This window comes from Hordeum vulgare, chromosome 1H, assembly GCF_904849725.1.
Source record: "Hordeum vulgare subsp. vulgare chromosome 1H, MorexV3_pseudomolecules_assembly, whole genome shotgun sequence".
Classification (NCBI taxonomy): Eukaryota; Viridiplantae; Streptophyta; class Magnoliopsida; order Poales; family Poaceae; genus Hordeum; species Hordeum vulgare.
Window position 1 is genome coordinate 187,859,260 of NC_058518.1, and position 72,089 is coordinate 187,931,348.

Genomic DNA, 72,089 nt, shown 5'->3' on the forward strand with positions numbered 1-72,089 from the left:
GCTTCCTTATTCATGCAATTAATTCTTCATGCTAGATTGAGCCCTTTACTAATACTTTGTTCCTCTCTTTTAGGCGCATCACAATAATACAAAGGTGCTAGACTTGTACGACCTTTATGGTATGGCCCATACTGCCTCCTACAAAAAGTCCAACGCATTCTCTGAGTTTGACCTGGATCATCCACAGAAGTTCACCAACATCTCCTCCCACCACAAGCTCGTGAAATACAAGGACGTGGGGAAGGCTAGGAAAGGGGAGGACTTTAACCCGAGCCAGGAAGCTTTGGATCCAGATATTTTGATGATATCTGGTGGCGTGAGGCCCCATGGCTCGATAGCCATTGGATATGGGATAATACATTGTGCACTCACTCTCCCGGAGTCGATCTCGCCATCGAGCTTGCCAGTCGTGAGATAACGCCTCGTCCGCGGCCAGTCGATCTCGCCATCGAGGTTAGTTGTACGGACTTAGAATTCTTTCATCCATTTCATTGTGTGTGTGGCCAACGATCTTTACAGTGGTAACGGGCAATGGTGTTGCACGCTGATCTTCAAAAAGAGAGAGCGACAAACCAGGCTGCTCTTGAGAAAGAGAGAGTGGCAAACCAGACTACTCTTCAGGCTGCTCTTGAGGAGAGGAATCAAACCACGGCTCGGTTGTTGGAGGAGGAGAGGGCCCAAAATGAGGTGGGTCACCTGGCCATGTACGACTTATTATGGTAAGTTCATTTTTCACATTAGCCAAATCATGTGTGTAATGTCTTTTTTTATTACTAACTAATACGACCGACTCTTTAAAACCAAATGTGCAGTGTATGTGCGAGAAGACCGGTCAGCCCCTCCGCTGATGCCTGTCTTTTCTGCGATTGGCACGGTGAGTTTCATTTCAATGGTCATTACAAAATAGTATTAACATTTGAGTGTGATCATGCTAACGAGACATTGCAAAATATCTTTTCTACAAAATAACTCCCGAGCGGTATCGCACGACCCTTCTCTAGGGCAACCATCTCCAAACGCAACCGGCCCGAGCAACCCTGGTGCTTCTCCTAAATGACCACGACAGTAAGTTTTCTGTAGTTCATTTATGATATAATTAGCTATTTTAGCTCCAAAATGACGTAATTAGCTAATTTAGCTCAAAAATGACGTAATTTGCTAATTTCTCCTCTTTGTTCTCCTCTTTCATCTTCTCCTTAGCTTATTTTCCCAACAAAGGCATACTTAGCTAATTATCCTCCAAAATGACATAATTAGCTAATTTAGCTCCAAAATGAGATAATTAGCTACTTTAGCTCCAAAATGACATAATTAGCTTTGTTAGGTAAAAAACATCACAAGAACCTTTGTTAGCTCATAACTTAGCGTATCATCTTTCTAAATGACATATGAAGCTCAAAATAAGAAAAGTATTGTAATCATCCTCTTCCTCTTCCTCTTCTTCTTCTTCTTCTTCTTCCTCTTCTTATTCTTCTCTTCCTCCTTCTTCTCCTCCTTCTTCTTCTTATTCTTCTTCTCCTCCTCCTTCTTCTTCTCCTTCTCATCTTTCTTCTTCTCTTTCTTCTTCTCCTTAGCTTGTTTTCCCAACAAAGACATAAGTAGCTAATTATCCTCCAAAATGATCTAATTAGCTAATTTAGCTCCAAAATGACATAATTAGCTACTTTAGGTCCAAAATGACATAATTAGCTTAGTTAGGTAAAAAAGATCACAAGAACCTTGGTTAGCTCATAATTTAGCGTATCTTCCTCATAAATGACATAATAAGCTCAAAATAAGAAAAGTATTGTAATCATACTCTTCCTATTCTTCTCCTTCTTATTCTTCCTTTTCTCCTCCTCCTTGTTCTCCTTATTCTCCTCCTCCTCCTCCTCCTCCTTCTTCTTCTCCTTCTTCTTCTTCTTCTTCTTCTTCTTCTCCTTCTCCTATTTATTCTCCTCTTTCTTCTTCTCCTTAGCTTATTTTCCCAACAAAGACATACTTAGCTAATTATCCTCCAAAATGACATAATTAGCTAATTTAGCTCCAAAATGACATAATTAGTACTTTAGCTCCAAAATGACATAATTAGCTTAGTTAGGTAAAAACATCACAATTGGTTAGCTCATAACTTAGCGTATCTTCCTCCTAAATGACATAATAAGCTCAAAATAAGAAAAGAATTGCAATCATGCTCTTCCTATTCTTCTTCTTCTTCTTCTTCTTCTTCTTCTTCTTCTTCTCCACCACCTCCTCCTCCTCCTCCTTCTCCTTCTCCTCCTCCTCCTCCTCCTCCTTCTTCTTCTTATTCTCCTTCTCCTTCTCCTCTTTATTCTTCTCCTTAGCTTATTTCCCAACAAAGACATACTTAGCTAATTATCCTCCAAAATGACATAATTAGCTAATTTAGCTCCGAAATGACATAATTAGCTACTTTAGCTCCAAAATGACATAATAATCTCAAAAATGTCATATATTGTTGTTCTTCTTCTAACTTTATTATTCCCATTTTGCAAATTAGATTTACTACATGGAAGCTGGCATTGATGGAGTGCTTTAGTTTTTGTTTGCATTTGAGTTGATGAACAATGTGGAACTATATGTATTTATATATGGATGAACAGTGTAAAACTTTGTATGTTGGTTCTTTCGATGTATGTGTTGTGATTGATGAACAAATGACATTGATGAACTTTATATGTATATCATTTATGTGCTATGAACTATATATATGTGTTGTGAACTATATATAATATATGTGTTGTGAAATATATGTATATCATTAAGTGCTGTGAAATAACATAAAATAACCAAAACAGTGACAATATGGGCTCTTTGCCATGTGGGAGATGATGGCAAAGGCCTTTGCCATCAGCTGGCAGATGACAAAGGGGGCACATGGCAGATAGCTGTGCAAACTGGGCAACACGCGGGTGGCCCATGTGGGTACTTTGCCTTCTGCTGCCCCGCAAAGCAGACGATAAAGGGTTCAACAAAGCACACAACAAAGGTTTTAAAGAGGCACACGATAGATAGTTATGAAAACCGGGCAGCAGGCGGCTGGCCCATAAGGGTACTTTGACGTGTGCTGCCCCGAAAAGCACACGACAAAGGGTTTAGCAAAGCAGACGGAAAAGAGCTTAAAGAAGGCAGATGACAAATGCTCCGTTAGCCACCTAACGGATTAGTTGCGTGTCGGCTGTCATCTAAACACCTTTGTCGTCTGCTTGCACCTCTGACTGACAGCAAACCCCTTTGGTGTCCGCTTTGCCCAGGCAGACGACAAAGAAGTACATTTACCGACAACAGTAGTTGTAGAAGTTTTGCCGACAGGAGGCTAACAGCAAAGGCCTTTGCCGACAGTGGAACACCCCTTTGCCGTCTGCTTTGGCAGACGTCAAAGAAGCTGATTCGTGTAGTGGAAGAACCACCCCATGGGGACAGCTCTCTCACTCCATTAGGGTTTCCCCCTAGCCAAATTTGGAGCCAGCCCCCTAGAAAACCCCACCTAATGGCTCCACCTCCTCTCTTCCCGGAAATCCAATCTGAGAGCCAAATATAGACCATTGGATCCCCATCCAATGACCCCAAATCGCATAAGTCCCCACCTACCGGACATGTCCGCGGTCAAACCGGACACGTCCGGGAGACCACAACCTCCCACATAGCCTCTCCCTCTCGTTCCCCACCTTGTTTTCTCCGCTAGCCAACCATTTCCTCCCACCATAACCTATCTATCCACTTGGGATGCGTTTGGTTAGAGGGACTTGCTAGGGTGGATATGGGCATCCCTATCTAGCTGGATAGGGATATCCATTTTTTTGGGTTGTTTGGATAAGGTTAACCCGTGTTTTGTTTGGTTATAAGGATAAATCATGGTTGGGGATAGCCATTTTTCTCTTTGGTTGATGGGTGATATATGCTTAGTTTTCAATATGAGGCAATCAAATATGATAACCACAACCTTAATTATAAGAACAAATTTACAAACTTAGCATCATGCCCAAACAAACTCATCGGTACTACAAACTAAACTTTAACTTCAATACACATCATAGTTCAGTATTTTCATATATAAAACACAAGTGCATGGAGCTCATTGTTTGACATTACATATAATACTGGATCAATCTACATACAACCAATAGTTCAATGTTTTGGTTGTAGTGAGAAGAAGAAGTCCATACAACCCATAGCTATATTGTTTTGGTTGTCAGCAAAAGAACATGTCAAACACCCGTATAAACTCATCATGCGTCGACTTCAGGAAAGGTATTCTTCACATACCTAGAGACCCAAACCTTTCATTGAACACTCCCAAGACCTTGAATGCCATTGCAACACGAGGATTGTCAACCAAATAGGCATAGTAATGAGCAAGGGAATCCACATCAAAGCCAGAGAGTTGTTTTATCTCGTCCCAAAGACCATCAATGGCGGAGTTGGCATCACTAGCAAGTTTCTCAATGGCACCAACAAGCCTTTCACTTGAAGCCATTATGGTTGCAAGCATCCTATCTTCTGCTGAAGGATTAGTTTTGGCTTTCTTTAACTTGGGAGCAGCTGACTCGTCACAAGTGCGTGATTGGGCAACCTCTTCATTCGGGACACAACTTTGTTTGTCTTATGTTCTTCAAGATCAACTACCTCTATAGCTAGAGGGTCACTTGATCATTTTGCATATTGCCCCGCAGCCATGCCTGCTCCAATGATAATTAGCATCTCCTCATAATGTTTAATAGGCTTGTTCAAGAAGGGTTCATCTTCTTTGTGGTCCTTTGCAAACGAAAGTAACCATTTCAGCAAGGAATGTGTGCATCAATAAATTGCAGCAGGTTATAATGCATGAAAGAATAAAATCAAGCAAACGCTAATGCATACAAGAACTCATTTCAGCAAGTAAATGGAGTATACAAACTTCCAACAAGTGATAGTGCATGAAAGAAATCATTACATCAAGTATATTATGAGATAAATGGAAGCAATTTCAGCAAGTACTAAAGGGAAGTAAAATAGGTACCTTAATGTGGTTTGGGTAATGCTCATGAGCAAGAACAATCATAAAGTTTTCTTCACCCCAAAGTGCACCACTCAACGATTTGAGATGCACTATCTCTTTATACTTCCTCTTCCATGTCCTTGTACGATTTGTGATGTTTCCAATCAAGTCCGTGCGCTGAAAGTGTTCATCATAGCAGTGGCACAACTATTCCAGTGGACATTCTTGAAGAAGGTACCACGTCTATGGTCACCCGTCACCGAACCACATTGGTGGACCAGCATGTACCATGACGTGGTAGGTGTCCATGAAATTTTCTTAGCCATATCCTACAATTCCAGTAAGTACATAGACATTATAAAGAACCAAATTAGCAAGTATGTGAGCATAAAGAACCAAATCATCAAGTATTTTAACATAAATATTTTAATTCCAGCAAGTATTTCAACATAAAGAACAATAGTAGTATATCATTACAACAAATAATTACAATAAAATTCCAGCAAGCACAATACTTCGAAGAAATCATTACAACTACTACATGTTTTGTTGAATATAGTTTTGTCGGTCTTCCCACATTTGATCGGCTAGCCCTTGCCTAAAATTCGCCATATATGCATGTTCTTGTGCTTGGACAGTTGACAATGAAGCATGAGTGATATTTGGCACCCATTCATCCTCGTGTATGATATATTCATCAATCCTATCATTTAAAATCCAATTCTGAATAATGCAACAAGCCACAACAATGTCTACTTGAGTAGGATAAAGATAAAATGGAGTGGCGTCATCAAGGATTTTGAATCTTTTCTTCAATGAACCAAATGCATGTTCTACGGTTGTGCGTGTTGGACATATGCCCTAGAGGAAATAATAAATTGGTTATTATTATATTTTCTTGTTCATAATAATTGTCTATTATTCATGCTATAATTGTATTAACCACAAACCATAATACATGTGTGAATACATAGACCACACCATGTACCTAGTGAGCCTCTAGTTGACTAGCTCCTTGATCAATAGATGGTCATGGTTTCCTGACCATGGACGTTGGATGTCGTTGATAACGGGATCACATCATTAGGAGAATGGTGTGATGGACAAGACCCAATCCTAAGCACAACACAAGATCGTGTAGTTCGTTTGCTAGAGCCTTTCTAATGTCAAGTATCATTTCCTTTGACCATGAGATTGTGCAACTCCCGGATACCGTAGGAATGCTTTGGGTGTATCAAACGTCACAACGTAACTGGGTGACTATAAAGGTGCACTATAGGTATCTCCAAAAGTGTGTGTTGGGTTGGTACAACCGAGACTGGGATTTGACACTCCGTGTGACAGAGAGGTATCTGTGGGCCCACTCGGTAATACATCATCATGATGAGCTCAATGTGACTAAGGAGTTTGTCACGAGATCCTGTGTTAAGGAATGAGTAAAGATACTTGCTGGTAATGAGATTGAACAAGATATAGGGATACCGACGATCGAATCTCGGGCAAGTAACATACCGATGGACAAAGGGAATTGTATATTGGATTAATTGAATCCCCGACATCGTGGTTCATCCGATTAGATCATTGTGGAACATGTGGGAGCCAATATGGGTATCCAGATCCCGCTATTGATTATTGGACGGAGAGGTGTCTCGGCCATGTCTGCATGGTTCCCGAACCCGTAGTGTCGTGGTTTTGTCACGGCATGTCCTCGTGCAAGGACTTAGGTGTGAGGCCATCGCAACCATGTGGCGGCTTGAGAGGGGTTGGTCGGAATCGAGAGACGCGAGTTTACCCAGGTTCGGCCCCTCCGATGGAGGTAAAAGCCTATGTCCTGCTTGTGTTTCATTGATGAAGATGATGATCTCAATTACAAGGGTGCGGAATCGCTACCTCTAATCTCGAAGGTGTATAATATGTCTATCTCTCATGACTTGTCTTGTCTAGACCTAAGTTGTGAATCATCATTTCCCTCTTGGGGCGCCTTTTTCCCTCTTGGGGCGCCTTACCCCTCCTTATATAAGTGGAAGGGGTAAGTTTACATGTAGAGTCCTAATAGGAGTAGGATTAGGACTAGTCTCTCTTGAATCCTAATCCGAGTCTTCTTTCCTTTTTGAGGGAGTCTTTCCTCTTCTTGTGCCTTCTCTTGTGAGCCGGCCCTCCTGGCCTCTCTATGAGCCGCCTTATGGCAGGATGTACGCCGGGCCCTGGGCCTTCGTCATTTTTCTTAGTCGCCCGTGGGGTCAAGTATGAGTCCCCCGCCAGGTCACTGCTGAGTCGCCAAGTCCTTGGCGTGTCATACATCAAGCCGGGTTACACTGCGGGGTATATCCCCGACATTAGCCCCAGGTTAGCTTGAATTTATTCATGGTAAGCTCCTGAAATAAGAATAATAAATATGTTAAGGGACCGGCTTGATTTCCTGAAGGGGCTCCTTGAAAAATCTGGGTTTGTTCTTTGAACTTTCTTCAATCATTTTGCATGTACGTGTCCTCCACAATAAAATACATATGCCATTGAATCGGCCTTCAATGCTTTGGCTTGATGTAAATTTGGAGAATAAGAAATCCACAAAATGTTGAACCGGCTTCTCTTTGCTTCGGTCGGTTATGATTGATAATGGCGGGTATGATTGTTGGTAACGCCCCGTCAAACAACTGAACTCCAATTGACCTGATCATATTATTGGGGATAAATAAATCCATGTAATGTTGAACCAGTCTTTCAATGCTTCAACTAGATAAAAATATGTTGAGCTGGTCTTGCTCATAATTAACATCTTGAAAGTACTCTTCAATCTTTTGATATATCCATATTACCTGTAGCCCCCAAGCTCTAAGTTTAGCACCTCATGATGACTTGGAGATTTGCAATAATATCTTTGACCATGTAGCCCCCAAGTGTCGGGTTGTCTTGCCTGCAGCAGCCTGGGACTTGTAATCATCTTATACTTATAAAGCATCAGCTGGTGTAGCCCCCAAGAGTCGGCTCATTAATGTGTGATGGGCCGGGTCTTCAATTTGGAGGTCATGATCTGTGAAACAACTAAGTGTTGTAGCCCCCTAGTGTCGGGTTGTCTTGCCTGCAGCAACCTGGGAGTTTAGAAATTTTGATCTGAATAGTGTAGCCCCCAAGTGCGGGGTCGATTGCTTGCGGTTACTTGGGACTTCCACGTTTTCTCCTTTTAACATAAAACGTCATATGATGTAGCCCCCAAGGCCCTGGTCATTATGCAATAATGAGCAAGGACTTTGTAAATCTGATGATGTAACCTTGAGCAGCAATGTGTAGCCCCCAAGGGCCGGGTCATTATAAAAATGATGAACCGGTTCTTCCTTGAGTCCATACTTGAATAAAAAGCGACCTGTACCCTCCACGGTCGGCTTATCTCCTTGAGGTAGCCGGGTCTGTTGATGATGTGATGATTTGAAAAGCGGATTGCATTAGCCCCCAAGTGTCATGGTGCATGCTTGCAGCGACATGGGTCTTTCATACTTTGATGTATTCTTGATTTGAATAATATAGCCCCCAAGTGCCGGGTTGTGTGCATGCAACGACTTGGGACCATTCCTTCCCTATCCACTCTCATGATACCTTTGTGATGAAAGAAATCCTTGGTCGTGGTTGCAATGTGACCCGACAAATATATGGTTGAGAAATCCATAAGTGTTGTAGTTTACTACATAGCACAAGTTGAAGAAATCCAAGAGTCGGTCAATTAGATGACCCGACATTATATGTGATAGGGAGGCTCTTCGACAATAGTCAATTCTTCCGACCTGGCTTAAAAACCCGAATTGTTTAACACTATTTATGATAAACCATGATGAAAATCCAGACGTATTGCCTATCAAAGATTTATTTGCTCCTGCAAAAATTTATGCTTTGACCCGGTTTGAAGATCGGCATGATATGTATGTATGATGCATGATGCAATGCAATATGATGCATGTATATGATAGAATAATGCTGGCAACACCATAGTATGGCATCAAGTTATTTTAAATAAGCCGACTCAGTAGTCATGGCAGCCGGCTCACTGAGTCACGTCAGGTAGGACGAGCTCTCAAGGCTCTAGTGGTACCAATAAAGGTTAAGCCGGCTCAGTGAGTCACGACGGCCGGCTCAGTTAGTCACGACAGGTTAGGACAAGCTTGCAAGGCTCTAGTGCTATCCTAAAGAGGCTTTTTGCAACAACCTTAGTTGTTTAGACCGGTTGATCATGCGCGAGTCAAGCTTCAGTGAAGTAGGTTCAGTGTACCCATGGTTTGTCTATTTTCCATATGTCGGCTCCCGCAAGCACCCTTCATGTTTTAACCAAGGCGAGTTCAGGGTCCAAACCGGATTAACTCGCCAAGAGTACATGGGACCATAGGGCGAGTCGCCAAACACACTCTCTAGAACCATTGTAATGCGTTCATTTTTCGCTAGTCAAGAGGGTATTCAGGTTGAACTCAGTGAGTAGAAGCCCCCAAGTGAGCTATGATTAGGTAAAAGTCGGACATAGGATTGCAGAAGCTTATGCTCTTACCGCAAAACGACTTGGAAACTAGTAGCCCCCAAGTAAGCCGACTTAATTCTCAAAATCATATAAGGCGCCCATGTTTGAACCGTGCAACATGGCAACTTTGGTCCTCTTTAGCTTACCAGTATCCAGTTTTGAAATAAGTGCAGCATGGCGACTTATGCTCTATGATACTGATAGCGTCATGCTTGGACGGCTTAGGAAACATTAAAGACTCATGATTTCAAGAAGCTGAAACGGCAGAGACCCCGAATTTCGTGGGCGCCGGCTTTATTGTTGTAACGACCCGGGGTTCTTAAATTATTCATCCCAGTTGAGTCTGCCGAGCCATGTCGATGTAGCCCCCGAGTCTTAAGTCGACTTAAAGAGGCAGCTTGAGAATCTCCATACTTGATTGGGACATAAGCCGACATAGGGTCGATGGTGAATAATGGACTTTTGCCCCGTGCTTAATTCTCAGGTAGTCCGGCTCTCGTGGTTCCTTCAGGGCCACTTTCCTTTCTCTTTTGCTGCTTGCTTTGAATTGTCGGTTCAATAATGGCCGGCTCAAATTGTAGCTTCACGAGGGATGTTTTCGTGTCAAACTCTCTTGTTTCTTTTGATATGCTTTGCTCCAATGTTGTTGGGGGAGATGGGCCGCAAAGGCGGCTTGCATGCATCTGTTGGGCAGCTCGTATAGACGAGCACCGCACCGATATGTTGATGTAGACTAGACTGCAGGGGTGACGGCTTGCGTTCGTTTGTTGGACGGCTCATACAGGCGAGCACTACACCTACGTGTTGAGTTGAACGCGAGAGTTGTGTGGCGATTGGGTACACACTCGAGAATCGGCCGTGGTGTTGTAAGTCGTCTTGGTTGCGCGGGCATGAGAGTTGGCCGCGTCATTTGTGAACCGTCTTGGTCGCGCGGACGTGAGAGTTGGGCGCGTCGTTGTAAGCCGGCGTAGATGGTGAGTCGTCCATGTCGATGATTGACACGAACTTCGTACTCGTAATATGACGCCACTTTGTAATTAATAATTGTCCTACATAAAAAATTACAAGCCAAAGTAATTGTTTACATAGAAATTAATATATGGTAATAAAAATAAATTAGATAGATATCACCTGATATTTTTTCGAATAGTTGGCAGTCTAGCTTTGTAGACTGATTGGGTCATAAAATACGCGGCCCCAATAATGTCGCAACATCATGCAAAAAATTTCCAAAACTCCCAATTGTTGACTTATCTCCAAGATTGCAGTACTCTGGACGTTGCCAAAAGGTTTAATCGATCTACCCTCACGAACACAGGAACAATGTGCGTCACCCCAGCTGGCCATATTTGAATACGTTGTGCATAATTTCGCAGCCATCACCTTGTCTAAGGTTTCGCGTTGATATCCAGGAATATCTGGAAAAATCTAAACAAGTCTCCCGTACCCCCTTGCGTCGCCCTCAGGCGACGCTAGGGGCCCCCGAAGCCCTAGCCGCCAGAGCGGTTCCCTCCTTCCTCGGCCGCCGCTGCCGCCGGCAAGGGCCACGGTGGCGGCGGGCCCTGCGCCTTAGAGCCAGGGCGGGTGGTGCCGCGGAGCCCCAGCGAGGCGGAGGGGCCGTTGCGCGCAGGCAAGACGGGGGCGGCGGTCAGGGCGGCGGACCTGATGTGCGGCGGCGTTCGTGGCCCCATGGCCGGGCGTGGTCAGGTTGGATGGCGGCGGAGGCGCTACATCCGGCGAGGGCAACGGCTGCACGCAAGGGCGGTCATCGAAGGCTGTGGATCTGGCGTTTCCTGCCCAGATCCGTCACGACTTGGACTTCTTCGGCCGGTGGCGCGAGGAGTATCGGTGTGGGGCGGCGAGGCCCCTGCCGGCATGCCGAAGGCGGTCTTCGTCTAATGACGTGCCTCCCTCGGTTCCATCCAGCCACGAGATCGGGGGGTCGCGACTTCCGATGAAAACCGCGCCGACCTCGGTCATGGCGGACGATGGCGGCGTCTAGGACGTCGTTACCAGCCCATGGCATCGTTGTTGCAGGTCGTGGCACCACACTCGTGATTCTCCGAGGGAAACCTTAGATCTGGATCTACCAGTCGGACGATGATGGCATCTTCGATGTCATTTCCCTCCTGAGGGCATCGTTTTGGAGTACGTGCTGGGTGGACGCGACAAGAGGAGGAGCGGTGTTTGGTCTACCGTGAGCCATACGGTGTAGGGCGGCATGGCGCTGCGGTGGTTCGTCGACAGGCACGTGTAGGCGGACACGTGCAGGATGGTGGCGCTGTCTGGCACCGTGGTGGCGTCGACGGCAGACCTCGCAAGGAGGATGCATTTGTTCTATCTCTGGAGAGGGTACGGTGGTAGCTGGTGGAGGCGGCCTCTGCGCCGGACCAGTTTGGGATCCATTCTCAATGGTGGCTGGGCTGGAGCATCAGACTATAGATGTTAGGATTTGGTGCGATATCTGTTTGGTATTTGGCCCGGATATTCAGCACACCTTCATCAAGGAATAGGAGTAGCAAGATGTGTTGTCTAGATGGTGGCTTCAGGCTGACTGATGTATTACTTTATATGGTCTCTGTGAATAATTAATAAAATGGCTGTATGCATCGTCTAGATGCAGAGGCCGGGGTGTATCCTCCTTTTCTAAAAAAATCACCTTGTCTAATTTAGAGACTTCTGTGACCCTCTTTGGATGATGTATAGGAGTGGCAGGCTGTTTCGAACAGTATGCAATAACAGTCCAGCAAATGTTGGATGTTGTTTCCATCTGTTCCTCCGTGTAATAGAAAACATGTGATTGCACTCCGTGGAGAGTAGTATTAGCTCTGTACACTTGGAGTCCACCTTTTTAGGCTAGCTTCTCAGGTGGCTGTCGTCTTGCGTGCAATACTGCTAATGCCAGATCTAACCAAGATCCCTTTGAGCGATGTGATAGCTTCTGTCTTACTTCTCCTGCCATTGTTGTTTGATTTTACTCTGGGCTCATATCATCCGTGTTAGATGTGGTTTGGAGAGAGCAGCTATGCCGCAAACCGGGAGGACGGGGAACCAGCTGCTGAGGACGTTTATGCGACTAACGAATCCCTACCCATGCACCACGAAGCGGAAGCTGCGGATGCGGATGTGGAAGAGCGAGCCAAGGCGAAGCGAGGCGGCTCAGAGACAAGGTCGAGTCTGATACTGGCGACAGCTGGGGGGCATCTCGGGGCGAGGCGAGACAACCCGGCGACGAGGTCGACCCGAGCACGACTCGATCAGGCGCCGGTGGAGGCGGGGTGCAGCCGAGCCACGGCGCGGCGGGTGCAGGCGCAGCGGCGGCTGAAGATGCGGCGAATATGTGTGCCATAAAAGTGGCGCATGCGCGGCAGGGCAAGGCGGCCATGGCGCCGCGGCAGTAGAGGGCCTGATCGAGGCGAGGCGAGGCCGTGGCCAATGACGCCGCGAGAGAGGCAAGGTGACCCTAGCTCGGACGCTTCGATCGCGGAGTGAGTCCGGCTCGGGCGAGGTGAGGTGGCCGAGGCGAGGGCGAGGAGGCTATGGCGCGGCGGCAGGAGAGGCCGAGTCGGCCATGGCGCGACGTTAACGCGCACGTGTAGCTGTAGGTTGGTCCCCTCGGCGACTCCCCTTTTTTTCTTTTCTTCTCCGATGCTGGTCTTCTCGTGGAAATAAAATATACTACTGATCGATGTAGTATTTTGATCTCTTTTTGGACTTCTCGTCTAGTGGTGCAGCAGTAGCTCGGATTCTGTAGAAAGCTTGCATGGTTGTTTGGACGAGGAGATGTGACATCCGCCAGGAGGCGCGTATGCTGTTACGTGAAGTGCTGTAGTAGTAGCGGAAATCCATCTCCGTTGGAATCAACTGATCGCCCACGTGCATGCGGCGACGCACAATAACCCTAATTCCCTTAACTCAATCTCGGTTACGGCGGCTCACGCGATGGAAATCCTGTAATGACTTGCATCGACGCACACCAGGGAACCCTAATTTCATCTTAATCACAAAACTTGTACACACCGTCTTGATTGCTTTTTGATGATGTAATCTTCTGCGTCGGCTATCACGGATACGTAGAGTCGTAAGCTTTTTCGATCCTAGGAGAGATCCCTTCAAAAACACAAATCTACCATGCGCTGGTCTCACGGTGGACGCCAAATGTTATGATTTTGTCACGGTATATGTCCTCGTGCAAGGACTTAGGTGTGAGGCCATCGCAACCATGTGGAACCATGTGGCGGCTTGAGAGGGGTTGGTCGGAATCGAGAGACGCGAGTTTTCCCAAGTTTGGCCCCTCCGATGGAGGTAAAAGCCTACGTCCTGCTTGTGTTTCATTGATGACGATGATGATCTCAGTTACAAGGATACGGAATCGCTACCTCAAATATTGAGGGTGTCTAATGTGTCTATCTCTCATGACTTGTCTTGTCTAGACCTAAGTTGTGAATCTGTCTAACTTGTCCCTCTTGGGGCACCTTACCCCTCCTTATATAAGTGGAAGGGGTAAGTTTACTTGTAGAGTCTTACTAGGAGTAGTATTAGGACTAGTCTCTTTTGAATCCTAATCCGGGTCTTCTTTCCTTTGTGAGGGAGTCTTTCCTCTTCTTGGGCCTTCTCTTATGAGTCGGCCCTCCTGGCCTCTCTATGAGCCGCCTTATGGCAAGGTGTACGCCGGGCCCTGGGCCTTCGTCATTTGTCTGAGTCTCCTATCAGGTCAAGTATGAGTCGCCCGCCAGGTCATTGCCGAGTCACCGGTGAGTCGCCAAGTCCTTGGCGTGTCATACATCAAGGCGGGCTACGCTGCGGGGTATATCCCCGACACGTAGGGTCTACACACTTAAGGTTCGGTGACGCTAGAGTTGTAATGAGAATTGTATGTTGTTACCGAAAGTTGTTCGGAGTCCCGGATGAGATTCCGGACGTCATGAGGAGTTCCAGAATGGTCTGGAGGTAAATATTTATATATAAGAAGTTCTATTTTGGCCACCGAAAAATGTTTGGGGTATTGTACCGGGAAGGTTCTAGAAGGTCCCGAATTGGGGCCCACCTGCATGGGGGGACCCACATGAACGTGGGTAGTGGGGGCAAGGCCCCACACCCCTGGTCAAGGCCCACCAAGATCCCCCTTGGAAGGAATAAGATCATATCCCGAAGGGATAAGATCAAGATCCCTAAAAAGGGGGATAACAATCGGTGGGGAAGGGAAAGGATGGGCTTTCTTTCCTCCCAACTTTGCCGATGCCCCAATGGACTTGGAGGGCAAGAAACCAGCCCCCTCCACCCCTGTATATAGTGGGGAGGTGCATGGGAACGTGAACCCGAGCCCGTGGCGCAGCCCTCCCCCTCCTATACCTCCTCCTCCGTTGTGCTTAGCAAAGCTCTGCCGAAGAACCACGAGCTCCACCGCCACCACGCCGTCGTGCTGCCGGAGTTCTCCCTCAACTTCTCCTCTCCCCTTCCTGGATCAAGAAGGAGGAGACGTCCCCGGGCTATACCGTGTTGAACGCGGAGGCACCGTCCGTTCGGCGCTTGGATCGGATCTTTCGTGATTTGAATTTCCGCGAGTACGACTCCATCAACCGCGTTCTTTGCATCGCTTCCGCTTAGCGATCTTCAAGGGTATGAAGATGCATTCCCTCTCTCTCGTTGCTAGCATCTCCTAGATTGATCTTGGTGACACGTAGGAAATTTTTGAATTATTACTACGTTCCCTATAGTGTTATCATGAGCTAGGTCTATACGTAGATTCTATGCACGAGTAGAACACAAGTAGTTGTGGGCGATGATTTGGTCAGTTTTCTTGCTATTACTAGTCCTATCTTGATTCGGCGGCATTATGGGATGAAGCGGCCCGGACCGACTTTACACGTACGCTTACATGAGACTGGTTCCACCGCCTGACATGCACTTGTTGCATAAGGTGGTTAGCGGGTGTCCGTCTCTCCCACTTTAGTCGGATCGGATTCAATGAAGAGGGTCCTTATGAAGGGTAAATAGCAATTGGCATATCATCGCTGTGGCTTTTACGTACGTAAGAAACGTTCTTGCAAGAAAACCCATAGCAGTCACGTAAATCATGCAACAACAATTAGATGACGTCGAACTTGTTTTTGCAGGGTATGCTATGTGATGTGATATGGCCATAAGGATTTGATGAAATATATGTGATGTATGAAATTGATAATGTTCTTGTAATAGGAATCACGACTTGCATGTCGATGAGTATGACAACCGGCAGGAGCCATAGGAGTTGTCTTACTTTATTACTAACCATTATCCATAGTAGTAGAAGTAATAGTAGGCGAGACAACTTCATGAAGACACGATGATGGATATCATGATGATGGAGATCATGGTGTTGTGCCGGTGCCGATAGTGATCGTGCTACGCCCCGAAGATGGAGATTAAAGGCGCAAGATGATACTGACCATATCATGTCACTTTATGATTTGCATGTGATGTTTATCATGTTGTTACATCTTATTTGCTTAGAACAACGGTAGTAAATAAGATGATCCCTCACTAAAATTTCAAGAAACGTGTTCCCCCTAAGTGTGAAATGTTGCGAAGGATCGTTGTTTCGAAGCACCACGTGATGATCGGGTGTGATAGATTCTAACATTCACATACAACGGGTGTAAGCCAGATTTACACACGCGAAACACTTAGGTTGACTTGACGAGCCTAGCATGTACATACATGGCCTCAGAACACAAGAGACCGCAAGGTCGAGCAGGAATCATATAGTTCATATGATCAACATGGAGATGTTGACCATTGAAGCTAAACGCAACTCACGTGATGATCGAACTTGAGTTAGTGGATTTGGATCATGCGACACTCGAATGACTAGAGGGATATCAATTTGAGTGGGAGTTCTTAAGTAATATGATTAATTGAACTCATTATCATGAACATAGTCAAAAGGTCTTTGCAAATTATGTTGTAGCTTACGTTGTAGCTCTACCATCTTTAATATGTTCCTAGAGAAAATTTAGTTGAAAGATAATAGTAGCAATTATGCGGACTAGGTCCGTAAACTGAGGATTGTCCTCATTGCTTCACAGAAGGCTTATGTCCCTAATGCACCACTCGGTGTGCTAAACCCCGAGCGTCATCTGTAGATGTTGCGAACATCTGACATACATGTTTTTGATGACTACATGATAGTTCAGTGCATAATGCTTAAACGGCTTAGAATTGAGGCGCTAAAGAAGTTTCGAACATCGCAGGACATACGAGATTTTCCAAGGGATGAAATTGGGATTTCATGCTCGTGCCCTTGTTGACAGGTATAAGACCTCCGACAAGATTATTTGCCTACAAAGTAAGGGAGAAAATCTCAATTGTTAAGCATGTGCTCAAATTGTCTCAGTCCTACAATCGCTTGAATCGAATGGGAGTTGATCTTCCAGATAAGACAGTGATGGTTCTGCAAAGTCACTGCCACCAAGCTATTAGAGCTTCATGATGAACTATAACATATCAGGGATGGATATGATGATCCTTGAGCTATTCGCGAAGTTTGACACCACGAAAGTAGAAATAAAAAAGGAGCATCAATTGTGGATGGTTAGTATAACCACTAGTTTCAAGAAAGGCAAGGGCAAGAAGGGATACTTCATGAAATAACAAAAGAGTTGCTGCTCTAGCAAAGAGACCCAAGGTTGAACCCAAACCCAATACTAAGTGCTCCTGTAATGAGGGGAATAATCACTGAAGAGGAACTACCCTAGATACTTAGTAGATGAGAAGGCTGGCAAAGTCGACAAAAGTATATTGGATATACATGATATTGATGTGTACTTTATTAGTACTCCTAGTAGCACGAGGGTATTAGATACCGGTTTGGTTGCTAAGTGTTAGTAACTCGAAACAAAAGCTACGGAATAATCGGAGGCTAGCTAAAGGCGAGGTGACAATATGTGTTGGAAGTGTTTCCAAGGTTGATGTGATCAAACATCGCACGCTCCCTCTACCATCAGGATTAGTGTTAAACCTATATAATTGTTATTTGGTGTTTGCGTTGAGCATAGGCATGGTTAAATTGTGTTTATCACAATACGGTTGTTCATTTAAAGAGAATAATGGTTACTCTGTTTATTTGAATAATACCTTCAATGGTCTTGCACCTAAAATGAATGGTTTATTGAATCTCGATCGTAGTGATACACATGTTCATAATTTTTGTGCCAAAAGATATAAAGTAGTAATGATAGTACCACTTACTTGTGGCACTGCCACTTGAGTCATATTGGTATAAAACGCATGAAGAAGCTCCATGCTGATGGATCTTTGGACTCGCTCGTTTTTGAAAAGTTTGAGACATGCGAACCATGTCTATTGGTATAAACGCATGAAGAAACTCCATGCAGATGGATCGTTTGGACTCACTTGATTTTGAATCACTTGATACATGCAAATCATACCACATGGGCAAGATGACTGAAGGCCTCGTTTTCCAGTGAGATGGAACAAGAAAATAACTTGTTGGAAGTAATACATTTTGATGTGTGCAGTCCAATGAGTGTTGAGGCACACAATGGATACCGTTAAGTTTTTTACTTCACATATGATTTGACTAGATACTAGTATATTTACTTGATGAAACACAAGTCTGAATTATTGAAAGGTTCAAGTAATTTCAGAGTGAAGTTGAAGATCATCGTGACAAGAGGATAAAATGTCTACGATATGATCATAGAGATGAATATCTGAGTTGCGAGTTTGGTACAAAATTAAGACATTGTGGAAATTGTTTCACAACTAATACCACCCGGAACACCATAGTGTGATGGTGTGTCCGAATATCATAGCCGCACCCTATTGGATGTGGTGCATACTATGATATCTCTTATCAAATTAACACTATCATTTTTGGGTTAGGCATTAGAGACAACCACATGCACTTTAATTAGGACACCACGTAATTTCGTTGAGATGACACCGCATGAACTATGGTTTGGAGAAACCTAAGCTATCGTTTCTTAAAATTTTGGGGCTGCGATGCTTATGTGAAAGAGTTTTAGCCTGATAAGCTCGAACACAAAGCGGATAAATGCATCTTCATTGGACACCCAAAACAGTTGGGTATACCTCCTATCTCAGATCCGGAAGCGAAGTGTTTGTTTCTAGAAACGGGTCCTTTCTCGAGGAAAAGTTTCTCTCGAAAGAATTGAGTGGGAGGATGGTGGAAAGTTGATGAGGTTATTGAACCATCACTTCAACCAGTGTGTAGCAGGGCACAGGAAGTTGTTCCTGTGGCGCCTACACCAATTGAAGTGGAAGCTTATGATAGTGATCATGAAGCTTTGGATCAAGTCACTACCAAACTTCGTAGGTCGATAAGGACGCGTAGTACTCCACAGTGGTATGGTAATCCTGTCTTGGAGGTCATGTTGCTAGACAACAATGAACCTACGAGCTATGGAGAAGCGATGGTGGGCCCGGATTCCGACAAATGGCTGGAGACCATGAAATCAGAGAGAGGATCCATGTATGAAAACAAAGTGTAGACTCTGGAAGAACTACTTGATGGTTGTAAGACTGTTAACTATATATGTATATTTAAAAGGAAGACAAAATATGATGGTGAAAAGTCGCCATTAAGAAAGCTCGACTTGTCGCAAAGATGTTTCCGACAAGTTCAAAGAGTTGACTACGATGATACTTTCTCACTCTTAGCGATGCCGAAAGTCTATCAGAACTATGTTAGCAGTTGCTGCATCATTTATGAAATCTTGCAGATAGGATGTCAAATATTGTTTCCTCGATGGTTTCCTTAAGGAAAGGTTGTATCTGATACAACAAGAAGATTTTGTCGATCCTAAAGGATGCTAACAAGTATGGAAAGCTCCAACGATCCTTCTAAGGACTCGAGCAAGCATCTCGGAGCTAGAATATACGCTTTGATGAGGTGATCAAAGATTTTGGTTTTATACAAAGTTTATGAGAAACTTGTATTTCCAAAGAAGTGAGTGGGCGCACTATAGAGTTTCTGATGAGTTGATCGGAAATGATGTAGAATTTCTCGAAAGCATATAGGGTTGTTTGAAAAGTGTTTTTCAAAGGAAAACCTGGATTGAGCTACATGAACATTGAGCATCAAGATCTATAAAGATAGATCAAAACGCTTAACAGTACTTTCAGTGAATACATATCGTGATAAGATTTTGAAGGAGTTCAAAATAGATCGGCAAATAAAGAGTTCTTGGCTGTGTTATAAGGTGTGGATATTGAGTAAGACTCAAAACCTGACCATGACAGAAGAGAGAGAAAGGACGAAGGTCGCCCCCTATGCATTAGCCGTAGGCTCTATAGTATGCTATGTTGTGTACCGCACGTGAAGTGTGCCTTGCCATGAGTCAGTCAAGGGCTACAAGAGTGAGCCAAGAATGGATCACTGGACAACGGTCAAAGTTATCCTTAGTAACTAGTGGACTAAGGAATTTTTCTCGATTATGGAGGTGGTAAAAAGAGTTCGTCATAAAGGGTTATGACGATGCAAGCTTTGTCACTAATCCGGATGACTCTGAGTAGTAAACTAGATTCGTATAGTGGAGCAATAATTTGGAATGGTTCCAAACGACACGTGGTAGCAGCATCTACAGGATAAGATAGAGATTTGTAAAGTACACACAGATCTAAAAGTTTCAGACCCCTTGACTAATAACCTCTCTCACAAGCAAGATATGATCAAACCCCATGGGTGTTAGATTCATTACAATCACATAGTGATGTGAACTAGATTATTGACTCTAGTGCCAGTGGGAGACTCTTGGAAATATGCCCTAGAGGCAATAATAAATTGGTTATTATTATATTTCCTTGTTCATGATAATTGTCTATTATTCATGCTATAATTGTATTAACCGGAAACCGTAATACATGTGTGAATACATAGAACACACCATGTCCCTAGTGAGCCTCTAGTTGACCAGCTCCTTGATCAATAGATGGTCATGGTTTCCTGACCATGGACATTGGATGTCATTGATAACGGGATCACATCATTTGGAGAATGTTGTGATGGACAAGACCCAATCCTAAGCATAGCACAAGATCGTGTAGTTCGTTTGCTAGAGCCTTTCTAATGTCAAGTATCATTTCCTTAGACCATGAGATTGTGCAACTCCCGGATACCGTAGGAATGCTTTGGGTGTATGAAATGTCACAACGTAACTACGTGACTATAAAGGTGCACTACAGGTATCTCCGAAAGTGTGTGTTGGGTTTGTACGAATCGGGACTCAGATTTGTCACTCCGTGTGACACAGAGGTATCTCTGGGCCCAGTCGGTAATACATCATCATGATGAGCTCAATGTGACTAAGGAGTTAGTCACGGGATCATGTGTTACGGAACGAGTAAAGAGACTTGCCGGTAACGAGATTAAACAAGATATAGGGATACCGACGATTGAATCTTGGGCAAGTAACATACTGATGGGCAAAGGGAATTGTATACGGGATTAATTGAATCCCCGACATCGTGGTTCATCCGATGAGATCATCATGGAACATGTGGGATCCAATATGGGTATCCAGATCCCGCTATTGGTTATTGGCCGGAGAGGTGTCTCGGTCAGGTCTGCATGGTTCCCGAACCCGTAGGGTCTACACACTTAAGGTTCGGTGACGCTAGAGTTGTAATGGGAATTGTATGTGGTTACCGAAACTTGTTCGGAGTCCCGGATGAGATCCCGGACGTCATGAGGAGTTCCGGAATGGTCCGGAGGTAAATATTCATATATGGAAGTCCTATTTTGGCCACCGGAAAATGTTCGGGATTTCTCGGTATTGTATCGGGAAGGTTCTAGAAGGTTCTGGAGTGGGGCCCACCTGCATGGGGGACCCACATGAACGTGGGTAGTGGGGGCAAGGCCCCACATCCCTGATCAAGGCGCACCAAGCCCCCCTTAGAAGGAATAAGATCATATCCCGAAGGGATAAGATCAAGATCCCTAAAAAGGGGGGATAACAATCGGTAGGGAAGGGAAATGATGGGATTTCTTTTCTCCCACCTTTGCCAGTGCCCCAATGGACTTGGAGGGCAAGAAACCAGCCCCCTCCACCCCTATATATAGTGGGGAGGCACATGGGAACCTGAACCTGAGCCCCTGGCGTAGCCGTCCCCCTTCCTACACCTCCTCCTCCTCCATAGTGCTTAGCAAATTTGTGCCGAAGAACCACGAGCTCCACCACCACCACGCCGTCGTCCTGTCGGAGCTCTCCCTCAAATTCTCCTCTCCCCTTGCTAGATCAAGAAGGAGGAGACGTCCCCGGGCTGTACGTGTGTTGAACGCGGAGGCGCCGTCCGTTTGGCGATTGGATCGGATCTTTCGCGATTTGAATCGCCGCGAGTACGACCTCATCAACCGCGTTCTTTGCTTCCGCTTAGCGATCTTCAAGGGTATTAAGATGCACTCCCTCTCTCTCGTTGCTAGCATCTCCTAGATTGATCTTGGTGACACGTAGGAAATTCTTAAATTATTACTACGTTCCCTAAGAGTGCGAAGAGAAGAATGCCTAAAGTTAAACAACTCCTTCTCATTTTGCACATGATTGTTTCCCCACTCATTTAAATGGTATCTCACGCCACTTAAGGAGGCAAGAACCCTGGTTTGACTCCATATCCCACATCAACTAGATAAAATTTTCCTAAATATGAGGAGAATTAGGGTTACTTATAAACATAGGGAATATATATATATATACATATATATAGGGAAAATACATCCTACCACCCAGGTGTAGCTACCCTACGTGTTCCATATACTACCACGCGGGAGTATATATATTAATTTATCATTCTTATTATGTTCATATACTATATATAAGATTTTTCAAAGTAAGTTACATGAAAAAATTACAAGGTGATCCATAGTTTTTATTATATTTGTGAAATACACATATATTTGTATGTAAAAAAGAGCATACACAAAATATGATACATACTACCAAAAAAATAGTATATATACTACCTAAACATGATTATATACTACATACTACGCATACATACTCTCCGATTTGATAGATACTACATACAACATACAAAATACAAGTGGTGGTAAGTACCACCGGTGGTAGATAAAATTTGTCATATATATATATGGAAAATACATACTACCACCTAGTGGTAGTTACCACAGCCTTCACTGCCATATGATTGCATCAAGATCCGTCATCATCTTAACGGATCATGGAAAGAGGAAAGACAGTTTTTTCCCACCCACTTAATTAGTTTGTTGAGTTCCCGATTTTCTTGGCTCAACCGATTGTAGTCCCATCTCTCTCTCCAACTCAATCTCCACGTCCAACGGATCATTTCGTTGGTAGTAGCGTTATGCTGCACACACTACAGGAATCGGGCATTTTGCTGTCAGGACGCTAAAGACGGCAAAGAGAGAATTACAAACGGCAAAAATTTTGCCGTCAGCCCATGACGGCAAAAAATATCGTCAGACCATGTGCCCGAAAAGGGTAATTTTGCCGTCAGCATTTTTTCGGGCAGACGGCAAAAAATTTGCCGTTAGTGAAAATGGTTTGCCGTCATCTATTATGAGGCAGACGGCAAAAAACCTAACAGAACCACCCGAACAACGTTAACTCTTTGCCGTCATCCGACCGGAATGCAAGACGGCAAAGATTACGGGTTTGCCGTCAGTTGTTATCAATACCAGACGGCAAAGACATTTTCTTTTAAAAATAAATAAACAACAATCCTTAGTTATCAAAAAATGTATTGCATAACACATAATCTTCATTATTAAAAAACCCAAAATATAAACAACAATCCTCAGTTATCAAAAAGGCTCAATCATCAATTATCACAAAATATATACACACTACGATGTACATAATACACATAATGCATCACAATACATAGGCCAAAAAAATCCACACGCTGTCGCCTACATCGAGCAGAACCAGCCGCTTCTCCCGTCCTGACGCCCCCGCACAGGAGCGTCACTGCCCAATGCCCAGCCGCATCGCGCTCTCGTCGACCTCGCCGGCCGGTCGCCGGCCGGAGCCCAGCCTCTTCTTTCCACCCACCTGGCGCGGTAGCGCTCCCCTGCGTGCGCTCGTGCTCCCGCCCCTGCCCTGCCCCCCGTGCAAAGCCGGCGTAGCCGCTGCCACTCCCAAGAGGTGGCGCCGTGGGAAGAGTCGGGGCCGGCTGGTGCGACGGGGGAAGCGGGGCCGGCGGCCGATGGGGGCGACGAGGGAGGAGTCAGGGCCGGCGGGTGCGACAGGGGAGGCTGGGGAGATGGGGGCGGCAGGGGAGATGGATGGGGGCGGCGGGTGCGACGGGGGAGGAGTCGGGGGCGGCGGGTGCGACGGGGGCGACGGGGAGGTGTCGGGGCCGGCGGGTGCGACGGGGGCGACGGGGAGGAGTCGGGGCCGGCGGGTGCGACGGGGGCGGCGGGGAGGAGTCGGGGCCGGCGGGTGCGACGGGGGCGGCGGGGGAGATGGGGGCGGCGGGGGAGATGGATGGGGGTGGCGGGTGCGACGGGGTCGGCGGGGGAGATGGATGGGGGCGGCGGGGGAGATGGATGGGGGAAGGAGGGGAGATGGATGGGTACGAGAGAGAAGAGAGGTGGGGAGAGGATAAGGTCGGGTGGAGGTGAGTGGTGGGCCAGCCGGGGTTTTTTTTTTAGGGGACCAGCCGGGTTGAGTGGGTGGGAGAGCCAGCGACGGTGGGATGGGCCGCCACGTCATCGATCCGTGGGATCGATCCGCGTGGTGTGCTTTCTCTTTGCCGTCATCCGGTTATTTTTCAAGACGGCAAATTAAGTCTTTGCCATCATCCGGTTATTTTTACAGACGACAAAATATTTTTTCACCCACGTCCGTGCGTGGTGCGATGGGGTGGGCTGGTGTGTCTCAGATCTTTTCACGTCATTGATCCGCGTGATCAATCCGTGTGTTGTGCTTCTTATTTTGCCGTCATCTAGTTACTTTTACAGACGGCAAAATTATTTTGCCGTCATCCAGTTATTTTTAAAGTCGGCAAAATAATTTTGCCGTCATCTAGTTATTTTTACAGACGGCAAAATACGTCTTTGCCGTCATCCAGTTATTTTTACAGACGGCAAAATATTTTTTCACCCTTGTCCGTGCGTGGTGGGATGGGGTAGGCTGGTGTGTCTCAGATCTTGCCACGTCATCGATCCGCGTGATCAATCCGTGTGCTGTGCTTCTTCGTTGCCGTCATCACTTTCTATTACAAGCGGCAAATTATATCTTTGCCGTCATCCGCTTATTTTTACAGACGGTAAAATAATTTTGCCGTCTGCAATTTTAATTATAGACGGCAAAATATGTTTACGCCGGCAGTCATTCTTTGCCGTCAGCAGCTGACGACAACTGACGGCAAAAGTGCTCTTTGCCGTCATCCACGAAGAAAAGCTCACGGCAAAGATTTAAACAGACGGCAAATTACCTGATTCCCGTAGTTACATACTCGGTGTACTCCAAGTGACAATACATATACTTCCATTGTGTTTGGAGAATTGTAGTATGGAGTATATAGCCACAAAACAACATACTCCATACTCCTACTCGTAATTACACCCATATGCATGTATTGCATACTCGGTAGTTGTGAGTATACGCATATACTCCATACTCCTAATTGTAATTATGTGCGAATATCTGCATACTCGATAATTGGGAGTATACACATATACTCCATACTCCTAATTTGTAATTATGTGTGAATATACTCCGTACTTCAATTAAAAAATAGACATACACTGAAATTATACATACTCCATACTCCCGCAAAAGAAAACATAATCCATACTGCATGCTCCAACTAGAGAAATATGTAACCCGTGCTCTGATTAATTAGGATAATAAATACATACTTTCCGTAAAAGAAATAGTCATGGTACTAACTAAGATAGAACTAACAAATTTTCAACAAGATGCATTGGCCGGTCAAAAACCAAGGAGGTTGGTGAGATTTCTCGTCCAAAAATAACATACTATGGTTAGTTGCATGCATGCTAGCTTTATTGGATGTTCACCTATCCACTAACCCGCTTGGGGTGGAGGGATAATGAGACACGTGGCAAGTAGATAGATAGGGGGTAACTACCATTGCTTGTAGATAAAATTTATCATATATATATATATCAAAATCCCATTGACAACATGTATCCACATGGTTAATCTGTTACCTTGTGGGATACGTAGACCATTCTCACGTATTAAACCATCACGTAAAACTACAACATCATGTCCTCTCCCCTCCCAACCAGCCAAGACATATGTGAAGTGAAGATCAAAATCAACAGCCGCCATCACATTTTGAGTAGTATGTTTCTTTCTACCAGGAAAGGCAGCCTCCATATCAGGTGTAATAGAGGCTCGTACATGTGTACCATCAATAGCTCCAATACAATCTTGTTATGTGAAAATAAAAACAAAAAATAGGATCTAAAGAGATTTGTGCCTACAATGATAGAATGTTGTAACATGGTCTCATACCTTAAAGTATGGATCCCACCGGTGGTTTCCTTCTATTTTATTTTGTGTCTCCAGTGGAGGCTTCCTAATAAGGTCATCTCGAAGCTCACCGATTGCATGGAGTAATTTAAAAAAAAAATCGGCTAGCAACTTCACCGGATCTACCGAAATTCCCACCAATGACCCTATTCCAAACATTGTGATGAGCGGTGTGCAAAAACATCACTACTTGCTGCTCAATAGGCATATGGATTGTGTCCTTCAGCAAATTGAATCTTTGAAGAGTTGACGAAACTGAAAGAAATGTGCTCTCCAAAGCCTAAGCATGTTCACACAAGTTGTGTCATTCTTCCACACTTTGTTATCAAAGTATTCTCTTCTCATCCTATCTCTCTCATCAATTGGGGCGTATGTAATTGCTTCTCTCCTCTTTCTTTTTCTAGATTGAACAACAAAAGCTATCATGTTGACAAACATTGTGCTGCTGCCTGCTACGGCAACAAAAGACCTTCCCCGACAACGGCGCCTGGAATCCTTCTGCTGCTGGCTACGCCTACAGGGACTTCCTTGGCAAATACGCAAAGGATTCCCCCGTGGCCTTGGAGCCTTGCGTTGGTGTTCCCTTGAAGAGGAAAGGGTGATGTAGCACTGCGACAGTAAGTATTTCCCCCAGTTTGAGAACCAAGGTGTCGATCCAGTAGGAGGATCGCGTCAAGTCACAAGTACCTGCACAAACACAAAGAGCTTGCACCCAACGCTGTGAAGGGGTTGTCAATCCCTTATAGACTGTTTGAAAAGTGAGAACTGAAAGCAAAAAGTAAACAAAGCAAAGTAAAAGTAAAAGTGGAGACGATAGTTGTGAATAGACCCGGGGGCCGTAGTGTTCACTAGTGGCTTCTCTCATGAAAGCAAGTAGACGGTGGGTGAACGAATTACTGTCGAGCAATTGATAGAACCGTGCAAAGTCATGACGTTATCTATGGCAATGATCATATCTATAGGCATCACGTCCAAAGCAAGTAGACCGATACTTTCTGCATTTACTATTATTACTCCACACGTCGACCGCTATCCAGCATGCATCTAGTGTATTGAGTTCATAAGAACAGAGTAACGCCTTAAGCAAGATGACATGGTGTAGATGGACAATCTCAAACACGGTATGAACCCAAAACCAAGCACTTCTCCCATTGCAAGAATCATAGATCTAGTTGGCCAAACAAAACCCAAGACTCGGAGAGACTTACAAGGATATAAAATCATGCATAAGAGAAATCAACAAAGAATCAAATATAATTCATAGATAATCTGATCACAAATCCACAATTCATCGGATCTCGACAAACACACCGCCAAAGAGGATTAGATCGGATAGATCTCCATGAAGATCATGGAGAACTTTGAATTTAAGATCCAAGAGAGAGAAGAATCCATCTAGCTACTAACTACGGACCCGTAGGTCTGAAGTGGACTACTCACGAGTCATTGGAGGGGCGATGATGTTGATGTAGAATCCCTCTAGCTCCAAAGTCCCCTCCGACAGGGCACCTGGAAGGGTCTCCAGATGAGATCTCGCGGAAACAGAAGCTTGCGGCGGCGGAAAAGTGTTTTCGTGGATGCCTTGATTGTTTCTGGGATTTTAGGGAATATATAGGCCAAAGAGCTAGGGCAGGGGAGCTCCAGGGAGGCCACAAGCCTGGTCGCCGCGGCCCCCTGGCCGCGGCAACAGGGCTTGTGGGCTCCCTGTGGGACTCCTGCCTTGGCCCTCAAGTCCCCCGATCTTCTTCTGTTTTGGAAAAATTCATTTCGGGGATTTTATTCCGTTTGGACTCCGTTCCAAAATCAGATCTGAAAAGAGTCAAAAACACAGAAAAAACAGGAACTGGCACTTGGCACTGAATTAATAAGTTAGTCCCAAAAAGATATAAAAGGTATATAAAACATCGAAAGTTGACAAGATAAAAACATGAAACCATAAAAAATTATAGATACGTTTGAGACGTATCAAGCATCCTCAAGCTTAACTCCTGCTCGTCCTCGAGTAGGGAAGTCATAAAGAATGAATTTTTGATGCTTTCATGCTACCTAGCATAGATGTCCTTTGTAACTCCTCTTATGCGTCGTGAATGTTCAGATCCATTAGATTCAAAACAAAAGTTTGCTATTGACGTGGAGACAATAATACTTCAAGCAAACTAGCTAGGTAATCCTGAACTTTCAAAATAATAAGGCCAAAAGAAAGTTATCCCTACAAAATCATATAGTGTGGCTATGCTCTATCATCCTTGCACAATGAATTTAAATCATGCACAACCTTGGTATTGGCCAAGTAATTGTTTTCACACCTTTACTTTCTCAAACTTTTCAACTCTCACGCAATACATGAGCGTGGGCCATGGTTTTAGCACTATAAGTGGAATGGAGTGTGGTGGAGGTTGCAAGGCAAACAAGGAGAAGATGGTCACATTGACTAGGCATATCAATGAGCTGTGGAGATGCTCATCAATAGATATCAACGTGAACGAGTAGGGATTGCCATACAAATGATGCACTAGAGCTAAGAGTATGTGAAAGCTCTTAAAGAAAACTAGTGGGTGTGCATCCAACTTGCTTGCTCACGAAGACCTAAGGCAATTTTGAGGAAGCCTATAATTGGAATATACAAGCCAAGTTATATAATGAAAATTTCCCACTAGCTATATGGTGGTGTCAAAACGAGAGACTCTAAATCATGAAGATCATGGTGCTTTATAAGCACAAGTGTGGAAAGATAGTAGCATTGTCCCTTCTCTCTTTTTCTCTCATTTTTTTGGTGGGCTCTTTGGCCTCTTTTTTTATTTTGGTGGGCATCTTTGGCCTATTTTTGTAAATGGGCTTCACTGGCCTCTTTTATTTCCTCACATGGGACAATGCTCCATCAATGATGATCATCACACTTACAACTCAAAACTTAGAGCAATGATGACTCTATAAGGAATGCTTCGGTAGTGTACCATGACAATGATCGAGCATGGCATAGACATCAATGGAAACATCATGCTAGCTATCTTATGATCATGCAATGGCAATGTAGAAGTGGTGGCACATGTCATGGTGGTAGTTGCATGGCAGTATATCTCGGAATGGCTTTGAAGAAGCCATAGTAGGTAGGTATGGTGGCTGTTTTGAGGGAGGCTATATGGTGGTTTTGTGCACCGGTGGAAGTTGCACGATACTAAAGAAGATAGTGATGGTGGAAGGTGAAAGTGCATCTAAACCATGGACTCAACATTAGTCATGAAGAACTCATATACTTGTTGCGAAAGTTTTAGTAGTAATCGAAACAAAGCATTCAACGCATACTCCTAGGGGAAGGGTTGGTAGGTATAAACCATCGTGCGATCTCGACCGCCACACAAAGGATGACAATCAATAGACTAATCATGCTCAGACTTCATCACATAGCGGTTCACCATACGTGCATGCTACGGGAATCACTAACTTCAACACAAGTATTTCTAGATCCACAACACCTTACTAATATAACTTCAATATTACCACAACCACAACTCAAAACTAATTGAGATGAATCAAACTTCTCTAACTATTCAATGCAAATGAAGGTGGAAGTTTTCATATCCCTTTGGATAACTACCCCTTTTGAGACTACTTTCATAGCATAGATCAACTACCATGCTACGCGCTTCCGTTCTCTAAAAGATAGAAGTGAAACTCATAGAGCAAAATCAACTAGCTCAAAAGATATAAGTGAAACACATGTGAGCTGAATTGCCTAACCAAAGGATATAAGTGAAGCTCGACAAAATCACGGTGAGTGCATGTCTCTCTCTCTTTGTGTGCAGAAAGGAAGATTGTGACAAAAAAAGACTCCTACGATACAAGGCGCTCCATGCAAAACACATAACACGTGGTGAATAAAAATATAGCCCCAAGTAACGTTACCGATGGGTTGAAGACGAAAGAGGGGATGCCTTCCCGGGGCATCCCCAAGCTTAGGCTTTTTCGGCATCCTTGAATCAACTTGGGGTGCCTTGGGCATCCCCAAGCTTGAGCTCTTGCCACTCTTTATCTCTTTGTCCATAAGAACTTCACCCAAAACTTGAAAACTTCACAACACGAAACTTAAACAGAAACTCATGATAACATTAGTATAAGAAAGCAAACCACCACTTCCTTAGGTACTGTAGAAAACTTAAATTCTACTTATGTTGATGTTGGGTTCAATCTTACATGGCTAATACCCCCCCCCCCGATACTATCCATAGTTTCATCAAAATAAGCAACCAACTCAACAAAAACAGAATCTGTTAATAGCAGACAAGTATGTTGCAATCTGTATACTTTGTATACTTCTGGTACTTCAAAAATTCTGAAACATTACGTCAGTCTGAACAATTTGTGTAGCAATCAGCAGCAAAAACAATCAACTCAAAAGCTCTTAAAGAAAAAAAATTGAAAATTCCTTTCGTGAGCAGAAAGTTTCTGCCTTTTCCAGCATGAGCAAACGATCATCCCCAAGACTAATCATAACGGTTTTACTTGGCACAAACGCAAAAGAAACACAAAAAACACAATCATAACAGAATTATGAAAGTGTGGAAAACACAAAACAGAAAGAAAAAGGAGAGATTCGTTGGGTTTCCTCCCAACAAGCGCTATTGTTTAACGCCCTTAGCTAGGCATAAGGTGATGGAATCACATATAGTCATCTTTGGTGCTCAAACCATAAGTAGCCCTCATCATAGATTCATAAGGCAATCTTATTTTCTTTCTAGGAAAATGCTCCATGGCCTTCTTTAGAGGAAATTGAAATCTAATATTGCCTTCCTTCATATTGATGATAGCACCAATAGTCCTTAGGAAAGGTCTACCAAGAATAATGGGACATGAAGGATTGCAATCTATGTCAAGTACAATGAAATCCACGGGTACATAGTTCTTATTTGCAACAATAAGAACATCATTGATCCTTCCCATGGGTTTCTTGACAGTAGAATCCGCAAGATGCAAATTAAGAGAACACTCTTCAATCTCATGAAAACCAAGAATATCACATAAAGACTTTGGAATCACGGAAACACTAGCACCCAAATCACACAAAGCATTGCATTCATAGTTTTTGATTTTGATTTTGATGGTAGGTTCCCACTCATCATGAAGTTTTCTAGGTATAGAGACTTCTAATTCGAGTTTCTCTTCAAGAGATTTCATCATAGCATCGATGATATGAGCGGTAAAGGCTTTGCTTTGGCTATAAGCATGTGGAGAGTTTGCAATGGATTGCATCAAGGAAATGCATTCAAACAAGGAGCACCTATCATAATTGAATTCCTTGAAATCCAAAGTGGGAGTTTCATTACTACCCAATATTTTGATTTCTTCTATTCCACTCTCCACACCTTTATCATCAAGATAGGTGGACTCCGAATCATTGGGGCATTTTTCAACCAAAGTGGATTCATATCCAGCCCCTTCATCAATAGGTTTGACACGAGAAAACAAAGATTCAAGAGGAGTCACACCAAGCACTTTAAGATCTTCGTGATTTGCATCAGTAGAACACACCCTTTTAAACCATTCATGCCTAATGCAAATTTGGGCGGTTCTTTCTTTGCTCTCATTCATGGAGACACGCATAGCTTTTAAAGTTTCATCCAAGTTGACCTTGGGAGGAGCACATCTAACTTTCAAAGCATCAATATCACAAGACTTCCTATCAACGCTTTTAGCCAAATTGTCTATTTTGAGTAGTTTTTCCTCTATGGACGCATTGAAAATCTTTTGAGAGTTGATGAACTCTTTGATATTACTCTCTAAATCAGAGGGTAATTTGTTATGATTTCCATAAGTGTTGTTGTAGGAATTGCCATAATTGTTAGAGGAGTTACTAGGAAAAGGCCTAGGAACATAGTTTCCTCTAAAAGCATTGTTGTTGCCAAAATTGTTCCTACCAACAAAATTAACGTCCAAACTAGCGTTGCTACTCTCAATCAAGGAAGATAGTGCCATGTCATTAGGATCTAAAGGAGCATTTCTCCTAGCAACTAAATTCATCAACTCGTCCATCTTAGCACTAAGCGAGTTAATTTCTTCTATAGCGTGTACCTTTTTGCTAGCAGGTGACCTTTCAGTGTGCCACTGAGAGTAGTTGGTCATGATATTGTCTAAGAGTTTTGAAGCTTATCCTAACGTGATTTCCATGAATGTTCCACCTGAGGCGGAGTCCAAGATATTGCAAGAAGCAAAATTCAAACCAGCATAAAAGATTTGTATAATCATCCACAAACTCAAGCCATGAGCGGGACAATTTCTAATCATTAACTTCATCCTCTCCCAATATTGTGCAACGTGTTCATGATCAAGTTGCTTGAAATTCATGATATCGTTACAGAGAGAGATAATCTTAGCCGACGGAAAATACTTGGATATGTAAGCATCTTTGCACTTATTCCAAGAATCGATACTATTTTTAGGCAAAGAAGAAAACCAAGTTCTCGCACGATCTCGCAAAGAGAACGGAAAAAGCTTCAACTTAACAACATCATTATCCACATCTTTTTTCTTTTGCATAACGCAAAGCTCAATGAAGGTATTGAGATGGGACGCGACATCTTCACTAGGAAGGCCAGAGAATTGCTCTTTCATCACAAGATTCAGCAAGGCAGCGTTGATTTCATATGATTCCGCACTAGTGGCGGGAGCAATCGGAGTACTAATAAAATCATTATTATTAGTACTCAAGAAGTCGCAAAGTTTGGTGTTTTCAGCCATGATGACTTCAACAAACAAACAAGAACACAAGCAAGCAAGAAAACTAGCAAAGGAAAACAACAAAAGGCAAATGAAAACGGCAAAGGAGAAAGGCAAATGAAAACGACATATCTGAAGTGGGGGAGAGGAAAACGAGAGGCAACTGGCAAAAAAGGTAAATGCAAGAGATGAGTTTGTGACACCTACTCGGATAGATCTTGAATTGATCTCTCTTCCCCGGCAACGGCGCCAGAAATCCTTCTGCTACGGCAACAAAAGACCTTCCCCGGCAACGGCGCCAGGAATCCTTCTGCTGCTGGCTACGCCTACAGGGACTTCCTTGGCAAATATGCAAAGGATTCCCCCGCGGCCTTGGTGCCTTGCGTTGGTGTTCCCTGGAAGAGGAAAGGGTGATGTAGCACTACGGCAGTAAGTATTTCCCTCAGTTTGAGAACCAAGGTATCGATCCAGTAGGAGGATCGAGTCAAGTCACAAGTACCTGCACAAACACAAAGAGCTTGCACCCAATGCTATGAAGGCGTTGTCAATCCCTTATAGATTGTTTGCAAAGTGAGAACTGAAAGCAAAAAGTAAACAAAGAAAAGTAAAATTAAAAGTGGAGACGACAGTTGTGAATAGACCCGGGGGCCGTAGTGTTCACTAGTGGCTTCTCTCATGAAAGCAAGTAGACGGTGGGTGAACGAATTACTGTCGAGCAATTGATAGAACCGCGCAAAGTCATGACGTTATCTATGGCAATGATCATATCTATAGGCATCACGTCCAAAACAACTAGACCGATACTTTCTTCATCTACTACTATTACTCCACACATCGACCGCTATCCAGCATGCATCTAGTGTATTGAGTTCATAAGAACAGAGTAACGCCTTAAGCAAGATGACATGATGTAGATGGACAATCTCAAATCTATGATGAAAGCCGATCTTGTTACCCTTGATGGCAACAACACGATGCGTGCCTTGCTGCCTCTTCTGTCAGTGGGAAAGGTCACCGCATGGTATGAACCCAAAACCAAGCACTTCTCCCATTGCAAGAATCATAGATCTAGTTGACCAAACAAAACCCAAGACTCGGAGAGACTTACAAGGATATCAAATCATGCATAAAAGAAATCAGCAAAGACACAAATATAATTCATAGATAATCTGGTCGCAAATCCACATTTCATTGGATCTCGACAAACACACCGCCAAAGTGGATTACATCGGATAGATCTCCATGAAGATCATGGAGAACTTTGTATTGAAGATCCAAGAGAGAGAAGAAGCCATCTAGCTACTAATTACGGACCCGTAAGTCTGAAGTCGACTACTCACGAGTCATTGGAGGGGCGATGATGTTGATGTAGAAGCCCGCAAGCTCCAAAGTCCCCTCCGGCAGGGCACCGGGAAGGGTCTCCAGAGGAGATCTCACGGAAACGGAAGCTTGTAGCGGCGGAAAAGTGTTTTCGTGGATGCCCTGATTTTTTCTGGGATTTTAAGGAATATATAGGCCAAAGAGCTAGGGCAGGGGAGCGTCAGGGAGGCCACAAGCCTGGTCGCCGCGGCCCCCCTAGCCGCGGCAACACGGCTTGTGGGCTCCCTGTGGGCCTCCTGCCTTGGCCCTCAAGTTCCCCGATCTTCTTCCGTTCTGGAAAAATTCATTTCGGGGATTTTATTCCATTTGGACTCCGTTCCAAAATCAGATCTGAAAAGAGTCAAAAACACAGAAAAAACAGAAACTGGCACTTGGCACTGAATTAATAATTTAGTCCCAAAAAATATATAAAAGGTATATAAAACATCCAAAGTTGACAAGATAACAGCATGAAACCATCAAAAATTATAGATACGTTTGTGACGTATCACTGCCGCACAAATTAATATCTTTGTTTTTTTGTCCATCTACATTGCAATGATACAAATGATATTACTTCATTAACTACGAATGTCATTACTTCAACAAAAACAACTCAACATGCACATCATCTTTCAAGCAGTCCATTGGAGGAACATTAGGATTTGCTAGTAATCAAATTGCCTAAGATTTTGGAGACAAAATAAAAGAGAAGATGAAGATGTAGCCCCTACTTTCAACCTTGTTGTTTCCCTTTCAGCTCCTGTATGGAAAAAAGAATAAACATCAACACACACACATACACACCACACGAATTCAGCATGTACACGCCCAACTGCTCCTGTACGCAAACACACACCCCTCACACACGTTCACGCTCGCAGCCGCAGCTTCTGTACGCAAGCACACAACAACAGATCTTGTACGCAAGCACGTCGCGTCCCTGCATCTACCTCCAGCCCCTGCATCTACCTCTAGCGCCATGCCCACCTGCTGCTGCTGGCAGCACCATGACTGTTGAATATATATTTGTGCATGTATATTGTGTTATTGAGCCCTCCTCCTAGTCCCTTGTATAGTTGATGTTGAGGCTCATCTTGTACCTATATATACATGCCTAGTGCACCCAATCAATATTGAGTGTTGCACAACCTAAACCTAATCTTCTACATGGTATCAGTTTCCTCCGTGTTCCTGATCTATCTGCCGCGCCATCTCTTGCGCAGCCGCCGCCGCCGCCACAATCGCCGCCTCCGCGCCATCTCACGATCCGCCGCTGCCGCCACCGCCGCCGTTCCGTCTCGAGTGCCGTCGCCGCCGCCGCCGCTGCTGCCACGCCATCTCGAGTGCCGCCGCTGCCGCTCCCGCATCCCACTACACCACTTCCGCCATCACAACCCTTCATCCCCCGACACCGCCATGGCCTCTCCGCGTTCCTCGATATCCTCCGACAGCAATCCATTTGATGGCCCGGACGTTACCCTCGTTCGCGATCTCAACATCTTCGACCGTGTCCTGATGGTTCTTGACCAGTCTACCGGATCCTACTCCGCCTGGAAGAGGTACTTCTCCTTGGTGTTCCGTGAGTACGTACTCCACGGCCACATCGATGACACCGTGGACTCGGCCCTCATGGTGAACAAAGAGGACTGGATGATCCTCGATGCCACCATCATCTGCTCGTTTTACCTCACCATCTCGAAAGATCTCTTTCACACGATGGTGTGTGATGAGGACGATGCCTACACCGTCTGGACCAAGCTCAACGACCCCTTCACCGACAACAAACTCCAACGCAAGGTCCTCCTTCACGACGAGTTTTAAGGGTGCAAACAGCTTGATACATCCATTGATGATTTTTGGATGCGCCTCAAAAAGCTTGCCGACGAGCTCCGTGATCTTGGCGAGATGATCAGCGACGAGCTCCTCATCAGCACCCTCACCGCCGGCCTCATCGACGACTTCGGGAAAGCCGCCACCAACCTGACTCTTATCCCGGAGCCTACCTTCGCTATGGTAGTGGCATACCTCAAGCTTGAGGAACGCCGGCTGAAGATGGCGCGGATTCGGGCCACACACACGACTCTCACCATGGCCACTCACGGTGGACCTGCTGCCCCGTGGCCGGCTCCCCCGCAGCCGGCTGCCCTTTAGCCGCCGCAGCCGGCCCCGTCTGGAAACGACTGTCGTCGTGGTGTTCGGCGCGATGGGTGTCAGCACCAGCAGCCGAACGGCGCTCCGGGTGGCACCGCTCGCCCTACACAGCAGCAATCGACTCCATGGTACGCCGGGCAGAATCCATGGACCGGCATCGTGCACGCTTATTCCATGCCGGTTCCCCGTGCTCATGCTCCCGATCTCCTCAGACCCCGGCCCCCGTTGCATCGGGCGTTCTATGCCGCGCCCCAGCCGTACGTAGCACCGTATGACCCTCTCTCACTCGGCTATCCGGCCCAGTTAGGAGGGAAGCTGGCGCCCCTGCCTGTCCAGTCTGCGCAGTCCGGCGTGCTTCCCCCGCCCCCCTGGGAGCCGGCTCTGCTTGCGGCACTGCACTCCATCGCTACACCAACAAACTACGCTGGTGGCGGTGACTCGTATGTGGATACCGGTGCTACGGCTCACATGGCTGCTCATCCTCGTACCTTCCACACCTCTTATCCCGTCAACACCTCTACTCGCATCACCGTCGGTGACGGTTCTTCTCTACCCATTACTCATATAGGACATGCTTCTTTTCCCTCTTCCTCCACACCCCTCTCTTTATCCAACATCTTATTTTCTCCTGACCTTATCAAAAACCTTGTTTCCGTTCACTACTTTACACGTGAAAATCCCGTTACTGTTGAAGTTGACGAGTTTGGTTTTTCTGTCAAGGACGCCTGTACCAGGATGGTGCTTCACCGATGTGACAGTCCTGAAGACCTCTACCCGGTCGGCTCCACTACCTCCTCCACCTCCGCCGCTCCTGTCGCTCTCGCCACCGCTGTGTACCTTTGGCACGCTCGCTTGGGTCATCCCAACCCAGCCACCCTTCGTCATATTCTTCGCAGTTTTTCCTTCACATGTAATAAGAATGAGAATCACTCTTGCCACGCTTGGTGTCTTGGCAACACCCGTGTCCCTTTTCATGCTTCTTCTCATGTTGCTTCATACCCATTTCAGTTAATTAATAATGATGTGTGGACCTCTCCTATTGCAAGTAATACGGGCTACTCCTACTATCTTGTCATTCTCGATGATTTTCGCACTATGTATGGACCTTCCCATTGTGGCGCAAATCCGATGCCATCACCACCCTTGCTGCTTTTTACTGCTACGTCTCTACGCAGTTTGGGTGTCCCATTCTTGCATTCCAAATAGACAATGGGAAGGAGTTCGACAACCTGGCTGTTCGTACTCTCCTCACCACACATGGCAGGATATTTCGTCTCACTTGCCCCTACACTTTGCAACAGAACGGTCGAGCTGAACGCATCCTTCGCACTCTTAATGATTGCGTTCATACGCTTCTCTTTCGTGACAATGTGCCTCCGCGCTTCTGGACTCATGCCCTCGCCACCGCATCTGTTCTCCTTAACATTTGCCCTTGCCGCACTCGCGGCAACTTTGCACCTCACCATCTTCTCTTTGGTTCACCACCCTCCTATGCCAAGCTTCGCATCTTCGGCTGTCTCTACGGTATATTCATGGCACGATGTCCCTCGGACTCACCCTCATGACGTCTCCCTCTTTGGATCTGGTGGCCTATTCTGATGCCAATTGGGCCGGCTGTCCTGACACACGACGCTCCACATCCGGCTACTACATCTACCTTGATCATTCACTCATTTCATGGTCATCCAAGCAACAACAAACTGTTTCGTGCTCCAGTGTGGAGGCTGAGTACCGAGCAGTCGCTAATGCCATTGCCAAGTGTTCCTGGCTTCGACAACTTCTCTAGGAGTTGCATCACGATGTCGCCAAGGCCTCGGTTGTCTACTGCAACAACATTTCTGCTGTGTATCTTTCTGCCAACCCACTTCATCATTGCCGGACGAAGCACATCGAGCTTGATATCCACTTTGTCCGCGAACAGGTCGCCCTTGGTCACATCCGTGTCCTCCATGTTCCGACTGCAAAACAGTTTGCCGATGTGATGACTAAGGGACTCCCTACTTCCACTTTTGAGGAGTTCCGTTCTAGTCTCTGTGTCTCTGGCGACGCTTCGACTACGGGGGGTGTTGAATATATATTTGTGCATGTATATTGTGTTATTGGGCCCTCCTCCTAGTCCCTTGTATAGTTCAGGTAGAGGGCCATCTTGTACCTATATATACGTTCCTAGTGCATCCAATCAATATTGAGTGTTGCACAGCCTAAACCTAATCTTCTACAATGTGTTGGGGAACGTCGCATGGGAAACAAAAAATTTCCTACGCGCACGAAGACCTATCATGGTGATGTCCATCTACGAGAGGGGATGTGTGATCTACGTACCCTTGTAGACCGTACAGCAGAAGCGTTAGTGAACGCGGTTGATGTAGTGGAACGTCCTCACTTCCCTCGATCCGCCCCGCGAACTATCCCGCGATTAGTCCCACGATCTAGTGCCGAACGGACGGCACCTCCGTGTTCAGCACACGTACTGCTCGACGATGATCTCGGCCTTCTTGATCCATCAAGAGAGACGGAGAGGTAGAAGAGTTCTCCGGCAGCATGACGGTGCTCCGGAGGTTGGTGATGATCTTGTCTCAGCAGGGTTCCGCCCGAGCTCCGTCGAAACGCGATCTAGAGGTAAAACCGTGGAGATATGTGGTCGGGCTGCCGTGGTAAAGTTGTCTCAAATCAGCCCTAAAACCCCACTATATATAGGAGGAGGAGGGGGGAGAGTTGCCTTGGGGTCCAAGGACTTCCAAGGGAGTCGGCCGAGCCAAGGGGGAAGGTCTCCCCCTCCCAAACCGAAATCCACTTGGTTTGGAACGTGGAGTCCTTCTTCCCTTTCCCACCTCCTTCTTTTTTTCCTTTCCTCTTTGATTTTCTTTCCTATGCGCATAGGCCTCTCTTGGGCTGTCTCACCAGCCCACTAAGGGCTGGTGCGGCACCCCAAACACCCATGGGCTTCCCCGGGGTGGGTTCCCCCCCCCCCCGGTGAACTCCCGGAACCCATTCGTCATTCCCGGTACATTCCCGGTAACTCCGAAAACCTTCCGGTAATCAAATGAGGTCATCCTATATATCAATCTTCGTTTCCGGACCATTCCGGAAACCCTCGTGACGTCCGTGATCTCATCCGGGACTCCGAACAACATTCGGTAACCAACCATATAACTCAAATACGCATAAAACAACGTCGAACCTTAAGTGTGCAGACCCTGCGGGTTCGAGAACTATGTAGACATGACCCGAGAGACTCCTCGGTCAATATCCAATAGCGGGACCTGGATGCCCATATTGGATCCTACATATTCTACGAAGATCTTATGGTTTGAACCTCAGTGCCAAGGATTCATATAATCCCGTATGTCATTCCCTTTGTCCTTCGGTATGTTACTTGCCCGAGATTCGATCGTCAGTATCCACATACCTATTTCAATCAGGTTTACCGGCAAGTCTCTTTATTCGTTCCGTAATACAAGATCCCGTAACTTACACTAAGTCACATTGCTTGCAAGGCTTGTGTGTGATGTTGTATTACCGAGTGGGCCCCGAGATACCTCTCCGTCACACGGAGTGACAAATCCCAGTCTCGATCCATACTAACTCAACGAACACCTTCGGAGATACCTGTAGAGCATCTTTATAGTCACCCAGTTACATTGCGACGTTTGATACACACAAAGCATTCCTCCGGTGTCCGTGAGTTATATGATCTCTTGGTCATAGGAACAAATACTTGACACGCAGAAAACAGTAGCAACAAAATGACACGATCAACATGCTACGTCTATTAGTTTGGGTCTAGTCCATCACATGATTCTCCCAATGATGCGATCCCGTTATCAAGTGACAACACTTGCCTATGGCCAGGAAACCTTGACCATCTTTGATCAACGAGCTAGTCAACTAGAGGCTTACTAGGGACAGTGTTTTGTCTATGTATCCACACAAGTATTGTGTTTCCAATCAATACAATTATAGCATGGATAATAAACGATTATCATGAACTAAGAAATATAATAATAACTAATTTATTATTTCCTCTAGGGCATATTTCCAACAGTCTCCCACTTGCACTAGAGTCAATAATCTAGTTCACATCACCATGTGATTCCAACGAATCCAACACCCATATAGTTATGGGGTCTGATCACGTCTTGCTCGTGAGAGAGGTTTTAGTCAACGGTTCTGAAACTTTCAGATCCGTGCGTTCTTTACAAATATTTATGTCATCTAATAGATGCTGCTACTACGTGCTATTCGGAAATGCTCCAAATATCTACTCTACTATACGAATCCGTTTCACTACTCATAGTTATTCGGATTAGTGTCAAAGCTTACATCGACGTAACCCTTTACGACGAACTCTTTAACCACCTCCATAATCAAGAAAAATTCCTTAGTCCATTAGTTACTAAGGATAAATTTTGACCGCTGCTAGTGATTCAATCATGGATCACTCTCTGTACCTCTCAACATACTTTGAGTCAAGGCACACATCAGGTGCGGTACACAGCATGGCATACTTTAGATTCTACGGCTAAGGCATAGAAGACGACCTTCGTCTATTCTCTTTATTCTGCCGGGGTCGGGTTTTGAGTCTTACTCAAATTCACACCTCACAACGCAACCAAGAACTCCTTCTTTGCTGATCTATTTTGAACTCCTTCAAAAACTTGTCAAGGCATGCATCTTGTTGAAACTTCCATTAAGCGCTTTCGATCTATCTCCATAGATCTTTGATGCTCAACGTTCAAGTAGCTCAATCCAGGTATTCCTTTGAAAACTCCTTTCAAACAACCTTGTATGTTTTACAGAAATTCTACATTACTTCTGATCCACAATATGTCAACCACATATACTTATCAGAAATTCTATAGTGCTCCCACTCACTTCTTTGGAAATACAAGTTTCTCATAAACCTTGTACAAACCAAAAATCTTTGATCATCTCATCAAAGTGTATATTCCAACTCCGAGATGCTTGCACCAGTCCATTGAAGGATCACTAGAGCTTGCATACTTGCTAGTATCTTTAGGATCGACAAAACCTTCTGGTTGTATCACATACAATGTTTGCTCAAGGAAACCGTCGAGAAAACAATGTTTTGACATCCTACGTGCAATATTTAAATAATGCATCAACAACTAACATAATTCTAACAGACCTTTAGCATCGCTACGAGTGAGAAAGTCTCATCATAGTCAACTGTTTGATCTTGTCGAAAACATATTTGCGACAAGTCGAGCTTTTCTTAATAGTGACTTATCACCATCATCGTCTGTCTTCTTTTAAAGATCCATCTTTACTCAATAGTCTTATGACCATCAAGTAGTTCTTTCAAAGTCTACACTTTGTTTTCATACATGGATCCTCTCTCGGATTTCATGGCTTCCACCCATTTGTCGGAATCTGGGCCCACCATCGCTTTCTCCATAACTCGTAGGTTTACTGTTGCTCAACAACATGACCTCCAAGACAGGGTTACCGTACCACTCTGTAGTAGTATGCGACCTTCTCAACCTACGAGGCTTGTAGTAACTTGATCCGATGCTTGATGATCACCATCATCGGCTTCCACTTCAATTGGTGTAGGCGCCACAGGAACAACTTCCTGCGCCCTGCTACACACTGGTTGAAGTGATGGCTCAATAACCTCATCAAGTTCTACTACCCTCCCACTCAATTCTTTCGAGAGAAACCTTTCCTCGAGAAAGGATCCGTTTCTAGAAACAAACACTTTGCTTTCGGATCTGAGATAGGAGATGTACCCTACTGTTTTGGATATCCTATGAAGATGCATTTATCCGCTTTGGGTTCGAGCTTATCAGACTGAAACTTTTTCACATAAGTGTCGAAGCCCCAAACTTTCAAGAAACGACAGTTTAGATTTCTCTAAACCTCAGTCTATACTGTGTCATCTCAACGGAAATACGCGGTGCCCTATTTAAAGTGAGTGCGGTTGTCTCTAATGCATAACCCATAAACGATAGTGGTAATTCGATAAGAGACATCATAGTATGCACCATACAAAATAGTGTGTGGCTATGACGTTCAGACACATCATCACACTATGATGTTCCAGGTGGCATGAACTGCGAAAAAATTTCCACATTGTCTTAACTGCGTACCAAAACTCGTAACTCAGATATTCATTTCCATGATCATATCGTAGACAGTTTATCCTCTTGTTACGACGAACTTCACTCTGAAACGGAATTGAACTTTTGAACATTTCAAACTTGTGATTCATTAAGTAAATACTCCTGTATCTACTCAAATCGTCACTGAAGTAAGAACATAATGATATCCACTACGTGCCTCAGCACCCATTGGACTGCATACATCAAAATGTCTCACTTCCAACAAGTTACTATCTTATTTCATCTCAATGAAAACAAGGACTTGCTCATGTGGTATGATTTGCATGTCACTAGTGATTCGAAATCAGGTGAGTACAAAGATCCATCAGCATGGAGCCTCTTCATGCAATTTATACTAACATGACTCAAGCGGCAGTGCCACAAGTAAGTGGTACTATCATCATTAACTCGTATCTTTTGGCACCAATATCATGAACATGTGTAACACTACGATCGAGATTCAATAAACCATTGAAGGTGAATATTCAAGAAAATAGAGTAACCATTATTCTCCTTAAATGAATAATCGTATTGCAAAAAACACGATCCAATCATGTTCATGCTTAACGCAAGCACCAAATAACAATTATTTAGGTTTAACACCAATCCCGATGGTAGAGGGAGCGTGCGACGTTTGATCATATCAACCTTGGAAACACTTCCAACACGTATCGTCACCTCGCCTTTAGCTAGTCTCCGTTTATGCCGTAGCTTTCATTTCGTGTTACTAATCACTTAGCAACCGAACCGGTATCCAATACCCTCATGCTACTAGGAGTACTAGTAAAGTACACATCAACATCATGTATATCAAATACACTTCTTTCGACTTTCGCCAGCCTTCTTATCTACCAAGTATCTAGAGTTGCTCCGCCTCAGTGACTGTTCCCCTCATTACAGAAGCACTTAGTCTCGGGTTTGGGTTTAATCTTGGGTCTCTTCATTAGTGCAGCAACTCTTTTGCCGTTTCACGAAGTATCCCTTCTAGCCCTTGCCTTTCTTGAAACTTAGTGGTTTTACAAACCATCAACTATTGACGCTCCTTCTTGATTTCTACTATCGCAGTGTCAAACATCGCGAATCGCTCAAGGATCATTGTATCTATCCTTGATATGTTATAGTTCATCACGAAGCTCTCACAGCTTGGTGGCAGTGACTTTGGAGAACCATCACTATCTCATCTGGAAGATTAACTCCCACTTGATTCAAGTGATTGTCGTACTCAGACAATCTGAGCACACGCTCAACGATTGAGCTTTTCTCCTTTACTTTGTGGACAAAGAACCTTGTTGGAGGTCTCGTACCTCTTAACAAGGGCACAAGCATGAAATCAGAATTTCATCTCTTTAGAACATCACTTATGTTCCGTGACGTTTTACAACGTTTTCGGCGCCTTGCTTCTAAGCCATTAAGTATTTTGCACTGAACTATCGTGTAGTCATCAGAAACGTGTTTGTCGGATGTTCATAGCATCCACAGACGACGCTCGAGGTGCAGCACAACGAGTGGTGCATTAAGGACATAAGCTTTCCGCGTAGCAACGAGGACAATCCTCGATTTTACAGACTCAGTCTGCAAAGTTTGCTACTATCAATTTTCAACTAAATTTTCTCTAGGAACATATAAAAACAGTAGAGCTATAGCGCAAGCTACATCGTAATTTGCAAAGACCATTAGACTATGTTCATGACAATTAGTTCAATTAATCATATTACTTAAGAACTCCCACTCAAAAAGTACATCTCTCTAGTCATTTGAGTGGTACATGATCCAAATCCACTATCTCAAGTCCGATCATCACGTGAGTCAAGAATAGTTTCAGTGGTAAGCATCTCTATGCTAATCATATCAAATATACGATTCATGCTCGACCTTTCGGTCTCATGTGTTCCAAGGCCATGTCTGCACATGCTAGGCTCGTCAAGCTTAACCCGAGTGTTCCGCGTGCGCAACTGTTTTGCACCCGTTGTATGTGAACGTTGAGTCTATCACACCCGATCATCACGTGGTGTCTCGAAACGACGAACTGTAGCAACGGTGCATAGTTGGGGAGAACACAATTTCGTCTTGAAATTTTAGTGAGAGATCACCTCATAATGCTACCGTCGTTCTAAGCAAAATAAGGTGCATAAAAGGATTAACATCACATGCAATTCATAAGTGACATGATATGGCCATCATCACGTGCTTCTTGATCTCCGTCACCAAAGCACCGGCACGATCTTCTTGTCACCGGCGTCCCACCATGATCTCCATCATCGTTATCTCCATCAACGTGTCGCCATCGGGGTTGTCGTGCTACTCATGCTATTACTACTAAAGCTACATCCTAGCAAAATAGTAAACACATCTGCAAGCACAAACGTTAGTTATAAAGACAACCCTATGGCTCCTGCCGGTTGCCGTACCATCGATGTGCAAGTCGATATTAACTATTACAACATGATCATCTCATACATCCAATATATCACATCACATCGTTGGCCATATCACATCACAAGCATACCCTGCAAAAACAAGTTAGACGTCCTCTAATTTTGTTGTTGCAAGTTTTACGTGGTGACCATGGGTATCTAGTAGGATCGCATCTTACTTACGCAAACACCACAACGGAGATATATGAGTTGCTATTTAACCTCATCCAAGGACCTCCTCGGTAAATTTCGATTCAACTAAAGTTGGAGAAACTGACACCCGCCAGTCATCTTTGAGCAACTGAGTTACTCGTAGCGATGAAACCAGTCTCTCGTAAGCGTACGAGTAATGTCGGTCCGAGCCGCTTCGATCCAACAATACTGCGGAATCAAGAAAAGACTAAGGAGGGCAGCAAAACGCACATCACCGCCCACAAAAACTTTTGTGTTCTACTCGAGAAGACATCTACGCATGAACCTAGCTCTGATACCACTGTTGGGGAACGTCGCATGGGAAACAAAAAATTTCCTACACGCACGAAGACCTATCATGGTGATGTCCATCTACGAGAGGGGATGTGTGATCTACGTACCCTTGTAGACCGTACAACAGAAGCGTTAGTGAACACGGTTGATGTAGTGGAACGTCCTCACGTCCCTCGATCCGCCCCGCGATCAGTCCCACGATCTAGTGCCGAACAAACGGCACCTCCGCGTTCAGCACACGTTCTGCTCGACGATGATCTCGGCCTTCTTGATCCAGCAAGAGAGACGGAGAGGTAGAAGAGTTCTCCGGCAGCGTGACGACGCTCCAGAGGTTGGTGATGATCTTGTCTCAGCAGGGCTCCGCCCGAACTCCACAGAAACGCGATCTAGAGGTAAAACCGTGGAGATATGTGGTCGGGCTGCCGTGGTAAAGTTGTCTCAAATCAGCCCTAAACCCCCACTATATATAGGAGGAGGAGGGGGGAGAGTTGCCTTGGGGTCCAAGGACTCCCAAGGGAGTCGGCCGAGCCAAGGGGGAAGGTCTCCCCCTCCCAAACCGAAATCCACTTGGTTTGGAAGGTGGAGTCCTTCTTCCCTTTCCCACCTCCTTCTTTTTTTCCTTTCCTCTTTGATTTTCTTTCCTATGCGCATAGGCCTCTCTTGGGCTGTCTCACCAGCCCACTAAGGGCTGGTGCGGCACCCCAAACACCCATGGGCTTCCCTGGGGTGGGTGCCCCCCCGGTGAACTCCCGGAACCCATTCGTCATTCCCGGTACATTCCCGGTAACTCCGAAAACCTTCCGGTAATCAAATGAGGTCATCCTATATATCAATCTTCGTTTCCGAACCATTCCGGAAACCCTCGTGACGTCCGTGATCTCATCCGGGACTCCGAACAACATTCGGTAACCAACCATATAACTCAAATACGCATAAAACAACGTCGAACCTTAAGTGTGCGGACCCTGCGGGTTCGAGAACTATGTAGACATGACCCGAGAGACTCCTCGGTCAATATCCAATAGCGGGACCTGGATGCCCATATTGGATCCTACATATTCTACGAAGATCTTATCGTTTGAACCTCAGTGCCAAGGATTCATATAATCCCGTATGTCATTCCCTTTGTCCTTCGGTATGTTACTTGCCCGAGATTCGATCGTCAGTATCCGCATACCTATTTCAATCTCGTTTACCGGCAAGTCTCTTTACTCGTTCCGTAATACAAGATCCCGTAACTTACACTAAGTCACATTGCTTGCAAGGCTTGTGTGTGATGTTGTATTACCGAGTGGGCCCCGAGATACCTCTCCGTCACACGGAGTGACAAATCCCAGTCTCGATCCATACTAACTCAACGAACACCTTCGGAGATACCTGTAGAGCATCTTTATAGTCACCCAGTTACGTTGCGACGTTTGATACACACAAAGCATTCCTCCGGTGTCCGTGAGTTATATGATCTCATGGTCATAGGAACAAATACTTGACACGCAGAAAACAGTAGCAACAAAATGACACGATCAACATGCTATGTCTATTAGTTTGGGTCTAGTCCATCACATGATTCTCCTAATGATGTGATCCCGTTATCAAGTGACAACACTTGCCTATGGCCAGGAAACCTTGACCATCTTTGATCAACGAGCTAGTCAACTAGAGGCTTACTAGGGACAGTGTTTTGTCTATGTATCCACACAAGTATTGTGTTTCCAATCAATACAATTATAGCATGGATAATAAACGATTATCATGAACTAAGAAATATAATAATAACTAATTTATTATTGCCTCTAGGGCATATTTCCAACACAATGACCATGTGCAACAACCGCGGACGCTACACCCATCTATAGCTGCCACCGCCGTCGCCACAGCCATCTGTGGTTGCCTTCCTTGCAGACATTTCGAACATGATACAAAGGATGGGGAGGGGATACAACGACCATATCACTGACCTTGAAATCCGCTGGCCGCTCTTCGATTTGTAGGCACCGACACCGACTGGAGACGAGGGATTCGAGGGAAGGAAGGGGAAAAGATAAGGTTGGAGAGGGGTGAGCGGGCCTTTTTAGGGAGATGACGGGGCCAAAAACGTTTCGGCGCGAGCCTGGCTGCCCATGTACCCGAGATTTTCGCGCGCGCGTGGAGCCGGATTTTTTAGGAACATTCGGAGCATCTGGTTATCCATGTCCTGCCTCATCCAAGCTCGTCCATGAACCAAACATGTGGTATCCATCCTAAATATGGTTATCCCTGTCCCCTGGGTGACTACCCACCAACCAAACACATCCTTGGTCTCTTCTTCCTCGAAATCCATCCTGCGTCCACCTTGCCAAGCCAACCCGTAGCAGCCAGCCGAGCCTCCCCTTGGTGAACGCAGGGCCCGCCCGTGCCGCTGTTCCGTGCACCCGCAGTGCGAGCAAGCCCACGTCCCGCTCCTGCAGCCCTGTGACGCGATGGCCGTAGTGGTGGAGGCAGGAATATGTTTTAGGTGTGGCGAAGTTCATGAAAGAAAAAACTACATCCGAAATTCAGAAGTAAGTACATGGATTTCCCATCATCAATTTATCATCTTTATGAAACAAATGAACATAACAAATCATGAATTAGTTATTATTAGAATAGAATCGTATAAAACACTTTATACATGTGATGACAGTTAGAAAGAATACGTACCTATAATAAAGCTTTACTTTTATTATGTACACCGAGGCAATGGCATTCTTCTAGGCTTATTTTGATTTTCCTTCTTAATTTCAGCAATAACAGTTCTTTTAAATATCCATATCACAGCTACAAGAGAAAAAAATAAATTAGTTTTTCAACTATGCGAGTATTGAAATAAATATAATGCGGAAGTACATATGTGATTTCCCGCAAAATATGTACATATGTGATTGGATCTAAAACTGGAGACCATACGATGTATCCCTTTTTCAATAGTTTATATCTAGTCCAATTTGAGTCAATGACAACTCAACTAGAAGTCAAGATCTGCTCACCCTCGCGGCCTGACCAGTTCACGGTCGCCGGTTGCCACTTAACGGTCGATGGCGCCGTGCTAGCGCGTTGTCGTGCCCTACTGATGTATTCGTCGCCGTCTTAACCATGCACGACCGCCGTCTTAAGCATATGAATCTCGAGCAGATATGATGGTTGGAACATTTTCCAATAATTATAACTTTGGTCTTTAAGTAACCTGGTACGATGATGTCTTGTCTGGCACACCGGGCCGAAGGACCTATTGTTATAAATTCTTCCATATGTAAGATTCGCCATCCTTTCATGCGGAAACTATATGACTTATTTCCTAAGTTGTTCCTCATGGATCCTCTTCGTATACCCATAGGTCCGACCTTTACCTAATTACCATGTCGATGCTACCCCGAAGCACGTTTGTGGTACTTCAAATTTCAACAGGAACATTGGAAGTGCAATGCTAAATTGTTCCTGATTAATTATCCCAATCCGTATGGTCACTACACCACGACACTGCATTCCCTACGGACGGGTGTTGGGAAAAGTCAGTATCGCCGACCGACTGTTTGTCAGGAAAACTTATGACAAGCAGTCGGTCGGGAAATCTAACTAACAATAACAAATAGTCGGTCGGTAATACCAGAAACTTTCCTCTCGAGCGGTCGGTCGGGAAAGGTCTTGTGCCCATCGGATCGTCGGTCAGCAAATAATCCCGACCAACAGTGGGACACTAAATGGGCCTAACGCGGGAATCACCAAATTTTAGCGCCAATTCAGCCCAACTCGCGGTCTTTTTCCCCTATTTTTTCCTTGCCTTATCTTCTCCCCTGCCTTATCTTCTCCAACACAAAAGTCTCCCGTGCATGCCTCACCAGCCCCGCCGCCCGCATCGTCTACCTTCGCACGCGTCATCCCCCGCCGCCCCCCGCCGCCCGCGCCGTCCCTCGCCGCCCCGCGCCGCACAACTCCTTCCCGCGCCGCCCAGCTCCTCCCCACGCCGCCCAGTTCCGCCCCGCGCCACCTAGCTCCTCCCGGCACCGCCCAGCTCCTCCCCGCGCCGCGCCGTCCTGCAGCTGCTACACCCCGCGCTGTCTTGCAGCTGTTACGCCGCCCAGCACCGGCCCCCGCACCGGCCCGTGCTGTCCCCCGCCACCCCCACTGCCCTGGGCCGCCCAACGCCACCCCCACTGCCTTGTGCCTCCCCTGTCGCTACTGCCTTGCGTTTCCTGCAGTAGTTTGCCAGGTTAGGATTAGTTGTGGACATACTATTAGGTTTGGGTTGCGAGGTTAGGTATATATTAGTTTGCTTATTAGGATTAGTTGTGGACATACTATTGTAAATCTAGGGAACCTATTTATGATAAGGACTGTGTACTATCATACACTTTGTGGTTCTTTTTAGCACATATTTTTAGGAGTTCGTGGGATGGGTTATATTATTTGCCTTGCAGCTCTCAAGTTTAGTTGTTGTAAGTTTTAATCCTGTACCTGTTTGTGCTATTTTAATCAAGCCTCTCGTAAGCTATAACACAATCTTAGTAACTTATATGAGGAGCCTGAAAAACTTGATGAGGTGAGGGGCAAGTTAGAATCAGTAAATTGCAATTCAATAAAATTAAGGGGGTGATAGCTCAGAAGTACTTAATCACTATTATTTTTAATAGATGCACAGTTTTCAAACTTTCTCACATTTAGTTGAGGTGCAGCTCCTCTCTGTGACCTTACTTAAACTATCTTGTTTTCTTGCAGGTAGCATAGAGAACCACTACTCGTACTACTGAGCGGAGGAAGAAGATCTAGTAGCAGAATATTTGGTACTTAGCAATCAACTTGTGGTATTTGATTTTACCTAGCAGAATATTTGCTAGTGAAAAATTGATGAGTTTAATAACAAATGTCAACTCCAAGATTTACTGAAGTTGTTATCTTAGTGTATTCCTAGCATAACCCAATGGATCTTGCCCAGGAACATAAAATGAAGGTTTTGCTTAGGCTTCGGTTCTTATGCAATTTTTTCTTCAGGAGGCTGCACTGTGGGAGCTCATCTTGAAGAGATCATCCACTGACGTGCTTACTGCATTCACTCAAGTGAGTTCCTCTGCCCCACTGAAGTCCAGATGTCGTCCATATGTGTGGATGCCATGAATATGTAGAGATGCCTCCTTATGTTTGACACTAATTTTTGTAGTGTGTAACTAGGTTGGTTATTAGGATTCTTGTTACCAAGTGTGAAGCTAGCTACCATGGATAGAAGTTGGATGGATGCACATAGGTATAACGCCACATATATATTTTAAATTTCTTAGATGCCGAAACTTTATATAACACACTGCACATGTACACTTGCATGTAGGCATACCGAGAAGTACTTACATGGGCTCGCCAAATTCCTAGGCTACGCATTTACTAAATCATCAGTCGAGAATAAAATCTTATGTCCTTGCAAAAACTATGTGAACTCGTACTGGAGATAAGAATCTGATGTACGTGAGCACCTGGTATGCGAGGGATTTGTAGATGGCTACAAGCAGTGGATATTTCATGGTGAACGCGTCTCTTCTTCTGCCATTCCTCCAAATCTAGATGAGGGCAGCGATAGGGATGAGGACGATGATATATCCGATTTGCTAAGAGACCTTGCTGCTGGTTTAGATAAAGAGGGAGATCTTGAAGATGACTGTGGTTTAGATCGGGATGATTCTTTTCTAGAATCTCTTCACAAACTTGAAGCTGATTCTAAATAGGAGCTACATCCAGGCTGTAACAATTTCTCAAAGCTCCGTTTCCTGGTGAGACTTCTTCACACCAAGCTGCTTGGAGGATGGTCCGATAGAAGTTTTGATCTGTTGTTAGGTCTACTAAAAGATGCTTACCCTGAGTCTGCGATACCCAGAAACTCGAATGAAGCCAAAAAACATGTCAAGTGATTAGGACTTGGGTATGTTAATATCCATGCATGTGAAAATGGCTCATTCTATTTTGGAAGAACAATGCCAATGCTAATTCATGTCGAGAATGTAAGGTTTCACGATGGAAATGTGAAAGGAAGAGTGCAGATGGGAAACGTGTCCACAAGGTTCCTAATATGGTTCTTCGTTACTTCCCAATAAAGAAGAGGCTTCAAAGGTTGTTTGTGTGTTCTAGAACTGCGACTCTCACAAGATGGCATGCAGAAGAGCGCACATAAGATGGCTCAATTAGGCATCCTGCAGATTCTCTCCTATGGAAAGACTTTGATGAAAAGAATAAAGATTTTGCAGAAGACAGCAGAAAGCTTAAGCTTGTAGTATGTGCAGATGGTTTTAATCCATTTAGATCCATGAATATTAGCTATAGCATTTGGCCAGTACTATTGGTTCCTTATAACTTTCCACCCTGGATGATTATGAAGCAATCAAATTTCATTCTATCATTGTTGATTCCTGGCCGAAATGCTCCTGGTAGTGACATGGATGTCTATCTTGAGCCACTAGTTGATGATATGGTAGATATGTTTGTTGATGATGTTAGGACCTATGATGCTTCAACCAGAGAGTATTTTCATTTGCGTACTTCCATAATATGTACAATTACAGATAAACCGGGTCTTGGGTGTTTGGTTGGCTGTGCGACCTCTCGAGAAGGAGCTTGCCCTGAATGCCACTCCCATGTATGTTCTCTTAGGCTGAAAAATGGTAGCAAGACTTGCTAAATGGGGCATCGTAGGTTCTTACATGCAGATCACCCCTTGAGGCATGATACACGCACATTCGGTGACATAGAACTTGGGACAGCACCCATTCCACTTACCGGTAGGAAAATCTTAGAGCTGACAGAAAATATTCAAACCAAGTTTGGGAAGGACCCTAAAACAAAGAAGCCTAGAACTAAGAAACGCAAGAAAGGGGATCCGCCGATCATTTGGAAAAGTAAGTCTATTTGGTTTAAACTGCCTTACTGGAAGAATTTGAAGATGCATCATAACTTTGATATCATGCACATTGAAAAAAACGTGTGTGATAACATAGTTAACACTTTGTTGGCTGTGAATGGAAAAACCAAGGATAACATTAATTCTCGATATGACCTTGAAGCACTCAATATTAGAAAGGATCTTCAACCTATTGATCTTGATGATGATGAAGTTTTTTTCCCTCTGGCGCCTTACGCAATGGAATCTGATCAGCAGAGGACATTTTGCAAAGCATTTAAAAATGCCATGTTTCCCAATGGTTATGCATCTGACATACGCCATAATGTGCATGTTAAGGACAAAAAGATAATTGGGTTAAAGAGCCATGACAACCATGTCCTTTTGCCAGACTTGCTGCCACTTGTTGTGAGAAGAACATTACCAGAAAGAGTGAGTGCGGTATTGATTCGTGTGAGCAGATTTTTCAAGCAAATGTACTCACAGGTTATTCGCATAAGTGACATGCAAAGGTTGCAGGCTGAAATAGCTGAGACCTTGAGCCTTCTTGAGGCTATATTTCTCCCTTCATTTTTTGATATTATGGTGCGTTTGATGGTTCATCTTCCAGCCCAAGCAATGATAGCTGGTCCAGTACATTTTCGCAGCATGTGGGATGTAGAGAGGTATATAGGAAAGCTCAAGGGACATGTACACACTAGAAGTCATGTGGAAGGATCAATTGCGGAGGTCTATTTGTTTGACGAGAGCTTGACATTTTGCTCACGCTATTCAGATGGTGAGACTCGGTCCAACCGAGCTAGGAATGATGGAGGATTGGATATGGAAGTTGATGATACAGCTCCTTTCTTCCACAACATTGGTCGAGAGCTCGCCGGAAAGTGCATGGTGATGTTAGATAACAAAACTTGGCTGCAAGCACACAAATATGTCTTGTTCAACTATGACAACATAGAACCATACCTAGAGTAAGATATCCATACTAGGTATTGCTTTTACGTTTTTTTTTCTTCCTTATCGGTTGATAAATGTAGCCTATATATGCAGCAAACATATGGAGTACCTTTCTTCTATTGGTGTTCGAAGTCATCGAGAAGTCAATCGTGTGCATTATGAGACCTTTCATGAGTGGTTTAAAATGCACGTAAGTGGGCATGTGACTTTGTAAACCTACAATACATAATTCCATTGTAGAGTAACATTAGCATTTTGTAATCACTGGTGGCAGAAATGGGTGATGAAGCACCACACGAGATAAAAATATTAGCTAAAGAGCCAAACATGGTCGCGATGAAGTATAGTAGCTACACTATAAATGGGGTAGACTTTCATACACAAGCATACAATGAGGGCCGGTCGTTTCAGAGTAGTGGAGTAGCTCTTGTTGCACAAACCACGTCTTTTGCAAAAGGAGAAGGTGGCAATATTAGTGTAAGAAATAAGACATATTATGGCATTATAAAGGAAATTCTTGAGTTAAACTATCAACATGAAGGGAAAGTAGTGTTGTTCAAATGTGATTGGGTTGATAATCGTGTAGAAGATGAATGGGTAAAACCCGATCAGTTTGGGATCACTTCTGTGAATTTCAAGCATGTATTTAATACCGGTGAGAAAATATCAGACGAGCCCTACATATTAGCCACACAAGCAACTCAAGTTTACTATGTTGAAGATCCCATTGATGCTGAGTGGTCTAGTGTTGTTGTGCCATCATTGTATGACATAGAGGAGTCTGAAGATGACAATGGTAATGTTTTACGTGTGACGTTGCCTGATCCATGTACTGCCATACGTGTGAGTGTTGCGGATGGAGGCATTGGTTCTGCTAGGACATATATAGATGGACTAGTTCTTAAAGCTAGTGATATTGAAAAAAAGTAAGTGTTGCGTACGATCCTGTAAGTATTTCGAGTGATGTACATGTATTCATATAATGTGTCTTTTGCAGGAGGAAAAATGGCAAGCGCAAACGGAAAAGCTAAACATGGCGGGGTCACGGTGGATCAACTTAAAGCGGGAGAGTATGAGCTATAGAGAAGTAAGAACATTGAATAAAATGATAAACGGCTAGCAGCGGTACGAGCAACAAAAGCTTCTATGCACGCAAATATGGAGGCAAACCAATCCTCCAAAAAGAAAAGAAAGGTGAATTTCCATCAGATTCATTTTCTACCTGAAGAAAGCAAATGTAGATTTCAACACTAACTATATATCTGTGTAGGGCGCACCTGTAAGCGCGAATGAAGGGCGCGTTTTGAGGTCTATGGTATCAAAAGATCAAGATCATGTAGATCCTGAGCATCAGCCTGCCAAAGGTATTGTAGTATAGTTGCTCATATTGTATCCTAATATCACTTGCTAGAATTGTTGTATGACTATGTTAATTTTCTTGCATGAAGAAATTACTCTTGAGCTTGATGATGAAGGTAGTCAAAAGAAAGGTGGACAAAAAATTACTCAAAAGGCTAACATATATACTAGGCTCAATCAACCCAAAATCCATATTCCACTTAATGGGAATGGCCAGCCTATTGGGCCAGATGCCACTGAATTTACCAATTTCATTGGCACTTTGGTGAGGAAGCATATACCACTTGCAGAGTTAGATTGGCGAGATGTTGATGTAGAAGAAGTTGTTGGTGCGGGAGACCTTGAACGTATAAATGGGCATAGTTTGATTAACGTACACTATTTCAATTCTTGTCTAACTGAGTTTCCTGGTTTCTCTCTTTTTAATAGGCATTTTATGATCTGGATTCATCCGCTTTGAGACTTTTTATCAACACTTCACACATAAAATGGAAGGATTGGAAGTCAGATTTGAAGAGGCACAAGTTTGACGCTGCACTCACTGATGCACAACTTATGAAAAGACGTGATAGCAGAATTAGTGAAGCTGATTGGAAGGCCCTTATTACTTACTGGAGATCTTCGGTATTTGAAGTAAGCCATCCCGCTGAATCATAGTATACATGCATCATTCTGTCAACATGGCTACTCATAGTATAAATCTGCTTTCCTTTCTTTCTTCTTGTAGTCTCGCAGTGCTATCGCAAAGAGGAATCGTGCCAAGGCAGTGCCTCATACATCTGGCAGCAAGAGTCATGCCTGTGTTGCCGATGAAATGGTGAAAATAGTTACCATGATTTTATTTTAGGAAATGTTGCATTTCACCCCTCTTGCTTTCTTCCTTTTTCCTCTTCCTTTTTTAAGATGCAGTCTGCTTGTATAGTGTACAGTCTGCTTGTATATGTGCTAATGCATAAATAAATGACTGCAGGCTGTCAAACTTGGGCATGAGCCTCGAAGAGATCAAGTTTATATCGAAACACATACATGAAAGGAAGGGGATAGGAAAGGTAGTTATGTGCCTCAAGGAGCAGGAACAATTGTAAGTCTCTTTTGCCATGCTCAGAAATTGTACAAGTAGAATTACTCAGAAATTGTACAAGTAGAATTAACATAGCAAGTGAATGTCATTTTGCGGAAAGACCTCATAGAGAATGTTGAAACACACCCTGAATGGAAGGAAAGAAGTATTAAAGAAGGTGATATGTTTGCACGTGTATGTGGAATTAAGGAGCCAAGGGGTCGTGTCCGTGTGTTAGGTCTAGGGCCAACGCCTCAAGATTTGGGCACACCTGGTACACGAGGTAAAATGAGCACAAGAGTTCTGGTTGCAATGGAAGGGCGTCGAGTAGCTGAAAATCGTGTTAGCATGCTGGAGGAGCATGTGCTAGAAATGCATGAACGACTAGACCGAATGGAATTGATGTTGGCTTCACAAAGAGGGCATGATATGGAAACTCCTAGCTCGCATAACGGTTCCAATTCTCGAGAAGTAAAGAACTATTTCCACATCTTTTCATTGCATCAATAATCTTTCTTGCATGCAATAACTTTGTTTTCCATATTGTTGTCTGAATAGAAGTCAAGACTTGCAGTTGAGGAAGATAATGATGGCGAAGAAGATGATCAAGGGGATGATGAAGAGCCCTTTGTTCGTAGAAGAGTTGTTGCAAAGCCCCCTGCAAGAAGCTCATCAGCCCATGAAGATGAAAGCCTGGTAATCTTCTCATGCTTACCTATATGTTTAAATTCTATATTATTTCCATGTTTCTAAAATTATCATTGATTCAGATTGGTACGGATGTGCTTCTATATGCATGGACTGGTCCTGAAACTCCTGTTGCTAAGGCAACAATTATCTCAGTTGATCCAGACACTATTGTGGGCGAAGAGCCCCTTGGATCAGGGACTTATGAGGTTGTTGTCAATGTTGCGATCAGAAGGGATGCTACGGTGCCTTTTGAATGTGACGGTTTACAATGTATCGCTGATGCTGTCAAAAAGTCCATTCCATGGCCATCCAGCAAGGTAATCACCAACAATATATGTTCTGTCACAAAGTAGCATCAAATTGATTTTTCTCCTTTACCTCTCCTTTACCTCTTCAATTTGCTTTTTTAGTAAAAAAAATAAAAAAATGAACCTGCAGGTCATTTTCTATTCTAGGTTAAATTTTTTTGTGCACTGGTTCTATGTCTTAAGCTGCTTACCTATTATTTTGAAATAATTTGAATATAATTTTTCTGTGCACTGGTTCTGTGCACTAGTTCTGTTAATTTTTCTGTGCACTCGTTCTGTTAATTGAAATAATTTGAATTTACCTATTAATTTTTCTGTGCACGGTTCTGTGCACTGGTTAAATTTTTCTGTGCACTGGTTCTATGTCTTAAAGGATGATTTGTATTGTACAACAGTCCACCATGCTTCATTTTCCTGTGCACTGGTTCTAGGTCTTAAGCTGCTTACCTATTATTTTGAAATAATTTGAACTTGCAGAAGTGATTCTCGTGTGCAGAATATTTTTGTGCCATTTTGGAACCAGAATGTAGAAACTTATCTGAGGGTGATCATGTGCAGAATATCCTTGTGCCATTTTAGAACCAGAATGTGCAGAATATCCTGGTGTCATTTTAGAACCAGAATGTAGATCCTTTTGCTTGACATGCCTGTGCAACAAAACGATCCGCCGTTATGTGAGCCACTCTTTAAGATCATTTTTCTTGACATGCCTGTGCTTACCTATTATCTGAGCCACTCGTTAAGATATTGACTCATGATTACTTTGCGAGATGAAGCCCTACGAGCCAGGGGCATCTTCCTCGACCCACCGTTAAGGTACTATCCTTAATAGTTAACGGTAGTTTACATTAAACTTATAGTAAACCAGCACAAAGGGTATAAATACCTTTGAAGGCATAGAATTTTGTTCAATGATCGGAACTATAGCAATGACAAAATTGCTGCAGCCACAAAACTGCTGCTGTTGTATTTTAAGATTGCTGCTGCTGCTGTATTTTAAGATTGATGTTGCTGCTGTAACAAAACTGCTACTCCTGTGTGAAAAATGCTCAGTATTTTAAGATTGTTGCTGCTGCTATAACAAAACTGCTACTGCTGTGTGAAAAAATTAATGCCAACCAACATTTAGCCTTACTTGAGTAGCTCACAGGGAAATTTTCACTCGAGTTTGCTAGTCATCTCTGTTGATAACCGCAATTTCCACTTTCCCTGTGTGCTACTCGAGTTGATAACCGCTATGACCCTTACTATGTCATTTCTGTTCTTAACATTGTAGGAAAGACAAGAGGACAAGGAAGGCACCATGAAGCTGTTGGTTTGAGCCTGTATAGTGGATCTCTTATCTATCATTTTGTAATGGTGGTTCTCTTAGCTATCATTTTGTAATGATGGATCTCTTAGCTATCATTTTGTAATGGTGGATCATTTAGCCATACTGCGAACAATGGAGTAGAAACAATGCACATATTGGCTCTTGTTAATTAGCTGGGTATTTTGTAGCAAACAAACATAAATGTTTGCAAGTGTAACGGAGCAACAAAAAATGATACGTTTGCATCTATTTTAATATTTCGGAGTACATGCATACTGTATGATGAGTTAGATATCTAACGTGGTTGATATTTTTTAAGTAAGTCCAAAATAATATATATCATCAGCCTCTGCTGAATTGTTGGTTGCCATTAAGTAAGTTCAAATAATATATATCATCAGCCTCTGCTGAATTGTTGGTTGACAAAACAAAACATCATCAGACTGTTGGTTGGGAAATGTTTATAATAGGGCTGATGGCAAGTCGGTCGACAAAGAAGCCACCATCAGGCAATCAGTTGGGGAAGGTTCATACATGGAGAACACAGAGTCGGTCGGGAAAAAAAATATCAACGACACATCGGTCGGGAAAGGTTACTTCAAGGGCCAACAGGTCGTCGGTCGGGAAAGATCCATGACATAGCTGATGGACTGTTGGTCGGCAATTCTTCCTACTATCGTCGGTCTGTTGGTCGGCAAAACTTTGTCGGTCGGCAATGGGCTTTCCCGTTTGGGTTTTCCCCAACAGACCTCATCGGTCGGCACTACTTTTTCCCAACAGACTGTCTGTTGGTGGAAGTTGTTATACCGACCAACTTGTGTGTTAAGAATGTAGTGCTGTGGTGTAGGGGGTATGGGTAAACATCATGATTCTTCTTGCCTCTTTGTCTAAATGGTTATGTACTTGATGACCTATCATTTATAACATACTCTATGTTTTCCCCGGGAATGATATACTTTAATACCTGTGTGTGTGAACACATTTTCCTTCCTATTGGTCTATTTGACCTTTCTTGTGACATAACTTATCTAAGCAGTGTTAATTCCCTACTTAGGTAAAAATCTCGGTATACAACTGTGTCAGTAAAACCTTGTTACTATTGTGGATAACATTCTGGTAACCGCCGGTGGACAAGAGCCTTGACTATTGGTCCGCCTCGTTTCAATGAGCAGGAAAATGGTTCTATTCGTCCACTTCCCTTGTTACCGATGTTGTTGCCAACATAACTGACACGTTATCCCCTGACATGTCTTGCTACCAAGACCGTATAAGATGTCGCCGCTCTGCCTATTCTTGGCCCACATGGTGGACCCATAATCCAAAGTTCACAGGATTGAAACCTGACAATAATATACACCCTTGACTCCAAAGTATCCTTTGCCCTTGGCTCGTATGAAATTCCCGAGTCACCGTTCAAAGTACCGATCACTCTTCGGTCCAGATGTTGTCCAACATGCTGAAGATCAAGTCTGCATTATCCATGGGAATCTGAAGGCTGCTCAGTCTCATCAGAAGAATCAGTATGACCGTCATCATCAGGATATGGTCTATCAACCTGGCGAAAAGGCTTATCTTCGTGTCACACCAATGAGAGGTGCACACCGTTTCGGGATCAAGGGCAAGTTATCTCCTCGCTATATTGGTCCTTTCACTGTTCTCGACGGGCGTCGAAAAGTGGCTTATCAATTGGAACTGTCGGTGAACCTTTCTCAGGTTCACGATGTCTTCCATGTGTCTCAGCTCCGCCGCAGCTTCAAGGATCCTATTTGAGCAGTGGATCATGATATGCTTGAGATGCAACAAGATCTCTCTTATATGGAGCATCCGGTCCACATTCTCGACCAGGCTGAATGTCAGACTCGTCACAAGGTCACCAAGTTCCTTAAAGTGAAGTGGTCAAATCATTCTGAAGATGAAGCCACTTAGGAAGGCGAGGATCATTTTCGTGATGAATACCGCGAGCTCTTTCCTTCTACCTCTAAATCCTCGGGACGAGAATTCTTGTTAGTGGGGGAGAGTTGTGACATCCTCAGCTGTTGCTACAGTAACCTCCGTAATTAAACTAAGTAAACCTATGCTAATGGTGCCACATCATCGTGGTTGCTATTGTTAAATTCATGTTAGTTTAAAACGATTCGAATTCAAAAAAAATTAAAATATAAAAATAAATAAAGTCAATCGATAATAGTTTCCAAATGAAATAAATAAATAAATAATAATGTTCGATGTTTCTCAAATATTACTAAAGAAATTTTCCTTTAAGAATTATAAAATTTGAGGGGATTTAGTTTCGCTAAAGTAAAGTAAAACTAAAATTATTAATTGATAAATAAAGAAAAAACAGAATCTGAAAAGAAAAAGAAAAGAAGCCTCCCCACCCCATTGGGTTGGCCCGAACCGCTCCATCTAACCAACCCACTATAACCGCGGGGGGGGGGGGGGGGGTATAAACCCCCCAAACCCCAAGTGCTACCAAGCCCTCCCCGTTTCCCCGCCCCCTCGCGAGCGCCCCCTCCCCACCAACTCCCTCGATCTCCCACGCCCCAGATCACGTCGCCCCACTCCTTCTCTCCCCTCGCTCTCGTTCACCACCCCCAGGTGCCCACGACCGAAACTCTCTCTTCCCCGCTCGCTCACCTCACCCCGCCGCCGCCCCTCGCTCTCAGCCACCGGCCGCCGCCGCCGGGGCCCCTCCCCACCTCCTGATCGTGCGCCTCCCCCAACGCTCCCTGACGCCAGTGCCTCCCTCCTCTCCCCAGATCACCCCTACCTCTCCCTGGCTTCGCCCCACCAGCACACCTCTCCCTAGCTTCGCCCCACCAGCACCCCTCTCCGGGCCACCGCGCCACCACACCGCCCCCAAGCCGGATACGCACCGGGGCCCTCCCTCCTCGGCCTTCCTCCGGCTCCCTTCCGCCTTGCCGGATCCACACCGGGCTGTGCCAACGGCGCCGTGGTGCCTTGCCCCGGGGCATCTCCCCATTGGCATCACCGAGAGCTCCTCCTCGCCGGACTGCACCGGCTTCCTCGTCATCCTCCACGCCGGCTCCATCGAGCCTCCCCGCCACTCTTCCCGGCAACGCGCAGTGAGCTCATTTGGGCTCCTGCCACCCTCTCCTTCCTCTCCCTACGCTGGCGAGTCGCCGGTTGCGTGCTTGATAGCCCACAAGTATAGGGGATCGCAACAGTTTTCAAGGGTAGAGTATTCAACCCAAATTTATTGATTCGACTCAAGGGGAAGCCAAAGAATATTCTCAAGTATTAGCAGTTGAGTTGTCAATTAAACCACACCTGAAAGATTTAGTATCTGCAGCAAAGTATCAGTAGCAAGGTAGTATGGTAGCAGCAGTAGCAACAGTAACCAGTAGCAGCAAAGTAACAACAGTAGCAACAGAGTAACAACAGTAGTAACAGAGTAACAGTAGCAGCAGTGAGAGCAGTAGCGGCAAAGTAACGTAACAAGGACCAGTAGGAAAATACTCGTAGGCATTGGATCGGTGATGGATGATTATGCCGGATGCTATTCATCATGCAACAGTTATAACACGGAGAGATAAGTAACTAGCTCCAGTTCGTCAATCTAATGTGGGCATGTATTCCGTATGTAGGCATACGTGCTTAGGGAAAAGAACTTGCATGACATCTATTGTCCATCCCTCCCGTGGCAGCGGGGTCCTGATGGAAACTACGAGATATTAAGGTTCTCCTTTTAATAAGGAACTGGACCAATGCATTAACACTTGGTGAATACATGAACTCCTCATACTATGGTCATCTCCTAGAGTGGTTCCGGCTATTGTCACTCCGGGGTTGCCGGGTCATAACACATAGTAGGTGACTACAACTTGCAAGATAGGATCAAGAACACACATATATTGGCGACAACATAATAGGTTCAGATCTGAAATCATGGCACTCGGGCCCTAGTGACAAGCATTAAGCATGGAAAGTAGTAGCGACATCAATCTCAAAACATAGTGGATACTAGGGATCAATCCCCGTCAAAACTAACTCGACTACATGATAGACCTCATCCAACCCATCACCGTCCAGCAAGCCTACGATGAGATTACTCACGAACGGTGAAGAGCATCATGGAATTGGCGATGAAGGAAGGTTGATGATGACGATGGCGACGATCTCCCCTCTCTGGAGCCCAAAACGGACTCCAGATCTGCCCTCCAGATTTAGAACAGGAGGTGGTGGCGCCTCCATATCATAAAACGCGATGAACTCTTCTCCTTGATTTTTTCCGGGCGAGATGGACTAAATAGAGCTAGATTTGGAGGCGATGGAGTGTTGTGGGCCCCACAAGCCTGCCAGGGGGGCCGCGCCTGGTGGTCTTGTGGGCTCAGAACTCCACTTCCTCCGATGATTGTTGCGCCAGTATTTTTCATAAATTCCATGAAAATTCTCCATAAATTTCCAGGTCATTTTGAGAACTTTTATTTCTGCGCAAAAACAACACCATGATAATTCTGCTGAAAACAGCGTTAGTACGGGTTAGTTCCATTCAAATCATGCAAATTAGAGTCCAAAACAAGGGCAAAAGAGTTCGGAAAAGTAGATACGACGGTGACGTATCAACTCCCCCAAGCTTAAAGCCTTGCTTGTCCTCAAGCAATTCAGTTGACAAACTGAAAGAGACAAAACAAAAACTTTTACAAACTCTGTTTGATCTTGTTGTTGCAACCATGTCTAACTCATAGCCAGAATTTCAGCAAGATCACATGCTAACCACATAAGAAAATGACATCTAGGTCTCACGGTAAACTCATATCAATGGCATAATCAACTAGCGAGCAAATAATAATAAGTATCAAACGTCAACACTTCAATCAAAACAACATGAAGTAGTACAAACAGATGGTATCTCGCTAGCTCTTCCTGAGAGTGCAAAACATAAATGTAGAGCACCTTCAAAGACCAAGGGCTGACTAAACATTGTAATTCAAGGCAAAGAAGATCCGGTCACAGTCATACTCAACACAGTCAAAAGCAAAGCATAAAAATGACAGAGGTGCTCTCTAATTGGTGCTTTTATAAGAAGAGGATGACTCAACAGGAACATAAATAGACAGGCCCTTCGCAGAAGGAAGCATTGATTTCCAGAGGTGCCAGAGCTCAAGCTTTGAAAATAGAGATAATAATTTTGGGTGGCATGCTTTCATTGTCAATGCAATGACCAAGAGTTTTCACCGTCTTCCACGCTACACATGCTATAGGCGGTTCCCAAACAGAAAAGTAAAGTTTTGACTCCCCCACCACCAATCAATCACACTCCACGACTAGCCGAATCCTCGGGTGCCGTCCATACCAGCATCAATCCAGGGGAGTTTTGTTTGTAATTATATTTTTGATGTGAGCATGGAACTAGGCATTCCAATTATCGACCCCTTTCTCGTGAATGATAGTGAATAAACACATATCGAGGATAACATGCCTAGCATGGAAGATACTGATAGCCCCCTGTCACCATATGAGCGGTTCGGGCATTCAAAATAGATTATTTCTTGAAGGTTTAGAGAGTGGCCATTGCAACTTTACTTGGAACGGCAGGTAGGTACCACATATAGGCAGGTATGGTGGACTCATATGGAACAACTTTGGGTTTATGGAAGTGGATGCACAAGCAGTATTCCCACTTAGTACAAGTGAAGGCTAGCAAAAGACTGGGAAGCGACCAACTAGAGAGCGACAACAGTCATCAAAATGCAATGAGATTAACTAACATTGAGTGCAAGCATGAGTAGGACATAAATCACCATGAACATGAAAACCATAGAGGCTATGTTGATTTCGTTTCAACTACATGTTTCAACATGTGCCAAGTCAAGCGACTTGAATCATTCAAAGATGGATACCATCCTATCATACTACATCATAGTCATCTCAAAATTCATGTTGGCATCCAAGGAAAACCATTATAAGCTCCTAGCTAACTAAGCATGGCATCATCAACTATGATCTCTAAGTTGTCATTGCAAACATGTTTCTCCCACAACAAAGCTGAATCAGGAACGATTAGCTAGTCATATTTACAAAAACAAAATAGGTCGAGTTCATACCAGCTTTTCCAGGCTCAGTCACTTCATCATATATCGTCATTATTGCCTTTCACTTCGACGACCGAATGATGTGAACAGTAATAAGAGTGCTCGTTCATTGGACTACGCTGGAATCTGCAGGCAAACACAAAGGAGAAGACAAAGTAATATGGCTCTATGACACATAAACAGATATGCATGCGAGAGCCACTAAACATTGTAACCATGGTCTTATACCTTGACAGAAAGAAAAAGAAAACTATTTACACGGGAAAGCTCCCAACAAGCAAAAGAAGAAAAATAAAATCTTTTTGGGTTTTCTCAAACTAGACAGACACACGAAAAAGAAAACGAGAAAAAGAAAATAAACTAGCATGGATGATACAGTGGCAAAGTGTGAACACCGACTAACAAAGTGAAGGCATAAGCAAGAATATAAAGTCGATGAGAAACATGTACTCCCCCAATCTTAGGCTTTTGGCCTAAGTTGGTCTACTCCCAAGGAGGGAAATAACCAGCTCCGGGGTACTCCGGAGTGGACTGAGGATGCCACTACTGTGTGAGATCCTCTAGCTCCCACTTATAAACTAGCGTCTGGTACTCGACTGGTGGCTCAGGCACGGGCACCTGTGGTTAGGATAAGCCCCAATATGCGTAGATGTCCGAGGGCATAATAATGCACCTGCCTGCATGAAGATTGAACAAGGAGGGAGCAGGCAAAGTAATAGTCTCACAAGTACCCTGACTAAATACCAGGTTATAAATCATCCTTCTATTTATTTCTCTATCGAGAAAGTCATGGCGAACCATGCTATCATAATCTAGATATCTCTCAGGAAGAAGAATCTCTTCTTCCTCATTCAGTCTAATGGGTATCTCAAAATGTCTAGCGAGACGAGTAGCATAGATACCTCCATAGACAACGCCCTTAGAACGGTTCATGTTCAACCGTTGAGCTACTATAGCGCCCAAGCTATAAGTTTTATCATTATAAAGGGCTTCATGCAAGACCGCAAGATCTGGGGAACTAAGTGACCGAGCTTTCCCATGGCCAATCAATCATTTTCCCACAAATAATGAGAAGTACCGAAGCACGGGAAAATGTATGCTAGCAGCTCTAGCGCAAGACACTCCTCTCTCCTCTCCTACAACAATAGTATCGATGAAAGTCTCCAAGTCCCGTGGACGACGTTCATGAATATCCCCAACATAAGGTAATTTGCAAACATTGCAAAAATCTTGGAGTGACATGCGTTGGGGGATATCATAAAGATTGAACTCAACCATAGGAGGATTCTTCCTCGGATAGAAATTAAAGCTTTGTACGAAGATATTAGTGAGGAGGAGGTATTGCGGACACTTATCTTCAAGGAAGGCGATAAGGCATGCGTTCTCCACCAAGTAATAAAAGTCCTCATAAAGTCCGGCGGTGCGTAAGAACACATCGCTTGGCCACTCGCACGCTCGAACTTCTACAGCTCCAGGTACCAGATACTTGGGCTTCTTCTCACTTCCATCATCCTTGGGGTCACGGCTTGAAGAGCCTCTTAAGAACTTCCTCATCTTTTCCCTTTTCTATCTATGAAAATTTCTGAAATTTTTAGTGACTCTAAGGAAAAGTGAATAAGTCTCTATGAAACTCGTAGCAACAACTCCCACAAGGGCCTAGAAGCCATATTACGCATCAAAACTACTTGGGACCAGCTAAAATTAGCATGCAAAGCTCAAGAACATGGTCACCAAGGCAGCAAATATACGCGAAGTATAAGGCACTAGAGAAAAACTACTTGGACCAATGGAGGAGTCACTTACCAAGGAGTAATTTCCCCAAAACAGTTCAGAGAATGGTGCTTTGAGCAAGGAGATCGAAAATCCCAGCAAGAAGAGCAAGAACACGAGTTTGAGCTGCGAAACGATTTTTTCTGGAGGTCGGACAAGCAGATGGGAGCTAGAATGAGTGGAGGGGGTGCACGTGGACCCCACAAGCCTGGTAGGCGCGGCCAGGGGGGTGCCCGCGCCTCCAGGGCTTGTGGCCCACTGGTGCAGCCCCCAGACTAGCTCTTCGTCTCAGTATTTTTCAAAAATTCCAGAAAAAAATCATTCTTGATTTTCAGGACGTTCGGAGAACTTTTATTTTCGGGGTACTTTTCTACGGGACGCTAAGACAGAAAACAGGGAAAACTAAACTAAATCTATCATTTGTCTTCTAAGCAACCGAAGGTGAAAGCTTGGAACAGAAGTTTGTGACTCCTGGACTCATGCATCTCATGGTCATCGAAAGAAATCTGTCAATGAGGTTGATCAAGTCTCCTTGACAAACCTTTTCGAATCGCAAAAGAGAACGGATAATTTTCTAATAGTCACTAGGTTACCTCAATGGGGATGTGTATCTCCCCAACAAGCAAATCATACTTCATCTTAAGAGGAGGAATGGGGCATTCAAAGCTCCCAATAAGAATCGATGAAGTTTTTTCGAGAGCATTGACGCAATGTACTCGATATTGTTTCTTCGGGAAGTGCACCGTATGCTCATTACCGTTGACACGGAAAGTGACATTGCCTTTGTTGCAATATATAACAGCCCCTGCAGTGTTTAAAAAGGGTCTTCCGAGGATGTCCGCCATGGCATCGTCCTTGGGAATATCCAAGATAACAAAGTCAGTTAAGATAGTAACGTTGGCAACCACAACAGGCACATCCTCGCAAATGCCGATAGGGAAAGAAGTTGATTTGTCGGCCATTTGCAGAGAGATTTCAGTGGGTGTCAACTTATCTAGTTCAAGTCTATGATAAAGAGAGAGAGGCATAACACTAACACCGGCTCCAAGGTCGCATAAAGCAGTTCTAACGTAGTTGCCTTTAATGCAGCAAGGTATAGTGGGCACTCCGGGATCACCTAGTTTCTTAGGAGTTCCACCCTTGAAGGTATAGTTAGAAAGCATGGTGGAAATCTCAACCTCATGTATCCTCCTCTTATAAGTAACAATATCCTTCATGTACTTAGCATATGGAGACATTTTGAGCATATCTGTCAAGCACATTTGCAGAAACACAGGTCTAATCATTTCAACAAATCGCTCAAAATCCTCATCATCCTTTTTCTTGGATGGTTTGGGAGGGAAGGGCATGGGTTTCTAAACCCATGGTTCCCTTTCTTTACCATGCTTTCTAGCAGTGAAGTCATTCTTATCGTATCTCTTATTCTTAGGTTGTGGGTTATCAAGATCAACAGGTTCAATCTCCACATCCTTATTATTGCTAGGTTGAGCATCAACATGAACATCACTATTGATATTATCATTAGGGTCATGTTCATCACTAGATTGCGTTTCAGCATCAGAGATAGAGACATCATTTGGACTCTCAGGTGTAGCAGCAATAGGGTTGCTAGTGCTAACTCCTTGAGAATCTTGTTCAATCCTCTTAGGATGACCCTCGGGATACAAAGGTTCCTGGGTCATTTTACCGCCTCTAGTGACGACTCTAACAGAATTGTCATTCAACTCATTGAGAAAGTAATTTTGAGCCTTAAGTACTTGTTCTACTTGAGTAGTAACCATAGAGGCATGTCTACTCAAGAGCTTAAGATCATTGACATTTCTGTCCACACAAGCACTTAAATGACTAAGCATACAAGCATTCTGTTCCAATTGTCTGCTAACATAATCATTGAAACTCTGTTGTTTGGCAACAAAGCTATCAAATTCATCCAGGCATAAGCTAGCAGGTTTATCAAAATGAATATCACTCTCATCAAACCTATGCAGAGAATTTACTTCTACTACATGTATCGAGTTATCGAGACCATGGATCTCTTCGATAGGTGGTAGATTTTTGACATCTTCAGATTTAATGCCTTTCTCTCGCATAGATTTCTTAGCTTCTTCCATATCTTTAGGACTGAGGAATAGAATACCTCTTTTCTTCGGAGTTGGCTTAGGAGGTGGTTCGGGAATAGTACAATCATTATCGTTGATCAAGACATTATTCAGTAGAATCTCAGCTTGTTCTACAGTTCATTCCCTAAAAACACAACCAGCACAACTATCTAGCTGGTCTTTGGATGCATCGAGAAGTCCGTTATAGAAGATATCAAGTATTTCATTCTTCTCAAGAGGGTGATCAGGCAAAGCATTCAGTAGCTGGACGAGCCTCCCCCAAGCTTGTGGGAGACTCTCTTCTTCAGCTTGAGTAAAGTTGTATATTTCCTGCAAGGCAGCTTGCTTCTTATGGGCAGGGAAATATTTTTCAGAGAAGTAGTAGACCATATCCTGGGGGCTACGCACACAACCATGAGCAAGAGAAGTGAACCAGGTCTTGGCATCATCCTTGAGCGAGAAAGGAAACAACTTGAGGATATAGTAGTGGCAGATCTTTTCCTCACTCGTGAATAGGGTGGCTATATCGTGCAGTTTGGTAAGATGGACTACAATCGTTTCAGACTCATAACCATGAAAAGGATCAGATTCGACCAAAGTGATTAAGTCAGGGTCGACAGAGAATTCATAATCCTTATCGGTCACAAAGATAGGCGAAGTAGCAAACTTTGGGTCGTATTTCATCCTAGCATTCAAAGATTTTTCTTTCCACTTGAGCAGTAATTTCTCAACATCATAGCTATCCTTACACGCAAGAAAGTCCACATCTATCTCTCCCTCCATAACATAACGCTCAGGCATATCAGGCATTCACATCTAGGAGAGGTAGCTCTAGCAGGCAAAATAGCAGGTTCTACTTCAATAGTTTCAGAAGTATCATCACATCGAGCAGCAACTCTAGCAATTTGTGCATCAAGGAATGCACCTAGTGGCAAAGCAGTATCAAGCATAGCCTCATCAGGCAAAGCAGTATCAAGCATAGCATCATCATAAGCATCATGGGCAGCAGAAGTAGCATAATCAAGCACAGGCGACATATCAATATTTCTAGCAGGAGGTGGTGTCACAAACTTACTCATAACTGAAGGTGAATCAAGTGCAGAGCTAGATGGCAGTTCCTTACCTGTCCTCGTAGTTGAGGGCAAGACTTTAGTTCTTGGATCTATCGGATTCCTCGTAGTGACCAGCAGATGTAAATCCCAAGTGACTCAGAGAATATAGTTGTGCTTCCCCGACAACGGCACCAGAAAAAGGTCTTGATAACCCACAAGTATAGGGGATCACAACAGTTTTCGAGGGTAGAGTATTCAACCCAAATTTATTGATTCGACTGAAGGGGAAGCCAAAGAATATTCTCAAGTATTAGCAGTTGAGTTGTCAATTCAACCACACCTGAAAGATTTAGTATCTGCCGCAAAGTATCAGTAGCAAGGTAGTATGGTAGCAGGAGTAGCAACAGTAACCAATAGCAGCAAAGTAACAGCAGTAGCAACAGAGTAACAACAGTAGTAACAGAGTAACAGTAGCAGCAGTGACAGCAGTAGCGACAAAGTAATGTAGCAAGGACCAGTAGGAAAAGAATTGTAGGCATTAGATCGGTGATGGATGATTATGCCGGATGCTATTCATCATGCAACAGTTATAACACGGAGAGATAAGTAACTAGCTCCAGTTCGTCAATCTAATGTAGGCATGTATTCCGTATGTAGTCATACGTGCTTAGGGAAAAGAACTTGCATGACATATATTATCCATCCCTCCCATGGCAGCGGGGTCCTAATGGAAACTACGGGATATTAAGGTTATCCTTTTAATAAAGAACCGAACCAACGCATTAGCACTTGGTGAATACATGAACTCCTCATACTATGGTCATCTCCGGGAGTTGTTCCGGCTATTGTCACTCTGGGGTTGCCGGGTCATAACACATAGTAGGTGACTACAACTTGCAAGATAGGATCAAGAACACACATATATTGGTGACAAGATAATAGGTTCAGATCTGAAATCATGGCACTCGGGCCCTAGTGACAAGCATTAAGCATGGCAAAGTAGTAGCAACATCAATCTCAGAACATAATGGATACTAGGGATCAATCCCCGTCAAAACTAACTCGATTACATGATAGACCTCATCCAACCCATCACCGTCCAACAAGCCTACAATGAGATTACTCATGAACGGTGAAGAGCATCATGGAATTGGCGATGAATGAAGGTTGATGATGACGATGGCGACGATCTCCCCTCTCTGGAGCCCAAAACGGACTCCAGATCTGCCCTCCACATGAAGAACAAGAGGTGGTGACGCCTCCGTATCGTGAAAGTCGATGAACTCTTCTGCTTGATTTTTTCCAGGCGAGATAGAGTAAATAGAGCTGGATTTGGAGGCGGTGGAGCGTTGTCGGCCCCACAAGCCTGCCATGCGCGGCTAGGGGGGCCCGCGCATGGTGGGCTTGTGGGCTCACAACTCCACTTCCTCCGCTGATTCTTGCGCCACTATTTTTCACAAATTCCACAAAACATCTTCGTCAATTTTTAGGTCATTCCGAGAACAGCGTTAGTCCGGGCTAGTTCCATTCAAATCATGCAAATTAGAGTCCAAAACAAGGGCAAAAGAGTTCGGAAAAGTAGATACGACGGAGACGTATGAATGCTCGCGTGCACTCCAGTTCCTCCCTGTTACATAGAGGGGATTAACCCCTCTTGATTGAGTAGTGTAGGAGAAAATGGAAATGTGCATGTATGTATGTATTATGTATGTATGTATTATGTATGTATGCATGTATGTAGAAAAAGATACATAATGTATATGTATGGATGTGTGTTGTGTATGTGTGTGCGTTAGGCCGATGGGCCACTTACAGGTGGGGCCACCCCGTGTAAATTGTTTTTAAAATAATAATAGATAATAAAATAATTAATTAATTAATTAATTAATTTTGAATTAATTAATTAGATAAATAAGTATTAGTGATAATGATTATGAGTAAATAGATTAATTAGATAATTTGTTAATTAGGATAATTAAATTATCCCATTAGAGTATGACACATGGGTCCCCCATTGAATTAATCTGATTAATTAATAATTAAACTAATTAAAAATGGAGTCTATGACACAAGGGACCCACTGGTGAGTTTGACTAGTCAACTGCTGATGTCAGCATGGCATCATGCTGATGTCATAAAAGCATTAATTGAATTAATTAAATCTGTTTTTAATTCCTAAATACTAATTAAACTTTAAAAATTATTATAAAATAAATTGTAAGTCAGATCAAAATATTTTCAACATGAAAGTTGATCAGCAGAACGAGACGAACTCGGATACACGGTCCATTCGTCTATCACGCGTCCCTAGCATAACAAACATGAAACTTTTCCATCGTTTTCAGTCTCACCGGTAGTAGCCACAAACCCGCAAAATATCATCAGATATTCTTCCGACACGTGTGCGACATGTGTTACTGCGTTAGTTCATGCGTAGCCTGCATATTGCCATGTCATGCTTAGTGTTACACCTGTTGTTGTTATTTATTGTTTCTCCCCCCTCTTCTTACCGGTAGACCCCGAGACTGACGCTGCTGCCAGGTACATCTACCCTCCCGATGACCAACCCTTTGCCGCCGAGCAACAAGGCAAGCAAACCCCCCTTGATCATCCCTATATCGCCTATGTCTTTCTTCCTCCTGCTTGCATTAAAATTTTGCTACTGTTGTAGTTAGCTCCTACATCTGATGCATAGCCTGTTTTTGATGAACTGCTACTTTCTGTACTGCACTTTAAAACTGTTTAGTATAGGTGGAGAAGTCATCCCCTCTGACCCCCCTTAGTCTAGTTGCCCCGCTTTGTCATCAAGTCTCGATCCCTGATCGACGAGCCAGACCCGACACAACACTTACACCCCCTTAGTTGTACGACGCTACAGAGATACTATCGGGTACCGAGGGTGACACCTTGCGAAGTACTCAGGATGATATCTCTGTAGTATAGCTAGTCGGTTGTGGCTATCGAGGGTGATTCCTCCTTCACCACTCCCAATGATGTCTCTATCGTACAACCCCTCAACTGTGGGACCCTCGAGGGTGGTTCCTCTAAGCCCACCTTGACAGTTACATCATTCGGGATCCAACGAGGCCTCGGAAAGCCCTGATGTTACAACCACACATTTACTTGACCATGTTACTGGGATCTTTGATGAATAGTTGTTAGGCGGGTGGATTCCCGCGTGGATGTGTCGCTGACTTAATTAAAATGATAATGGATTTCGGTATTTGATTTGGGTTGGTCGGAGACCTTTTCGCACTAACCGGCTACGCGGGAAGAATTATGGGTACTCGACGTCGCGGTA

At 44.2% G+C, this 72,089-nt stretch overlaps 1 pseudogene; it reads right to left on the reverse strand.

The window, feature by feature from the left end:
- Nucleotides 1–5,142: 5,142 nt before the first annotated feature.
- LOC123397886 lies at nt 5,143–26,413 on the reverse strand (annotated as a pseudogene).
- Nucleotides 26,414–72,089: the final 45,676 nt, after the last annotated feature.